The sequence below is a fragment of the Mobula hypostoma genome, chromosome 4, assembly GCF_963921235.1.
Source record: "Mobula hypostoma chromosome 4, sMobHyp1.1, whole genome shotgun sequence".
NCBI classification, from domain to species: domain Eukaryota; kingdom Metazoa; phylum Chordata; class Chondrichthyes; order Myliobatiformes; family Myliobatidae; genus Mobula; species Mobula hypostoma.
Genome location: NC_086100.1, coordinates 43,447,787 through 43,519,875, shown reverse-complemented (window position 1 = coordinate 43,519,875; position 72,089 = coordinate 43,447,787). Strand labels below are relative to the sequence as shown.

Sequence of the window (72,089 nt, the reverse complement as noted above, 5' to 3'; positions counted from 1 at the left end):
TTTGATCCAGAATGCTGGCAGAGATGTTATGTCAAACATACTTTTCAGCCCTCCGTCATTTGCAAGCTCGAGGAGTTGATGTTTTTCCCGCGCTGAGCTGGATGATTCACCGGGGACATTCACAAATGGGTCATGGACCCATTCCTTTGCACATCTTGGGTCACTGATGACCTAGTGTGCGTTAAAATTCAACAGTGCGTGACAGGGAATGAGGAAAGGTGCAGATGATTCATATCATTTCATATCGCCAAATCATATTGTTTCCTCACGGCCCAGTGGTTGGGGACCACTCTTAGCACGAAGAGAGACCAATCAGGATGCTCGCTCTCCCTCTCCCTCTCAAAAAAATCTATTTCCGGGGTATTGTATATAATTTCTGGGCGTCAGGGAGCCACTATCAATATGCGGGAGACTCCTGGAACTTCCGGGAGAGGTGGGATGTCTGGTATTACATCAATAGGTGATCACCGTTTGTCGTATTGCTAGTGATGACCACTGATTTACTTAAAAACAAATTTGCTTCAGGAATGTCTTTCCCAGAAGGAAATGTGCATCATTACCCATTCTGGCCCATATGTGGCTTGCTACTCTCAGCAATGTGGTTGACTCTTAAATATCATTCTTGGCATAGCCAAGCCAACTATTCAGTAAGAAGATGACTGCAATATTAAAACAGAAGTAAAAAAAGACAGATGGGCCTCTATGCATTACCCTAATCACGAAATTTAGACATGGCAAAGTCACTTCCAGTCCAGTCGACTTGTGTAAGTCATTCTCGTAAACATCTGATAAGCGTTGAGTAAGTTTGCTCTAAAGAAACTACTTACAGATAGTGGCAGAAGTGAACCTGGGTCACTGGCACTGCTATAGCATTACCCTAACTACTATGTTATTCTGCCACTTCTAACTACTTTGCTACCATGCTGTCCTTATACTGAAAGATCTTGATGAGTCTTTAGAATGCAAATACTAAGGATCTCAAGAAGCTTAACTCCTTCCAAGACAAAGAAGCCCATCAACTATGCTATCAGGCTTCCAAATTTAGACAGAAGGTGTTTGAGAATGCCATCCTCAGGTTCCCCTCCAAGTTCTACACTCTCCCAATTTTGAAATCTTTGCCCATTTCTCATTTCTGTACCTGTCTGCTGGAAGTTGCTCCGTAACAAGTGCGGGAATTTCGTCACCAGAACATCACAGCAATGTTTGAGGACTCCGTTGGTCAGGGTCAGCCATGGATGTAACGTTCCAGCTGTCCAAATACGCAAACCAGGGCAGTACGCTATGGAGGGCAAGCTGTGGCCCCTGTAGCGAGCTCCCCCTCTCCATGCATCTGATGAACCCAAAGAAACAACAGAGACCAATATGTCTGGCACCACCAGCGTCACAGGAGTTTCCAGTCAGCATTGAACTTAGGGACTCCAGCTCCAGATTTTTCTGTTGGGATTTACTTCAGAATCTTTCCCTATAAGGGGGGAAGACCACAAGGCAGCAGAGTTTGAGATCAGAGATTTCTTTCTCCTAGATAAGCTGTCTACCATGGCTGATGAGTCCCATCTGCCCAGAGTGACTGGTTTCAAGGTGCCAGTAACCCGCCTTTTCCCTTTCTCCTGTCAGTAGAAATGGTCCCACCAGGCTTAGTAGCGAAGTCTCATGTGAAGGCCAGGGGCTGGACTTGGTTGTCAGAGGCTACCTGAGGCACCCACTTTGAGGATAAATGGGATAGGCTCCTACTATTTATCACAGCAATGTTCACCACTGGTTTCTTGTACCAGTTTGGGATGAGCTGGTCTTGCCCTTGACATTCAGATCACCGACCTTGGCCCTCCCTCCAAACAAATAAATTTTTAAAAAACAGTTGGAAGAGGCACAGAAAGCATCAAGGGCATACAATATATTCTGGAAAAGGGTATTTCACCAGGAATAGCTTGGTTTCATCTGACCCAGCTAGCTCATTGCTGAAGGATGTAGACACCAGAAAGGGATCTGCAGTAAGTGGGTACGCACTTGAGAAGGTTGGATAAACTTGTCTTCACTATTCTATCTACTGGAGATCCATCGATCCATGAAGGAATTGCACAGGCCTTATGGAGTTAAGTCCTAGTTTCACGTCTGAGGTACAGTACGTGACACAAATCCAGAGCAGATCTGTCAGCACAAAACTGGAGATCAAAGAACGAGATGGTGATGCAGCAGTTGCTGCTGCTGCCCCACAAGTGCAGGAACATGGGTTCAAACCTCACAATGTGCTGACAATGTGGAATTTTTAAATTCTCCTTGTGATGGTATGAGTTTCCACTGGTTTCTCTCATCTTCTCACAAGTTAATTGGACAATATAAATTACAACTTAGTGTAGATAAGTGGTAAAAGATCCAAAAAAGAGTTGATGGCCATGTAAGAAAGAAAAAAATGGAGGGATACAGGGAACAAGGAGAGGACAGCTTGAGCTAAAGGGATTGTGCTATTATATAACCATATAACAATTACAGCACGGAAACAGGCCATCTCAGCCCTTCTAGTCGGTGCCGAAATCTTACTCTCACCTAGTCCCACCGACCTGCACTCAGCCCATAACCCTCCATTCCTTTCCTATCCATATATCTATCCAATTTAACTTCAAACGACAACATCGAACCTGCCTCAACCACTTCTGCTGGAAGCTCAGTCCACACAGCTACCACTCTCTGAGTCAAGAAGTTCCCCCTCATGTTACCCCTAAACTTTTGCCCTTTAACTCTCAACTCATGTCCTCTTGTTTGAATCTCCCCCATTCTCAATGGAAAAAGCCTATCCAGGTCAACTCTATCAATCCCCCTCATAATTTTAAATACTTCTATCAAGTTCCCCCCTCAACCTTCTACGCTTCAAAGAATAAATACCTAACTTGTTCAACTTTTCTCTGTAACTTAGGAGATGAAACCCAGGCAACATTTTAGTAAATCTCCTCTGTACTCTCTCAATTCTATTGACATCTTTCCTATAATTCGGTGACCAGAACTGTACACAATACTCCAAATTTGGCCTTACCAATGCCTTGTACAATTTTAACATTACATCCCAACTTCTATGTTCAATGCTCTGATTTATAAAGGCCAGCATACCAAAAGCTTTCTTCACCACCCTATCCACATGAGATTCCACCTTCAGGGAACTATGCACCATTATTCCTAGAACCCTCTGTTCTACTGCATTCTTCAATGCCCTACCATTTACCATGTATGTCCTATTTTGATTAATCCTATCAAAATGTAGCACCTCACATTTGTCAGCATTAAACTCCATCTGCCATCTTTCATCCTACTCTTCTAACGGGCCTAAATCTCTCTGCAAGCTTTGAAAACCTACTTCATTATCCACAACTCCACCTATCTTAGTATCATCTGCATACTTGCTAATCCAATTTACCACCCCATCATCCAGATCATTAATATATATGACAAACAACATTGGACCCAGTACAGATCCCTGAGGCACACCGCTACACACCATCCTCCAATCTGACACACAGTTATCCACCACTACTCGCTGGCGTCTCCCATCCTGCCACTGCTGAATCCATTTTACTACTTCGATATTAATGCCTGACAATTGAATCTTCCTAACTAACCTTCCGTGTGGAACCTTGTCAAAGGCCTTCTGAAGTCCATATAGACAACATCCACTGCTTTACCCTCGTCAACTTTCCTAGTAACCTCTTCAAAAAATTCAATAAGATTTCTCAAACATGACCATCCACGCACGAATCCATGTTGACTGTTCCTAATCAGACCCTGTCTATCCGGCTAATTATATGTGCCATCTCTAAGAATACTTTCCATCAATTTACCCACCACTGACGTTAAACTCACAGGCCGATAATTGCTAGGTTTACTCCTAGAACCCTTTTTAAGCAATGGAACCACATGAGCAATACGCCAGTCCTCTGGCACCATCCCTGTTTCTAATGACATTTGAAATATTTCTGTCAGAGCCCCTGCTATTTCCACATTAACTTCCCTGAAGGTCCTAGGGAATATCTTGTCCGGACCCAGAGACTTATCCACTTCTATATTCCTTAAAAGCCCCAGTACTTCCTCTTCTTTAATCATCATACTTTCCATAACTACCCTACTTGTTTCCTTTACCTTACACAATTCAATATCCTTCTCCTTAGTGAATACCGAAGAAAAGAAATTGTTCAAAATCTCCCCTATCTCTTTTGGCTCCGCACATAGCCGTCCACTCTGATTCTCCAAGGGACCAATTTTAACCCTCAATATCCTTTTGCTATTAATATAACTGTAGAAACCCTTTGGATTCATTTTCACCTTTCTTGCCAAAGCAGCCTCGTATCTTCTTGCAACACACATCAAAGTTGCTGGTGAACACAGCAGCCCAGGCAGCATCTTTAGGAAGAGGTACAGTCGACCATTCAGGCCGAGACCCTTCGTCAGGGCTAACTGAAGGAAGAGCTAGTAAGAGATTTGAAAGTGGCAGGGGGAGAGGGATATCCAAACTGACAGGAGAAGACAGGAGGGGGAGGGATGGAGCCAAGAGCTGGACAGGTGATTGGCAAAAGGGATATGAGAGGATCATGGGACAGGAGGCCCAGGGAGAAAGAAAAGGGGGAGGGGGGGAAAAACCCAGAGGATGGGCAAGGGGTATAGTCAGAGGGACAGAGGGAGAAAAAGGAGAGAGAGAGAAAGAATGTGTGTGTATATAAATAAATAACGGATGGGGTACGAGGGGGAGGTGGGGCATTAGCGGAAGTTTGAGAAGTCATCCCATCCATTATTTATTTTTATACACACATTCTTTCTCTCACTTTCCTTTTTCTCCCTCTGTCCCTCTCACTATACCCCTTACCCATCCTCAGGGTTTTGCCCCCCTCCCCCTTTTCCTTCTCCCTGGGCCTCCTGTCCCATGATCCTCTCGTATTCCTTTTGCCAATCACCTGTCCAGCTCTTGGCTCCATCCCTCCCCCTCCTGTCATCTCCTATCATTTCGGATCTTCCCCTCCCCCTTCCACTTTCAAATCTCTTACTAGCTCTTCCTTCAGTTAGTCCTGACGAAGGGTTTCAGCCCGAAACGTCGACTGTACCTCTTCCTAGAGATGCTGCCTGGCCTGCTGTGTTCACCAGCAATTTTGATGTGTGTTGCTTGAATTTCCAGCATCTGCAGAATTCCTTGTGTTTGCGCTCATATCTTCTTTTAGCTTTTCTAATTTCTTTCTTAAGATTCTTTTTACATTCTTTATGTTCCTCGAGCACCTCATTAACTCCAAGCTGCCTATATTTATTGTAGATCCCTCTCTTTTTCTGAACCAAGTTTCCAATATCCCTTGAAAACCATGGCTCTCTCAAACTTTTAACCTTTCCTTTCAACCTAACAGGAACATAAAGATCCTGTACCCTCAAAATTCCACCTTTAAATGACCTCCATTTCTCTTTTACATCCTTCCCATAAAACAAATTGTCCCAATCCACTCCTTCTAAATCCTTTCGCATCTCCTCAAAGTTAGCCTTTCTCCAATCAAAAATCTCAATCCTGGGTCCAGTCCTATCCTTCTCCATAATTATATTGAAACTAATGGCACTGTGATCACTGGACCCGAAGTGCTCCCCAACACAAACCTCCGTCACCTGACCTATCTCATTCCCTAACAGAAGATCCAACACTGCCCCTTCTCTAGTTGGTACCTCTATGTATTGCTCCAAAAAACTATCTTGCACACATTTTACAAACTCCAAACCATCTAGCCCTTTTACAGAATGGGCTTCCCAGTCTATGTGTGGAAAATTAAAATCTCCCACAATCACAACCTTGTGCTTACTACAAATATCTATCTCCTTACAAATTTGCTCCTCCAGTTCTCGGTCCCCATTTGGTGGTCTATAATACACATAATAGGGACATAATAGACTCAAAGGGCTGAAAGGCTCATTCATTTATCTACCTAGTTGCATCTGTAAAGAGGCTATATGTCTATTTTATGGAATTTTTAATTGATAACCATATATGTTAACAAATATTTCTTTATGAAATAATAAGGTGTTGTACTCCATAACCTTTGGTAGATCTGAGGTTAAAAGAAAATTACATATTATATATGCTTATTAGATTTCTTGGCAAAATTCGGAGCTAGTAGTTGGCCACACACTTTCTGATCACCAACTATTGTAGAACAATGATTTTCAATCCATTCTTTATGAATTGGCTAATACCTAACAGAGGGGAAACATTTGCTATGTATGTTTCATTTCTTTTGGGTTTAGAATGGATAATTTATAATTCATGAAAGCATCCTAGCAAACTGTCCTTCCTAAATGATGTAGAAGTACATCAATTAACCCGCAAAGAAATCAAATTTGCAACAAAAGTTATGGAACAAATTGAACCTGCTTAGTTTCTGAACATGAGAGTAATTTGTAACAGGGCCAAAATCATGCTTCCAGGATTCTCTTTCACATTTGCTGCACTCCACATTGAATTATATTCACATTATTTGTGCAGATAATTGGGTGAAACTGTTGTGGGAAATCACACCTACCAAATCACAGCTCCCTCAAACAATTCGGATTTTACCCAGCCACTCATGTTTTTTCTCTGCCCTGTGGAATGTACAAAAAAAAACACATTTCCCTCCATTGAGGCTCCAAAGTGCTTTAAATCAAGTGTGTTACATGCTTCGTTTGTCACAAGTCACATGCCAAAAGCTAGGTTGTTTTTTTCAAGGGCAATAAATCCTCTGATTACCTCCATAAGAGAATACATAGAGTCCATTCTCAGTGTGATTCAGACTACACTATAGCAGTCCAAAACCTGAAAGTACATCACAATTCAGCATCAATACTTGGCACCCTTTTGTTTACCATCCATTTGTTGTGCGCATAGCACTGAGATAAACATTTAGAAATTGAGTTCACCCTTTCTGTTTGGGCTACATTGGCACAGTTTGCAGAACGAACAAAAAGGAAGGAAATTAGTGAAAAGTTAAAAATTATCCTGTACCAAATTTTTTCCACACATTTCCAAATGCTGGCAGCTGGCAGAGAACATTCTCATTGGCAGCCATGGGAGAGCAGCAGAAAAGGCCTCCATGAAAGTAAAGAAAGGAGGGATCTATGGTGGGAAATGGGAGTCACCGTGCTTCCCTATGTGTCCGGGCACACCTCCTTCCCCTGCAATCACTAGTGGAAACTGATGATCATTGCAAAATAGCCTAGTATGCAAATTGCATCTAATGTACAAAAACAGCAATTTCTAGCCAGAGGTCTTTCCTTAACAGTGAAGAGATACCATAGTTATTGAGATGATGGCAGAAACATGTTTCATTAATTGTTTAGGAATACATTTCTCTATTGGCACATCATCAAAAATCATCAGATCTTCCCTATGCAAAGATTCAAGCATGAAAGTAGAATAAAATGCATTGGGATGTGGAATAAACAGAAAAATGGGGCAATACTGAATGCACCACTTTATATTCTGTAAGATGTTAACTGATGGAATAATACTCTTTTACCCTTGCATTTCAGTATATTTCAGCTGAGAATATATTATGTTTAATTTTAAAATTCAAAGAAATTGTCCAAAAATAACAGCCATGTGTACAAGTAGCTTAATTAATTCTTTTCTGTTGACAGATAATAGCAGGGACTGAATGAATGCAGATTCTAACTTGGATTTCATTAGTTGTGGTTTTGGGGGTAAGATTTTATCACCAGTACAGAACTTGATTCTGCTTAATTTGCGAACATGAGATTAATTTGTAACAGGGCCAAAGTCAGTTTCCAGTATTCTTTTTCACATTTGCCTTACTCTACATTGAATTATGATCACAGTGCCATATTACTTGTGCAGCTTATTGAGTGAAATTGTTGTGGGAAATCTGTCTCCCCAAACACAGCTTCCCCAAACAATTTTGATCTTATTATGCCACTCGTGTTTTTCTCTGCCCTGTGGAAAACACAAAGAAAACAGATTTCTCTCCATTGAGTGCTCCAAAGTGCATAGAGAAAAAAAAAGGAAAAATGAAGGCAAAGGCGGTGATGTCATTCCTATAAATCACAACTTCCATTTGAATGCAGTGTAGCTAAGGGCCTTGAAAAAGCGTATTAAGGTAGAATGAGGGAGCAGGAAACTAATCAAACAATCTAAATGATCTTTTCTAATTAAATTCAAGTCTTCACTCTTGACATCCAAGTAATTCTGAGCATTGAATTCCAAACAATTACTTATTAGTATTTTAAAATATTCCTGTTTCTTCAATGTTATTACAGCTTGCTATAAACAAATTAACTGCTCTGAATCCCTCCTTCATGGCAGTGAACATAACTCAAAAGTAATTCTTAATTTATTTTGAAGTACTATGTGACATCTCAGTCATGAAAGGCTCTGTATAAATGCAAATTATTTCTTCCATTTTAGAAGCTAATAATAACCATATAATTAATGTGAATATAAAAGTTAAAAATTAGATATTGCAAGAGTGCACTTCTAAAAAAAGGGCAAGTTCATCAATCATTGTTTCAGAAATCCCACGACAGTATCTCAAAGCTGTTTACTGCAGTTCAAAGTGACGTGAGGAGAATTTGAAATATGTACATATTATTTTATTAGTTCATTCCATGAAGGCTACATTAAGATGCTATATTCCATTATAATTGTGTCAAATTTATTATAACTATGTCTAGATTCATTAAGAAATCAAATATAAGGTTAGCATAAAATGAAAGGCTGCAACAATTTCTAATTAAATTTACTCATGCTATTTTTAAAGGGTTACTGCAGACTATTTTACCTCATCAGGCTTTGGCTTAAACCATCATATTGAGTAAACAAGTAAACAGTCATTGTTTAGGGTCTTGGGCTTCTGTCCTCAGGGAAAAATCAGTAATTGAATATTTGTTGTTATTGCCAACAGGTGGCACTATTTCATTACATCCCAAGAGCCCAGGAAATAACATCAAATGCCTATGAACTTTAGATTCCTCTCTTGTTAATTGTAAACTGAAGGATCAATCATTCAGCTACAAAATAGATTTTTTCTTATTGATCATAAATCTGGTAGCTCTGAATTGATGTACACTGCACTGTTTTTAATTAGGTTAAGATGCAGTATCCAATAACGGTGAAAATATCAGGCATGCCAGAGATGGAAATGGCATGTTTTCAGAGCAGCAGTGCCATGCCTCATGGACACTTTCTCAGTTCATGAATGGTATCTCATGTGCAGATGGTCATTGGTGAGGTAAAGCATGTGGGCCACAATATTTTTGAGGGCATTGGTAAGCCCTGTTTAGGGCAAATTCTGAAATTCATTGATGTCAGCATATCCAATTTAGAGGTTAAATTAACACTGGTTAATTAATACTTGTTTCTATTGACTACTGCACAAAAGTAAATTGCTGATAGCACAAACTGCCTACATCCAAAGTAATGGAAATGAGTTCATCTCATATCTATATTTTGGCACCCTTCTGGAGAATATTGCATTCAGCTCCCAAATTACTTTGTGTGAAATTTTACAAAAAGATGGCAGCTAGGAGGCAGGAGAATGGGGTTGTAAGGGAAAATGAATCACCCATGATTAAACGACAGAGCAGACTTGGGCCAAATGGCCTAATTCTGCTAATATGTCTTATGCTCTTCATGTGGCTAATTCTGTAAATCAGCAAGGGGATCAGAACTCACGAAATTTCTACAACCATTAAATCTGCTGTACGCCAAATTGTTGCTCTCTTTATTATCATGATATCAGACTTTGTCTCCAACCAGTTAAAATTGCTTTAAGCAGCTTGTAATCACATTGCATCCCCTAAAAGAGCTAAAGGCAATGAAAATTGTCTTAGATCTCTTGATAGTAGGTAGACATGGTATAGCTTCAGGAAGTATAGGATGCCACACTGGGTGGTACAGTGAATGAGATTGTGAAGAGAGATGACCTGTACTCATTTGGACTCAAGACAGGTAAAGGGCCCATAGCAAAAACTGCAAAGATCTCACATGCTTAGTATCTTCAAATGCCACGTCTCACAAAAAGTGTCTGTAATATTACATTGATTTGCCTTCTATCAGTGACCAACAAAACATCTCTATCATTCAACTTTTGGGGTTAAGCTTCATAAACACACACATTAACCAGTGCTCCAAGATTTGCGTTTGTATTCCACAACTTCCCAACTATTCCACTATGGCAATCATATCACCCAAACACACCTCTCTCTATCAGGATTAGGTGGGCGCAACTAGTGCTAGAACCTGGGCTCACCAGTGCCAGTGTCTACACTAGCACCAACATCGGTGCTAAGACCAGAGCCTACACCAAAACCAGCCTCATCTCCTGTGTGAGTAACAGCAACAATGCAACCACTGCTGCCAAGAGTATTATCAGCATCAGCACAAGACCAGAGCAAGCAACTGAGGCAGAGCCAATACCAGTAACACCACAGGTCCCACACCAGTGCCAGCAACAAGTACCAACGCCCGCACCATCACCAAAGCCAGCACGAGTACCAGCACCATCAACGGCATCAGCCAGCACAGACACCAATGCCTGCAGCAAGATGCATGCAAGCAACAGCTGTACTCCCAGCACCAGTACCAGTGCCAACAAGCTGGCAAGCAATAGGTGTGGGTGCAACACTTCACTGCAGACAAAGTTCATGGCCAGCAGCAAGTCAAAACTTGTTGGAGAGGATGAGTTTCCATTCTTAATCCTCATCCCAGTTCATGTTCAGCCCGAGCTCAATTGTCCAATTGTTAATATCTGATTGACAATTGGCTTATAGTATGAACATACAGCTTTTTGTGTGCTTTCTGCACCATCAACCAACCCATTCATTCGGGTGATCGTGATAAAAGGGTGGAAAGACAGTGAAGAGAAGGCCCTGATCCTACTCCATTTCCATGTTCATCAGCTCAGGTATGTTTCTACAGGAGATGTAATTGGTACCTGGGGAGTAATTGGGCATGAATGTGCTGCAGCCAGGGCAGGGCAAAAGGGTACCAGAAATACCAAACCGCAGATAGCGAGCTTTGCTGTAGACAACTCAGATGAAGACTTAGGAAGCTCAGCCTACGAAGGCTGACATGGAATGCTTAGTGCATTCAGCTATCTTCCCAGGAGTCTTCCACACAAGCAGGAGTGAGGCAGGAATACGGAAGAGACCAATGCTTCAGGTTTGTACAGATCTTGGAACGCAGCCAGACCTAGCCACGACGGACTATCTAATGAGACTTGTCTCAGCTGCTGCTGCACCATAAGCAGAGGCTATACATGTTAGGCTGCTGCAGTGGAAGCCCAGAATTTATACACTGAAGCTGAATTTGCACTTGCTAGGCAGGCTCAGAATAATTCTTCCATGGATGTGAATGCCAGTATTGAAAAGGACTTATGTGATCCCTGCTGTCCAGCTCCAGGGTTGTTAATGATTGTCGTAGCACCACTTTGGTTGTTGCTATGATTTTGTGAAGAACAAATCTATTATCTACTCTCACTACCACTATGATCATTCTACTGGTGCTCTTGCAGCTGTCTATCATCCAACCTATCAGCTCAGGTCACTGTTGCTGAGATGAGGACGTACAGACTGAGGTCATGCCTTCTAGGTCAAGTGATATTCAAGGTTGCATCCTGTGGCCATCTGAAATTCCTTCAATACTGGCCAACGTCATTCCAACATTCAAGGTGTGTCCACTTGAGAAACACTTCAGAGTTCAGACAAAAGTGCACAACAAGCAGGCACTGCATGGATACTGGCCATTGACCAGCCTGAGGCATGTGTAGGTCATGGACCAATTCGACACCTAGAAAGTGTAAGTCCACCTTTGAATTCATTTGTGATGTCCACAATGCAAAGTCACCCTGCTTCATTAGCAAGGCTGCAAACTTGGCCAAGCTGCCTGCTCACTCTGACTTGTTGCTTTCTTCCAAGAGGCAAGAGATGGTAAAGAATCAATGTGCCTCACGTCCTCAGAGGTGAGTTTTGGATTACTACTGCTGGAACTTGGCTTCTCTTGATGTCGAGAGTATTTCTCTCCTTCTTGCTCCTCCCTCTCTGTGTAGGTTGCTCTGCTCTACATACGTTCTGAACATACTCTCAGAGTACACATTGTAGGGTGGCTTCCATACCTTTGGCAGTCATTGTAGAAGTCTTGAATGCAAACTCCATGAGCACTAAAAGGCTCCTTCTTCTACTTTCAAATCCTGAAGAATTTTGGAAGCACATCACTTGAGTTAACATTCAATGAGTCACCAGTACTGGTTACACCTTCAAATGGCACAGGTCAGTGGTCTGTCCTATTGCAGAACATTTGCTCAGACATGCATATTAAACACATGACACATTTGAAGAAATTGACATTAAATCAGCACTGCATGTTGATTGATGTCATCACTTATCTACCGCCAAATGATAGCATGACATGCACTTGTGCCCTTCCCAAAATTGAGGCAGTGCAAGACCAGCAAGCAAAGGACATCAAAATGGATGCAAAGCAACACCTATACTGCCTAATTATGGCACCAGTCAGCCAGTATTGTATCATTCTTGTCCTTCTCCTTTTCTAGAGGTCAAATGTACATTGAAGGTTACATGAAAATAGGTTACAGACTTAACAGTGGAGCCAGCTTCTGTTACAATGTTCTCTTTATTTGTATGCATTAACTCTCAGAACCTATTGATTCATTTGTAATCTCACTGCAGCAGAATTGCAACATAAATAATTCTACCACAATTTTTATTCAATAAAAAATTGATTTGGTGCTTAGAATTTTTGAGTATTGTCACACAGCAGTTCTTCTATTATTTTCAACAACAATAAAATGGGCAAAACAAATCTTACTTGTGAAAGAAATGAGTAATACACCACACTTTCAATTATACAACCTATTGCGTAGTGTCTTGGAAACAGAACATCACACTCCTTGCATTATTTTTTCCAACTATTCAATCCAACAAATTCAAGATTTACTGGTTAGATTACAGTACAGCAAAGTTTTGTCAGGTTTGAGTCCTCAATTGAGTTACTGCTCTCCTTTGATGAAGTTAATAACTTAAAATGAGATTCCATGGAACTTTGAATTACTGACTCCAGAACAGAAAGTAACAACTTCCAATGATATAGCTCCTCTACAAATAAAAGCCTTCTGAGGTGCTTAACAGCATGTTCAGCTACTGATGGAAGTGGTTGAACCTGACAGTGAGTAATTGAGAAAGATCCAGCTCTGCCTCACAATTGGATATCAGGCTAACGAAAAACTAGGTTTAAGTATCAGAATCAGATTTAATATCACTGTCTTCTATGAGTGAAATGTGTTGTTTTACACAGCAGTGTAATTGCAAAGACATACAAATCTAGAAATTACAAAACTGTAGTGCAAAAAAAAGGAATAACGAGATAATCCAATCACAAACAAGAGAAAATCTGCAGATGCTGTAAATCCAAGCAATGCACATAAAATGCTGGAGGACATCGACAGGCCAGGTATCATCCAGGAAAAAAAATACAGTCGATATTTTGGGCTGAGACCCTTCCTGCTGAAGGGTCTTGGCCCGAAATATCAACTGTGCTCTTCTCCATAGATGCTGCCTGGCCTGCTAAATAATGAGCTAATAAGTCCATGATTTCATGGACTGTTATGAAACCTAGTGGCTGGGAGAAGAAGCTGTAAAAGCAGTATTTGTTGTTTAATATTTAATGTCGTTTCCAGTACACAAGTTTAAAGGAGAACAAAGTAATTGTTACTCCAGATCCAATGCACCACAAAAACACAAAAGACAATTACTTTTTAAAAACATAATAAATATAAATACATAAGCTAGCTTATATGCAGTACATAGATTGGTGGTATGTCCATAAAGTGATGCTAGGCTGTACATACAGGAAATAATAAAGTAGTGGTGGAGTTAGTGGGTGGAGGTGTTGATCAGCCTTACTGCTTGGGGAAGGTAACTGTTTTTGACTCTGGTGGTCCTGGCATAAGTAGCCTCCTCTCGGATGGGAGTGGGACAGTCAGTCCATAAGCAGCACAGCAGCAGAGGTAGAAGAAAATCGGGAGGGAATTAAATTTTTGAGTTTTAGCAGCCCCAGGAACAGCCGTCACCGAAACAATAAAGTGAGCCCCAGGCTGCCGGGGGGCTTTCTGACGGCAGGCGGCGGTGCAGCTTCTCCAAGCTGTACGGTACCGGCAATTCCCAGTGGAAAGTGTATCAAGGAACCAAGCTAAGGTGGCCTTAAAAGTGGACACTTCGCCCGGTTGAAGAGTTTCATTGTTCCAAGGAATATTCTCTTACCCACCAGCTTCTTGGTATTAATACCTGAACATACCCTCGGCCGCTTTACCTCTCTCATCAGCATGAGCTCAGGAATCTTGCGTAATGCGTTCATGAATAAATTATTTTCTTTTCTCTCTCTCTCTGTTTTGGTGACAAAACATTCACAAGCAAAAACATTAGTTGATTCGTAATTGGTCTCAATCGGCGTGCAGCGAGCGCTGGGCATTCGTGATCGAGTGTCACCTCAGTGTTGGCGAAGAGCCCAGGCATTCGAACGGTTAACTGCTCTATCTCTTCGGGAACTTCCTCAATCTGGTCCTCGGTTGCTCCTCCCCACTCCGATGACTGGATGGTTTGTCCCAGTTGATATTTACAGCTCTCTACCTCGGACCATTGGAACTTACACGAGTCAGTGTAAGGAACATGATCAGCCGAGAGCCTGTCCAGTACAGGCATGGAAACGGCCGCGGCGCTCACCTCCCCGCAGCTTTAGCACTGTAATCAAATTGAGAATATTGATCAATATATTTATGCATCAGCGATGCTACCTTGGAAGAAAAATAAATTTGATTTAATCGAGAAGCAGCAGGGAAAGCAGCTCGGCTACTCGGTGAGTTTGAACTGTAACACTATCACCTCGCTCGCCCGCGCCTGCCCGGACGTGGTGGCGGACAGTGCCCTCAACCGGGTCTGCAGCATGTTCAAATCCAAAAGGAGGAAGATCAAGATCACGGGCGAGGATCCCACCTACACGGTGCTGTACCTCGGCAACGCCGCCACCATTCAATCCAAAGGCGAAGGCTGCGCCGATGTGGCGGTGACCAAGATCTGGAGCAAGAGCGAGCAAGGCAAGAACGGCACCAGGATGAAGCTGACCATTAGCTCCCAGGGAATCCGCATGGTTCACGTAGACGGCAAGGCAAGGAGACCGGGTCACCTGTACCTCCTGCACAGGATCACCTACTGCGTGGCAGATCCCCAATCTCCGAAAATCTTCGCCTGGATCTACAGGCACGAACTGAAGCACAAGGCTGTGATGCTCAGGTGTCACGCCGTGCTGGTCTCCAAGCCCGAGAAAGCAAAGGCAATGGCCCTCCTCCTCTACCAGACCTCCAGCAACGCCCTGGCCGAGTTCAAGAGGCTGAAGAGGAGGGACGACGCCAGGCACCAGCAACAGAAGCTGGTCGGGGAGCAGAGCATTCCCTTGGTCCCGCTGAGGAAGCTGATGAACGGCCAGTGCAGCTACAAGCCTCCGGTGGAGAGGAGCAGAAGCGCCCCGAAGCTGGGCTCTATCACCGAGGACCTGGTGGGGGAGGAGGAGGAACAGAGAGCCCTGCTGGAGATCAGCCTGGAGTACGAGGACATCCTGGGCAGAACAGAGCCCTCGGCCAGCGACGAGCACCAGAGCTTTACCGAGCTTATCAGTGACCTGGGCGAATTGACGATAGGCAACGATGTCCAGTTACTGAGGGCTGATCTACGAGTTACTAGACTGCTGTCCGGCGAAAGCACCAGCAGCGAGTCGTCGCTGGGCAGCGGCACCAGCGACCAGGACGCGGTGGCAGCAGCAGACGACAGTGAGGAAGGAGATCTACAAGAGATGGGATAATTGTATCCGTCCTCGGAACCGGCAGCGATCACATCCCGCGTGTTGCCTCTCACCTTCCCTGTACCTCATCTTTACTGTAACTTTAAGATGGAAAAAAGAGGAAGAACTTCGTGCAATTCGGGAAAATGCATGCACAAAATGCTTTTCAAAAGGACATTGTCTGGCTTACAATTTTGCGCCAACTTTATTCGTACCCTAAATGAGTAAGTAGAAGATTTAACACTTAGAAATGGAAGTTGCGATGTGTGAGCCGGTCTGGTCTCTCTTACAATGAACTTCCTATGGAAGTAGCGACAATGATGGCTGACGCTGGGACACGATTTGTGTCAGTAATATGACCGGCAACATGCTGCCCTTCTGAAAGTCCCCTCCCCCTATTCACTGCGGAGGCGGCAAGGTGGCCGCGGTGACCGGTTGCTCCCCATCGTGTGCCGCTATCCTGTGACCAAGGGCAAGGAAGCGCAGCTTTGACCTGGACTAATGTTGGTATCTCAGTGGTTAGACTGGCAGGTGCAGTTACAGCTGGGTGAACGTCTTTGTGAAGTCAGGCCGGGATGTGGTTTACAAGACAAAACCATCAGGCTATGGCAATTAAATAAACACTCGGTCAGATGCAGTAGCCGCACTGGAAAATTTAAGGCGACGTTGAAGGTTAGTGGCGTACATCTGAATACACTCGGTTGGTCTCCAAACGCAACCTCAGTTGACCGGTTTTGTAGGGTGGTGCTCTTGAGTGCTTGAGAACATGAAGACAATATTGACTCAGGCTATGTTCAGGTGTCCCCCAGGTACAATGCTTTAATCTATTTCACACCTTTACATGGGGCACTGAGAGGCCTGGTCTATAAAATGAGATAGAATTATTTGCTGCTTGCCTTGCCTTAGAGGAGCGGGAGTCTGACGGGCTCCATAAGGGGGAGAGGGAGGGAGTCTGCAACATACTTCTTTAACCTCCACCTCCATTCCACTCTTACATCTGCTGGAGAAGATCTGTCTTCAGAGTGACCATGGGAATGTTCAGTTGTATCAAGTCTATCACTGGATTTGTGGTAATTTGGCCTGACAGCCAATTAAAGGCAAATCTGGAGCTGATCCCTTGGGGCTTAGCTCACAGTCACTTTACAGATTCCACACCTATAGTCAGCTGCTAATCATCCGTGCCCCCTCCCACACACACAGACCCTCACACACAGACCCTCACACACATACCAAACACAGGCAGGTGCAGATGCACATATAGCAAAGAATATATTTGGTGCATTAGGGACAGTGTTATTCAATCAGTTCCCACCTTGTATTTTTAATTTGAAATATCCTCATTTATTGAATAAAAGCTAATGAAAGATAAAATTATATTCATCAGTTTTAGTGTTGCATTCTCTCCAAATTCATTTTTCCACAGGTTTAATTTTCATATGCTTCATGTCAGTTTCCTCTTTTTAAAATACAGGTGATTATTTTCTCCCTACTATCTTGTGTTCTCATTTCTTACCACATTTCGCTTTGTGCACCAGTGAGAGAAAGGCAGTCACACTTTGCCTTGTGGCTTCAAAGTCTCCAGCTTTTGTCAGATTACACAGAGAGTCACAGAGCCCTACAGTGCAGGAGATGGCCCTTGGGGTCATCTAGTCTGTCCCGAACTATTATACTGAGTCCGAACCAGGTTCAATATCACTCGCATATGGAGTGAAATTTGTTATTTTGGTGTAAATTAAGTTGTGCATAAAGAGAGAGAGAGAAAAAAATACTGACTCAGTGTTCATGGGTTCATTGTCCATTCAGAAATCTGATGGCGGAGGGGAAGAGGCCATTCCTGAAACACTGAGTGTGTGTCTTCAGGCTCCTGTACCTCCTCCTTGATGGTAGCAATGAGAAGAGAGCATGGCCGAGGTGATGGATGCCTCATTTCGAAGTTGTCCTAAATGCTGAGGAGTCCAGTGCCCATGGAGAGGCTGGCTGAGTTCACAACTTGCTGCAGCTTGTTCCGATCCTGTGCAGTGGCCCATCCATGCCAGATGGTGATGCAACTGGTCAGAATGCTCTCCATTATTCACCTGTAGAAATTTGCAAGTGTCATTGGTGACATAGCAATTCTCCTCAAATTCCCAATGAAATATAGTCACTATTGTGCCTTCTTTGTAATCGCATCATTATGTTGGACACAGGATAGGTCCTCAAGAGATGTTGACACCCAGGAACTTGAAACTGCTCACCCTTTCCATTCCTGATTTCTCAATGAGGACTGGTGTGTGTTCCCTTGACTTCCCTTTCCTGAAGCTCACAAATACTTTCTTGGTCTTACCGACTGAGTGTATGCTTGTTGCTGCTACACCACTCAACCAGCTGATCTATCTCACTCCTGTATGCCTCCTCATCACCATCTGAAACTCTGCCGACAAAAGTTGTACCTTCAGCAAATTTATAGATGGCATTTGAGCTATGCTTAGCAACACGGTCGTGGGTGTAGAGAGAGAGTAGAGTATTGGGCTAAGTGTGCACCTTTGAGGTGTGCCAGTGTTGATTGTCAGCAAGGAGGAGATGTTATTTCTGATCTGTACCGACTGTGTTCTCCCAGTGAGGAAGTCAAGGATCCAGTTGCAGAGAGAGGTATAGAGGCTCAGTTTTTGGAGTGTGTTGATTAGAACTGAGGGTGTAATTGTGTTGAATTCTGAGATGTAATCAATAAGCAGCAGCCTGATGTAGACATTACAATTATTCAGGTGATGCAAGGCCAAGTGGAGAGCCAATGAGGTTGCATCCACTGTTGACCTATTGTGGTGATGAGCAAATTGCAGCAGGTTCAGGTCCCTGCTTAGGAAGCAGTTGATTCTAGCTATGACCAGCCTCTCAAAGCACTTCATCATAGTAGAAGTGAGTGTCTCTGTCAGTACTCATTGGGACAGCTCACCCTGCTCTTCTTGGGCACCTGTCTTGCCATTTTGAAGCAGACAGGATCCACCAACTGCAGCAGTAAGAACTGCGGCATTTTATTCCAATATGTAATTAGATCACAGAAAGGATACAGTTTTGATTTTAAATTAAAATTCTCAAGCATGTTTTAAGGCTGTACACATTAAAGATGTTTTCCTGATCCCATATCCTGTACTTTGATTTGAGAAATGGAGAAATAATGGATAGGTAAGCCAAGTTAATGCCTTTTGAAAGAGTGTTCCTTCTGGAACATACAATATATATGAACCATCATAAATTTAAACCCATGAGATATACTATATATAATATTTAAATCTAAATATTAAATACTACAACAGAAAGACACTGCACTTTTAGATTGTGTTTTGCCTTTCAAATTAATAGTACCATGAAATTATTTCCATGGTTGAAGATATTCTGACTAAAACCCATAAGCTTGCTACAGTGCTTGATAAACCTTGCTATATTTGTGGACAGATGAAGCTTACGAGTTTGGAAGCTACTGGAAAGAGATAGCATGTCCTTTGCCATAATAGTGTTTGCTTTTGATGACAGTTGTTATTCAATTATCTGTCCAGTGTGCATATTTCTCAAAAGTTAATTTCCAGTAACATCAAATGAAGAAAAATGGGGAGAGACGCAAAATGGTTTGCTATTTTGCTTTCTTTCCCTTTTGCTGTTAAGCAATTTCACAACTATTTCTATTTCTTTATCAGAGTGTGATGAGATAAAGGAAAACTACTTCTCGTACATGGAAATTATTGCCTGATTTAACTGAACTGATATTCAGCGATGAATGGATTCCTTTCAATTGTGTTCTCTCCTTATGGAATGGATGCTGTTTCTTTCATTCAGTGACATGCCATGGTTATTTGTCTTAAATTAAGTATTTGTTTACAATCTCTTTATTGATTCACAGAATTTACTCTTGCCTGTTACACTCCGTGGTTTGTAAATTGCACTGTTGTGAATTCTTAACCAGTGTTTTATTGTCTGTAAATAGTTTTGTGACTGGATATAATATATTTCTTTGCTGTGCAAAAGAAAAGTGCAGCAAGCATTGAATGTCCTCACTTCTGTACATAAAATGTGTAAATCTGTACAAGCAAGATGGATGTTATTTTTAAAATATTTGATGAAGAAGTGTCTATCGTTTTTTGTTGGCACAAAATGAAACAATAAAGTCAATGCAAAATGTCTTGTGCTGTAGTTTTAACCTAATGTCTTGCTGTGCATGACTAAATCTAAATAATAACAGCAAATTGCAAATTGGGAAAAAGGCTTTCAGATTAAGGTTGATTAGCTTGTGAGCATGCCTTTATCATGTATTTAATTTACTCCAATCCATGTTAAAGGCTTAAAGGCATCTTTGATCACGACAGTTGATGTACATTTAAACCTGCTGAGAATAATAGATAAATGCACACGAAAGTGATTTGCTTTTTTTGTGATGACAGGTTTTGACACTATCAATAGCAAATCCCACTGTGAAAATAAAATAACTCTGAAAAACATATATCTAGAATATGATGTGCACAAGAAAATTACATAATTCGGGAAACATCATTTATACTTATCGAAGTGAACAACAGCATTGAATGAATCAACAGCATGCAGACTGGATTTGTTTCATAACACTCTAAATGGCACTCATGTGTTTATTAATTGGCTTTCAACAAGATTTGAATAATTTTGCATAATATAGTTGAAGAAAATGAAAAATAAATTTAAATTCATAATCACACACTTTCTAAAATGCAGGCAAATTATACTGCTCAGATAAACATGGTAAAATATCATTCATTAGCTTCAGCATATAGTACAACGGTCAGAATATACTAAAACTAGATCATCAGCCAAATAGCTTCTAGATGGGCATAAGATAACTTAAATGTGATCCAAATAATACTGGTGAACAGATAGGATTAAACATCCTCCTAACATGAGGTGGCGGGGCTATTGGGAACACAGCAATTTGGGTATAAGAAAATGTGTCATTCGAATCTTTTCAGAGATTTTGCCTGGTTTTGGCTTTATCCTTTTTGCATACAGTAAATCTTTTTGATTCCACATAGTTTGGTGGTAGTATGTTGTCATTCTTGTGATCCTCAGAATCCTGTGCCTTAACTGTCAAAATAGAGAGGATTAAAGATATTGACACAGAAATAGAAGCGTAGGAGAGAGGTTTGGAGCTCTTCATTCAGCTACTAATTAGCTTTTACTCATCAACAAACCTTCATGCAGGTACTGTTGAGCATAAGAAATTGATTCTACATTATCTTTTCATAACACACCTATAGTATATTTTCATTATGTAAGTAACATTGAGTTGGAAATGTATATTTGTATTCAGGTTTGAAGAAATTTGTGTCTGAATCCAAAGCAATGAAAAGGGTTGTTTTAATTAGGGTGCTGGTCCTGCTGTTTTCTGTCTTTTTTGACCTTTCATTGACAAAACATCACCCTCCCTAAGAACAAGGGGAAATGAAATGTTGAGCTCAATCTGATTAATTCCTATCCAAATAAAACTCTATCTATTCTACAGTGTCATGGCCCTGAATTGCAAAATATATTTTTTAAACAGGAAATTTTCAGCTAATTGTTGGCATTAAAATTATGACTTTTCTTGACACCTTAGTTTTGTTGAATAGATAAAATTACTGCGAACTCCTCGTTGTCTCTGCTGGGAGGAAGATGAATTCATTGGCCAGAAAAAATTGCCTTGAGCTGAAATCCCCTGCATTAGCTTCCTGAAAGCCCCATGCCTCTTAAACACAGGCAACTGCATGAGAGAATTAAATTTGGCCATAATTGTGGCAGGGTTCTGCACATTCTAAAAATGTATGTTCATCCTTTAATAATGAACAAATGAAAAATAGGAAACTATAGTCTTTTCACAATTCACTTCCTAAAATGGTTCAATGTTTCCAATCAATTTGAAAATAATTTTACCTTAAATTTTAAAATTCTTTCAACACTAATCATTTGGTAGATGTTAGATTCCTTTACTTTAAGTAAACTAAAGCAATGCAGATTTGTCTTGTTTAACCTTCCCCTGAAGCTTTGATTTGTTTTATAGTCAATGACCATGAAGTAATTCGACCTTGAAAAAAATCTGATTCGCTTACAGATGTTTCCCGTACAGTCCACATAAATTCCAGTTAAGTGCAGCTATTTGTTTTAAATATTGCATCACTAACCCGAAGCGACATTGTATTCTTCTGTTTTCCTCTCCACATCATTAATCAATGATCTCAATTCCTCTAAAAAGCTGTAGAACTTTAAAATCAAAAAGTGCCCCTGCTAGCTTTCTAATTATTCCGAAACACAGTGTACATGATTATTTTTAAACAGTATTTCAGCTTTGAAAGTTAGCAGTAAACTAAAAAATACTGAGCTATAAGAGAATGTTTTCTAATTATAATGACATTGCCACATGGGCTGAATGGAGGAACTCATTCAGCCCAACATATTTAGAGAGCTAAAGTAACTTATAATAGTAACCTCCATGGATCTGATCATTCTAAATATTCTTCTTTGGCTCCCATGCACCGTTTAGATTGATTATTTCTTCCTGCTAGAGGTGTCGTTAGATTGTAGATGTTATTGTAAAATCGGAAGAAATCACAACAAAAGAGAATTCAGTATACAAATCATCTGTATTTGCAACTTTTAGGTTTGAGTAGTGATTAATTATGTATTCTACAAAGTTACAATGACAGCAGCAAAAAGTAGAGCAAAAGTTTTTGGAAGAGTGGCATCATCACTGATTCTTTCTCAGGTCTGTGCTGTAGTCTGGAACTGAGATATGACAGAATGTATCATTTTTTTTTTGTTTTCCCCTTTTAGAATACTAGCAAACAACATTCCAAGTACTGTACTTGTATGTCTATAAAATGTATTCTCCATTTGATTAATCCGATCAAACAAAACTGATGTCCCACTATACGATACCCATTATTATAATAGTTATCGGAATTAGTTTAAGGCAATTTTAATAGCAGAAAACTAATTTTATACAGAATCCATTTTATTGATTGATTGTTGCTCTCCATGGACCCATCTTACTGAGATGTCTTCCTTATATGTGCATTATCAAGCTGCCCATTTCCCTATGTCCCAAGTAAATATTTTATAATTAACCCAGTGTCAGAAAAGGGTGAGTGTATTTTTTGTCATTATAAATTCAAGAGTAAACCCCAGTGTAAACAAATACATCCATTCTGACACTGAAACAATATTGAACATTTACATCCCACATATAAGTCTTCTATGCTTACTTTGGCTGCCAAAACATGGAGGAACCATTACGAACCACTGCAGCCTCCAATAATCCTGTGATTTCACTCTCTCAGGCCAAAAGTGAGCGGCCTTCAGGGGGCTGAACCCACAAAAAGTATCTGGCCCAGATGGGGTACCTGGCCAAGTACTAAAAACCTGGCTGGAGTGTTCACTGAGATCTGTAACCTCTCACTTCTACAGTCTGAGGTATCCACCTGCTTCAAGCAGACTTCACTTGCGCTGGTACCTAAGAAGAACATGGTAACCTGCCTCTATGTCTATCATCCAGTAGCAGTCACATCTACAGTGAAGCATTTTGAGAGGCTGGTGATCAAATATCATCTCCTGCCTGAGAAGCGACTTGGATCCGTTCCAGTTTGCTTACCGGAGCAACAGGTCTACAGTAGATGCCATCACATTGGCTCTTCATTCAACCCTAGAATATCTGGACAGTGAAGATGCATACATCAGGATGCTCTTCATTGACTACAACTCGGCATTCAATACCATCATCCCCTCAAAACTAATCATTCAGCTTCAAGACCTTGGTCTCAATAACTCATTATGCAATTGGATCCTCGATTTCCTCACTTGCAGACCCCAGTTAGTTTGGATTGGCAACATCTCCTCCACAATCTCCATCAGCACAGGCACATCACAAGATTGTGGGTTTAGCCCCTGCTCTACTCGCTTTACAGTTATGCTGTGTGACAAAGCACAGCTCCAATGCCAAAATTGTTTGCTAATGACTCCACTATCATAGGCCAAATCAGAGGTGGTGACAAATCAGCATGTAGGAAGGAGATTGAAAACCTGGTTCAGCAACCTCTTACCCAATTTGGCAAGACCAAGGAGCTGAAAATGGGCTTCAGGAGGAGGAAACCAGAGGTCTATGAGCCAGCCCTTATCAAAGGATCAGAGGTTGAAAGTGTCAATTTTAAATTCCTTGGTGTTATCATTTCGGAGGACCTGTTCTGGGCCCAGCATGCAAGTGCAATTACAAAGAAGCATAGCAACACCTCTACTTCTTTCAGAGTTGGCAAAGACTCAGCCAGACATCCGAACCTTTGACGAATTTCTATAGACAGTATATTGACTGCCTGCATCACACCCTGGTATAAAAACACCATTTCCTTGAAGGGGAAATCCTACAGAAAGTACTGGATGCAGTCCAGTTGCTCACGGATAAAGTCTTCCCCACCATTGAGCCCATCTACATGAAGCATTGTCACAGGAAAGCACCGTCCATCATCAGGGACCCCCACCACCCAGGTCACGCTGTCTTCTCACTGCTGCCATCAGGAAGAAGGTACTGGATCCTCAGGACTTACACTACCAGGTTCACGAACAGTTATTAACCATCAACCATTAGGATATTGAACTAAAAGGAAAATTTCACTCAACTTCCCTTCTCCCATCATTGAAATGTTTTCACAACCTATGGGCTCACTTTCAAGGACTCTTCATCTCATGTTCTTGATATTTATTGTTTATTTATTTATTATTATTTTTCTTTGTATTTACTGTGAATGCCTGCAAGAAAATGATTCTCGGGTCTGAATATGGTAACATATATGGAGTTCGATAATAAGTTTACTTTGAACTTTAAGTAGGATGCAATTTGTGACTTGGACATTTTATAGTTCACTAATCAGATTAATGTATCCTTTATCATTCTGAAGGGAAGTTAAAAAGACATGTATTATCATGCTATTTATTAACAATTTGGAGCTGTTAAGTCTGTTGGATAATTATATTTTTATCAGCTGATGTCAGTGTTAAATTACAAATTTAATTTGGAGCTGTTAAGTCTGTTGGATAATCATATTTCCTTAGCTGATGTCTATATTAAACTACAAATTGAAAAACTGCAAATTATTTTGCTTAGATCAGCAAACTGATGTGTCACCATGGATATTCTAATTGAGTAGTGGGGAGAAAGCTATGACACACAGTGGAAAAGTGCTGATTTTGATTGATGTGATTCTTTCAATTTATCTCAGCAGATTTTTCTCATGACCACTTCACCAAATAGTTAATAAAAATCTTCTTTTATGGTCCAGTCTTCTTAAAGGATCAGTAACAAATAGTTATGCAATAACTCAAACACATATAAAATGAGCTCTATGCATTTTCGATGGATATATGTTTTTATACAATTGTTATTTTCTTTGTCTGACAGAATCTTTGATTGGCAGATATCTGCAGATCAATTGTGCAAACCAGCTCAGTGTAGATCCAGTCTTGACACGAGCTATAAAAATATTGTTGTCAATAATTTAGAGCTGAAATTTGGAAATGACATCTTATCGAATGAAACAGGTTGAGCCAGTGATATACTGCAATCATTAATTTCTACAGTTTAGTGGAAGGGCTTACCTTGGCATTAGTTTGTTGGAAATCTTCTTGCAATCTGCTATCATCAATGAGACACAATGTTTTTGAAGGAGACACCTGATACCTGATGTGCATTTTAACATGTTACAACAAATGTCATAAACACCACACTAGTAAAGCTTTTAAAGACTTTTGGTGCTAATTCGATATCTGGTACAATCTACCGTGAAAGCCAAGTCAAAAATCTAAAAATCAGATATGAAGTCAAATCAAGTCAAGTCAAGTCACTTTTTATTGTCATTTTGACCATAGCTGCTGGTACAGTACAAAGTAAAAACGAGACAACGTTTTCCAGGACCATGGTGCTACATGAAACAATACAAACACTACACTGAGCTACGTAAAACAACACAAAAACTACACTAGACTACAGACCTACCCAGGACAGCATAAAATGCACAAAACAGTGCAGGCATTATAATAAATAATAAACAAGACAATAGGCACAGTAGAGGGCAGTAGGTTGGTGTCAGTCCAGGCTCTGGGTATTGAGGAGCTTGGGGAAGAAAGTGTTACATAGTCTGGTCGTGAGAGCCCGAATGCTTTGGTGCCTTTTGCCAGATGGCAGGAGGGAGAAGAGTTTGTATGAGGGGTGTGTGGAGTCCTTTATAATGCTGTTTGCTTTACGGATGCAGCGTGTGGTGTAAATGTCTGTAATGGTGGGAAGAGAGACCCCGATGATCTTCTCAGCTGACCTCACTATCCGCTGCAGGGTCTTGCGATCCGAGATGGTGCAATTTCCCAACTAGGCAGTGATGCAGCTGCTCAGGATGCTCTCAATACAACCTCTGTAGAATGTGGTGAGGATGTGAGGTGGGAGATGGACTTTTCTCAGCCTTCACAGAAAGTAGAGACGCTGCTGGGCTTTCTTTGCTATGGAGCTGGTGTGAAGGGACCAGGTGAGATTCTCCGCCGGGTGAACACCAAGAAATTTGGTGCTCTTAACAATCTCTATGGAGGATTCATCGATGTTCAGCAGAGAGTGGTCGCTCCGTGTCCTCCTGAAGTCAACAACCATCTCTTTTGTTTTGTTCACATTCAGAGACAGGTTGTTGGCTCTGCACCAGTCCGTTAGCCGCTGCACCTCCTCTCTGTATGCTGACTCATCGTTCTTGCTGATGAGACCCACCACGGTCGTGTCATCGGCGAACTTGATGATGTGGTTCGATCTGTGTGTTGCAGCACAGTCGTGGGTCAGCAGAGTGAACAGCAGTGGACTGAGCACACAGCCCTGGGGAGCCCCCCCGTGCTCAGTGTGATGGTGTTGGAGATGCTGCTCCCGATCCGGACTGACTGAGATCTCCCAGTCAGGAAGTCTAGGATCCAGTTGCAGAGGGAGGTGTTCAGGCCCAGTACGCTCAGCTTTCCAATCGGTGTCTGAGGGATAATTGTGTTGAATGCTGAACTGAAGTCTATGAACGGCAAGTCTACTGAAGGATAAACATTGGTATTTTCCTTGTGCCTCATTTTCATCAATGATCTTCCACTCGTTCAACCTTTCTGATGGTGTTATTGTTCTACAGTGCATTTCCACAGATACCCTGTGAGACACATGCATAACATCTGAGAAAGATCTCGTAAATTTATTTGGAAAAAAATGGTGCCCCAGTGAATATTTATCCCCTCAACCAGCATTCCTAAACCAGTGTCTGGTCAGCTATCCAACAGATATTTGTGAGAAATTATTCTGTGCAGGCTGGTTGCCAATTTTATCCACTATTTACTCAGCAACCATTAAGAGCACCCATGAGACACGGAAGTGTGTTTTACTAGATGCAAAGCTTCTCCTATGTTCTTTTAATGTTCCCTCTCATAAGAAATGGCCAAGAGAACAGATCCAACATTAATTCCTGTGGGATCCCAGTGTGACCAGCCTCACATTTACCATTATTTGGAGTTGTAAACACAGTAATTTTAGCCACAGAGTAATAATTATACTGGTGCAGTAATAGTTTTGTCTGCATCAAATAGATTTTGAGAATCCAGACAATTATTTAAAAATTTGGCTGTCCCTACACAAAAAAAAATTAGATTACGATTGAATTTGGTTACAATTCTCTCTAGGTGCTGAATCAATTACTTGACCTTTCATGAATTATCAATAGTAGGGAACACCCAATTCTGCCCTGAAGAATCATTTACTTGCCTGTAATGTCTTTGATTATTTCAAAGGATTTAAAATAAAAATATTTAACATCTACTGCCGTACATTTTTCATGATTCTCCTGTTTATGTCTGTTCAGTTAATATGATAACAGACCTCATTCTGCTTGTTTGAATCAGTTAACTTGAGCGTTATTTGCATTCCAAAATATGTCTACTTCAACAATCTTTCAATAACTTTGGTTTTGGCTCAATGTGGAATAATTTTTAACTTTACTGTGTGTGTAGATATCCATGAATTCTTTATGCATCAGACAATTTTTGGAATGTAAAATTTTACATTACATCTGATTTGCAGGATTTTCCAGTCAAACCAACCCAAATCCTTTGGGATTTTCTTCTGGTCTGGCACCAATGATACATTTTCAGCAAAACTACCCAGTTGCTCAAATTAAGTGTAATAATGTTCTGATCACTGGTGTCCAAGTATCCCTGCAAATATAGATGTCCATTGTTGGTTATTGCTAAGAATCAGGGCAACATACAAATTTTATAATCCATTTGGCAAGAAAGGTTAAAATAAGAAACATTCTCTAACTGGTGAAATATTTAAGAGCTCCTAGTGCACAATTCAGTAAAGCCTAATTTGCAGGTAGTTCAAGTAATTAGAAAAGCTAACAAAATGTTATTGTTACAGTAATTGAATACAAAAATAAGGAAGTTATGCTTCTGAAATATTGATACAATGCTACTTGTATCCTTGATACAATGCTACTTTTAACACTTCCAATTATGTAGCTAATGTAAGTGATCAGAGCTAAATATGTAAACAAAGAAAACATTTTTCTAAACATCATTTTCTTGTTTTCCAAACACTAAAGATTACTGACTGATGCACTGCCCTACAGAGTGATCTCCATTCATCTTTAGCATGAGTTTGAATTCATTGAAGATGGAAACTCTCTCTGATGCTCTTATGGTGTACCTTTCACTTCATACCCCCTCCCCATCTGTCACCTTCTAGCTTGTACTCTTTCCACTCCACCCCCACTTCCTTTCCAGTCCTGATGAAGGTTCTCAGCCTGAATATTGACTGTTTATTCTTTTCCATAGATGCTGCCTGACCTGCTGTGTTCTTCAAGCATTTGTGTGTTGTCCTTTTAGAGAAAGGTTGATAACATGTTCATACTTTACATTTTCTATTTCTGCTACCTTGCACGTTCTATAGTCTTTATATTCTGCTATAGTTAAATGGATAAAACATTCTGGAGAGGAAAGCGAAACTTTAAATACATTGGATAACAAATATTTTTGAAAGAGCTCCTTCCTCAGAATTATTTTTTTGTTTATGATAGACCACCTGAAGCTGAAGATTAGTTGTATCATGTAGGAATTTGGAGAAATAAGAAATTAACTTTTGTTGAATATAATGCATTTAATTGCATAATGGTGCTGATGCTTTGCAATAGTTCAACTAAGCTAAAAATGTTTAGTTGATGATTTTCATTGTACTCAGTGTCTGAGGCTTAATCGCTTAATTCTCCAACAATAATCAGCCATCCTTGATGGATTCCAGTTGCCCCGATACTGTTTCTCCATGACCGCAATGTCCTGGTGAAACCTTTCACCATGTTCGTCACTGACAGTGCCAAGATTGGCAGGGAAGAAGTCTAAGTGGGAATACAACACAAGTTAAAAAGTAAACAGTATATCACTACTGGTGCTTCATACATATTGAGACCTGGGTAGTGGCAGGGAGTTCAGTAGTCTTACGGCCTGGGTGAAGAAGCTGTTAACTAACCATCCTTCTCCTAATGCCATGGTACATTCTTCTGGGGGGGAGGGTTCTGTTAACTTTTTAACTTGTGTTATAAATGCCTCTTATTATTTGTTAAATTATTAATCATACTTTAGGTGTTGTCTGTAACTTATACGTACTGTGCTCTGCACCTTGGTCCTTAGGAATGTTGTTTCATTTGGCAGTATACATGTATATAGTTGAATGACAGTAAACTTGAACTTTAGCTTGAAGTACAGCTTGAATATCTTATATATGTCTGCTGACCACACCACTGTTGTTAGTCGAATTAGAGGTGGTGATGAATCAGCATATAGCAGGGAGATTGAAAATCTGGCTGACTGGTGCCACAATGACCTCTCAGTCAACATCAGCAAAACCACAGAGCTGATTATTGACGTTAGGATGAGGAAAATAATGGTCTATGAGCCAATCTTCATCAGGGATCAGAGATGGAGAGGGCCGGTAACTTTAAATTCTTCAGTGTTATCTGTGCTGGGACCAGCATGTGCTATTAAAAGAAGACGTGGCAGGGCCTCTGCTCTCTTGGAAGTTTGTAAAGGTTCGGCGGGTCATCTAAAACTTTGACAAACATCTATAGATGCACAGTGGAGAGTATCTTGACTGGTTGCATCACAGCCTGGAATGGAAATGCCAATGCTCTTGAATGGCAAAGCTTTCAAAACATAGTGGATATAGCCCAGTCCATCACAGGTAAAGCCCCCCCACCCCCCAGCCCCATTCAGCGCATCAATATGGATGCTGTCGCAGGAAAGTAGCATGCATCATCACCGTCCAGCCATGTCCTCTATTCACTGCTACAGATCAGGAAGGAGATTTGGGAGCCTTAGATCCCAACATATCCAGGTGGAGCAACAATTATTATCCCTGGAAACAACAGGCTCCTGAACCAGAGTGGATAACTTCACTTACCCCATCACGGAGCCGATTCCATAATTTATGGACTCAATTTCAAGGACTCTACAACTCCCATTCTCAATGTTATTTATTTCTTATTTATCCATTATTATTATTTCGGTCTTTTTGCATCATCTGTTATATTTTGCATGTTGATTGTTCATCTATTTTTATCCACCATTAGGAAATGTTTAACCTAAGGATCAAAGGAAGAATGAATGAGAAATGCCATTCTATATGAAATTGCTAGATTTAGTCAGTTCTACAACACCATGGAAAATTCATCCTTCTAATTTTTAGTGTCCTTGGTGTTTTATTTAATTATGTAACAGTGCCTTTAATTCAATGAACAAATATGTAATTATTATATTGAATCAGATCTCGGTTTTGCTTTTTCCTGTGTTTTTAGAGTCCCTCTTCATAGCTAAGAACTCCTCAGTGGAGAATTCCTCTCAGCTTTCGTCAATCATTAAATTAAAAAACTAATGAAAAGCTTCAGAGAAGCCCACACCATGGGGAAAAAAAATTAATTCATCTGAAGGGAATTTCTTCTGTAAGCAAATCTATTAGCACCATGCGTACATTCCTTTAACAAGTTATTCATGGAGTAAGAGGTGCAGGCAGGTTAAAAGGAATGAAAAAGATGGAAGGCAAAGTCGGGAAAGAGTGAAGAGGCAATATTAAGAATTGTCGTGTTTTCCCTCAGCCTGGAAGTTAGGCTGATTAAACCTCTTTCGCCTCCTTTATTACATCTATTTTCTTCTTTGGATTTGTATACCTGTTTTTTCCCTCCTCCCTTAAAACTATTGAAAATTTATATTGTCTCTGTGAAATCAACACCCATCATCCTTTGAAATCCTACCCTTCTAATCCCAGCCTGACACTACAAATTACAGTTGATTTTGACTTCTAAGAAATTGCAAACCAATCTCCATGCTTCCTCATGTCTGTTATAAGGAATAACACACAGCTAGCTAGGAATCCCCCTTAACTAATCTTTGGGCCAGGCCCAAGAGTGAATAATAAATCCATGTTTGATTGATTTAAGCACTGAGCCAGATTAAAAATATTAAGGTGTTCGAAGGCAGAAGACAAGCCAGTGTTCAGCTCACTATTCCGGAGGCTTTGCATGCTGAATTGATTTTGCAGCTGCAGTCATTGGCACTCGCCTCAGCTCTGAACCTGTCTCCATGACTCTGGCTTGCAGCCATTAGGCTCCTGGACTGGCTGCAGTGGTGACCGGGCTTCATGGCTGTGGACTTACTTTCAGAGACTGTATGGTTCATGTTCTATGGATTGTCTGTTTTTGTTTTCCTTTTTTTATTGTTTGCACATTGTATGTATGACTGTCTTTGTGGTGCTTGCTTTTTCATGAATTCTGTTGTGTTTCTTTGCTTTGTGGCTGCCTGCAAGAAGACGAACCTCAAGGTTTTTGTATGGTATATATACTTTGATAACGCTGTAAGTCTACTTTGAACTTTGGCTCCATTCCGATTAATCCAGCCATTGTCCTTCTACACAACCACCTTATCAATCCACGTGAGAAATCTTCAAAAACATAAATGGCATTAATTGCAGTAGCTTGCTTTCATTCAGAAAAATCATACATTGATTAGGATACATATATTTTAATTTTTTCCTTCCAGGTCTATTAATAGACCATACCAATTTCATTTGGGAAAATCTGTCATTTTATGCCTACACTCAGGCATGGAAAGCTCAACTTAGATTGCACGAAGTGGAAAAATGAAGAGAAAGAGCTGCAGAAATATTGCAGAACTGTTAGTGTTCAAGGCTGCAGCAATATTCAATAAATTGGCCCATCTTCAAAGTTATCAACATCCTTCAGGGTCAGAAAATTTCAACTCATTTGAAGCTTTGATGAAACAATGCAAAGAGACTGTTATAATTCATTCTGTCTTTACGTAAAGTTTAGTTTCTTTAAACCCAGAAGGCAGCTAAGCTAAACTTAGCATCTCTAAATTTTTGATCATTTACATATTTTGAATTAGTTTGGTTAACTAAAACATTATCTGTTTTACAAGTGCTTTGTATTTCTAAGTATTTCAATCTTTTCATCTTTTAAAGCTTAATAATTATTTTTAAAGGTAGAACTAATTTTATTGCCTTTGAATATTCTTCCTTGACATTTGTAAACCTTCTAGCACTTTTAACAGTTTTGACAGCCAGTAAATCTGGCCAGGAGGAATGGTTAGCAGTAGTGGGGAGGTATGCAGAGTGCTTGGGGTGGTAGTGTGTGGCTGAACTGGCTGCCAAAGTATTTTTGAGGTAGCAGCTTTAGACTTACAAAAATAAATTTCTGCAGTTTTTCACCAGTAAGAGGCTGGATTTTAGGAACTTGAAAAAGGCAGATGGGGGTAGTAAATCTCACTGAGGCTTACTAGAGAGAAACACACAGCATAATTGATGGAGAAAAGCAGGAAATCCTGTGTTTTGAAATTTTGGAATAAATTGTCAAGTTTCAATAAATATTCTGATAAACTTTCCTATTGTGTCTTCTTCACACTATCACAGCAGTCACGTTCAGCTCACAATTGCTTTGCTGTCATTCTCATGGTCTAATTTTTACTGGCAGTGGTAACCTCACCCTCCAGGTGTTTAATATGCATGAGCTTCTATTCTTGGCTGCAGCTTTCCAAAGTGAGTGTGATAAATTGGAGCTCGGCTATCGTAAAGGAGTAATGCAAACTGCCCTCATACTGAAATGCTCATCTATAGTTCAACTGGAGCACCTCAGCAAAAATTTACAGTGGCCATAATATGAATTACCTAGCTAGACACCATTTTAGTCAGGTGAACTGTTCAAAAAAGATAAACTTGTTAACTGCTTTGAATCTACCACTTTCCTGCTCTGTCCTGATATTAAACCACACTTTTGAAAGGAAGTGGAATCCTTTTGTAAATTGGAGAATACGGTTTGATGATATCATCAGGACCTCATCTGTAATTTCAGCCTGAAGCATGAGAAGGATAGAGGAGGAGTAATGTCTGTTTCCCTACCAGCAACCTTGCCTGGAACCAACTAGGTGCTGGACTAGAAGTGGACAAGATGATATGTAAAATATTTATTTTCAGTTCATTGTGTGCTGATAATATTGTGTTCTTAAGGGGCTCATAAGAAAGCATAAATATTCTTAGCACAGACTGCACACCTACCTCCCATCCATTAGTACTCCATAATTTCAATCCCTACCAACAGCATTCCATCTATTCCTTCCAATATTTGACAATGTTTATCACCTCCTAATCCCTGTTGTCAAGCTGCTCAATTGTGGATCCCTGACAATATTTTTCTTACTTTCCTGATTTCTCCCTACTGTCTTCCTGTTTTCTAATTCATGTTACATCTCTTTTCTCTACCATGTCTACCTGTGATGCAGTGCTCAATGAACTATACACTTGTACTCCTAAATCGCTCTGTTCCATTAACTCCCTAGTACCTTAACATTCCTATGCTTAACAAAATGCATCAACCCAGATTTATCTATATTGAAATCAATTTGCCACTACTCGGTCTACTCCTTAAATGATCACCTGTGATGACCTTCACAATCAACAACGCCTAATTTTGCATCATCCGCATGCTTACTGATCAAGCCTTGTGCATTAGCAACCAAATCATTTATATAAATAATGAATAAATAAGAGAAGATCTACAGATGCTGAAAATCCAAGCAACACACACAAAATGCTGGAGGAATTCAGCAGGTCCGGCAGTATCTATGGAAAGGAGTAAACAGTCGATGTCTCGGGTCAGGACCCTTCATCATGAATAACAAAGGCCCTGACACTGACCCCTAGTTACCAGCTTCCATACCAAGAAACAAATTTCAACCATTACCCCCTGCTTCCCAACTCAGCCAATTTTGAATCCACCTAACTAGCTTCCACTAGATACTATGGAACCTAACCTTCCAGACCGGCTTGCAATGCAGGACCTTGTCAAAGTCCCTGTTAAGGTCCAAATAGACAATATCCACAGCCCTAATCTAGATGATTTGTCAAGTACAATTTCTCATGCACAAAGTCATACTGACTCCTCCTAATCAGAATCTCTCTATCGAAATGCCAGTAGATCTTGTTCCTCAAAATATCCTCCAGTAACTTCCCCACTGCTGACGTCAGGCTAACGTCATCATTGAAATGTTCCTGCCACCAATGGACTCACTTTCAAGGACTCTTCATCTCATGTGCTCAATATTTATCGCTTATTTATATATATATTATTGATTTTTCTTTTTGCATTGGCACAGTTTTTTTGTCTTCTCCACTTGAGTTGAATGCCCTAGTTGGGGGGGGGGGGGTGTCTTTCATTGATACTGATATAGTTATTATTCCATAGGTTTTTGAGTATGCCCACAGGAAAATGAATCTCAGGGTGGTATATTTAATGTATATTAAATTTACTTTGAATGGCGAACTTTCATTATGTTTGCTGAGCCATAGAATACAAGAGCAGGAAGATTCTGTAGGAATGTATAATGCCTTGAGTATAGCCACCATGTTACAGGAGGGATTTAATAATAGTGGTGAAGATGAAAATGATGCCAGGGGTTAGAGAAATTAGGTTATGAAGAGTGACTAGGTAGGACGGGATCTTCATTGGAAGATAGGAGGTTGAAAGATGATTTGATTGAATAGAAAAAATTATGAATATGTAAGAAAGAGTGAACAGGAAGGACTTAATTCTCCTTAGTAGAATAGGGCCATGAACTCAGACTTGTTGTTTGAAGACATTGAGGAAGAATGAACAAAGATGTTTGGTTGTCGTGGTGCTCTGAAACCCTTAGCTGGGGGTGGGAGAAATAGAGTCAAAGAGTTATGCAGCATAGAGACTGCCCATCATATTCCTGCTGGCCTTTTACCCATCTACACTAATCCCATTTTTTCTCCCCATCTTAGGGTCCTTCTTGGCCTTATCCAAATGTTTGTGAAACAATCATTGTATCTGCCACCACTATCTCCTCTGGCAGCAAGTTCCAAGCATCAACCACTCTCTGTGAAAGAACCCTTCCCTTGAAATCCCCTTTAAAGTCCTTCCACTCACCTTAAACCTACTGGGTTTTCGATACCCAAAACAATCAGAACCTGAGGAACAGCCCTTTCAATTACTGAGAAAGGGGCAACTACCTCTCACAATCAACATTTACGTGGAAAACCGGTTCCTTCAGGCTGTAGAAATAGGAAGTCCATGAGCCCACTTAAAAACGTACTTTCTCTGTGTGAAAAATGTATCATCTCTCTCATCAGATTAAAAAAAAATAGAAGTGTATTGAGGAGCCATAACCTAGCAGGCAATAAATGTACCAACAGAACCAGCCTACGACAGATGCCAGAGCACCTGTCATGCAAATGGCCCTAACACATTCAGAAAACAAGGACACTTACCTATATCAAAATGCTGTTTCTGGATTTCAGTTCAGCATTCAGACCTTGGTGAACAAACTCCTACTCCTCGGTCTAAGTACATCATTGTGCAATTGGGTGTCGGACTTCCTGACCAACGGACCTCAAATGGCTTTGTGGAAAAGTCTGCGGATGATACAAAGATAGATGGAGGGGTAGGTGGTGCTGAGGAAGCAATGCGATTGCAGCAGGACTTAGACAAATTGGAAGAATGGGCAAAAAAGTGGCAGATGGAATACTGTGTTGGGAAATGTATGAAAATGCATGTTGGTCAAAGGAACAATAGTGCAGACTATTATCTAAATGGGGAGAAGATTCAAACATCAGAGGTGCAGAGGGACTTAGGAGTCACACTGCAAGATTCCCAGAAGGTTAATTTACAGGCTGAGTCTGTGGTAAAGAAGGCAAATGTTATGCTGGTATTTATTTCAAGGGGAATAGAATATAAAAGCAAGGAGATAATGCTTAGTATTTATAAGACACTAGTCAGGCCACACTCAGAGTCTCGTCAACAGTTTTGGGCCCTATATCTCAGAAAAGGTGTATTGTCTTCGGAGAGAGTCTAGAGGAGGTTCACGAGGATGATTCCAGGAATGAAGGGGTTAACATATGAGGAGCATTTGGCAGCTTTGGGCCTGTACTCACTGGAATTTAGAATGTGGGAAGGGGGGGAGGAAATCTCATTGAAACCTACCGTGTGTTGAAAGGAGTAGTTAGAGTGGACGTGGAGAGGATGTTTCCTATGGTGGGGGTGTCCAGAACTACAGAGAACAGCCTCAAAATTGAGGGGCAACCCTTTAGAACAGAGGTAAGGAGGCATTTTTTTAGACAGAGAAAGAGTAGTAAATCTGTGGAATGCTCTGCCATAGACTGCGGTGGAGGACAAGTCCATGTGTATATTTAAGGCAGAAGTTGATAATTGGTCAGGGCATCAGATGATTATGGCGAGAAGGCAGGTGTATGGGGTTGACACCCACCTGCTCCTCCCTCCCCATCATCCTCAACAATGGGCTGTGTACTGAGCCTATTGCTATACACTCTGCTCATACACGCTGCACGGCCAAACATCCAAGTAATTACATTGTCAAGTTCCCCTATGACACAACAGTGGGGAGCTCATCACCAACAATGATGAGACAGCCCCAGAGAGGAGGTGGGAGAGCTCAGGGTCTGGTGCCAGGAAAATAACCTCTTCCTCAATATCAAGAAGACAATACAGATAGTTATCAACTTCAGGAGAACTTGCACCACTCACACCTCCATTTACACCGGCAGCACAGGAGTGGAAACTGTGAACAGCTTCAATCTCCGGCGAGTAAACATAACACACAACCCCAGAACACATTGTACACAGTCACAATTGCCTTTACCTCGTGAGGAGGCTGCAGAGAACTGGACGATGCACATCCATGCTCACGTCACTCTACAGATGCGCAGTTGAGGGCATACTAACACGCCACGTCATTACTTGGTACAGAAACTGCACTGCGGCAGACAGAAAGATCTACAACGAGTAGTCAAAACTACCCAATGCACCACCTGCACCAGTCTATCCACCATCAAGGATATATACACAGAAAGGTGCCAGTAAAGGGCCAGAAACATCTTGAAGGATCACACCCAACTTGCTCATAGACTCAAAACAGCTACTTTCCCTGATCACCAGCTCCACCCACTCACCCACTCCTTCATGCCTCTGACCACCAGTTTATCAGTTCCTGTCAGTCACCTTATGTACACACACTTCTGTGCCAAGCATCACTTTATTTACATACAATCAATCTATGGATATAACCTATCTTATGTATTTACTGCATATTTATTGTGTACTTTTTATTATTATTGTGCACTTTATCTTACTGCGTTTTATTTTTGTGCTTCATCGGATCCGGAGTAGCTATTTTGTTCTCCTTTACACTTGTGTACTGGAAAGGACATTAAATTCTCTACAATCTTGAAATAACACAGCTCAAGGGTAGAATGTCCTTTCTGGATATTGTCCTGTTATCATTTGGTCATACAAGAAAAAGCACTTGGAATATAAATCAATACTTATTCCTGTGCAACCCATTTTCAGTACTGCAACACTGCCTATGTTTCAAGTTTATCTTGAAAGTGTAACGTGAAAATAATGTCCACTCGTTAAAGTAGTCCATCTGTGGAACAAGAGTAGTCTTGGCGAGCAAGCAAACATTCCTTGCAAAACTGTATACAGTATCATTGAATTCAATGCAGTAAGTTGCAGAGAGTTCCGTTCAAACTAAATACAGCATGGAGATGGCATCGTTTGAAATGTTATGACTTCTGTTGTAAAAAATTCCTACATGCCATAACATTACATTCATCCTTGTTGGTTGCTTCTTGTTGTATGATCAACAATTATATCAAACATCTTGGAATTTATTAGCATGACAAATTCTGCAGATTCATTTTACTTCTGAACATGCAAGTATGTTTAGATGTTTGTCAATTCAATTGTTTTGCTCAGTGTAGCAAATTAATTCTGCACATTAAATATCTGCAGAAAATTCCCAGGAGGCAAGTTTACAGCATTGCCACAATCACAACCAATTTGCTATCAACTGATATTTTATTACGAAACTGTTCTGTCATTGTAACATAACCAATAAATAATTTAAGGACATGCTTAAATTCAGTTTTTTTTTAAATTAATCAGCACTGAAATTTCTACACTTGTTTGGACAAAATGATAGAATACTTGTCTCTTCACATTTAAAAAACAGAGTAATTTTAATATTACTGCCGAAGACTACTTCATTTCTGTCTCTATATATTCCATATGCAGAAACCATATGAATAACCTTTAGTTGATTTGTAAGTGTGGACTTGCATCTCAAAGTATGAGATAATTACATTTTATCATACTGCTTAAATTAGCTGCCTTAAACAGAAGTATTTATAGTCAGTGTCATTAATCTCCTAAATGATTGGATTGTAGTAAATTACCAGAACTCCCATTTGCCATTTCAGTCACTGATTTTTCCAAGAACTAATGAGAAAATGACTTAATAGTATCTGTGGCATAATAGAGATGACGAAAGAAGTTAATAATTGAAGGTCTTTGCTGAAGGAAAAGGAATTTGATGGGGTTTTCTTCTGGTGGGTTTTCTGACAGAAATGCATTGGAACTGTAGTCCCAACAGTACAATTAACTCTGATGCTATCAGATTTTCTCAGGTTAGCTTAAGTTCAATGAAAACTGAAGTTTCCAGGTTTTATTTGTTGGTAGCTTTGAGAACAGGAAAAGGAAAATCCAGCACTTCTACCACAGTAGTTGCTACGATTAAAGCGCCAGAATTTTTTTCTGCAGCAGTGAATTAGATGAAAAGTGTGCTTGGATGTGCTACTGCGTAGACTGTTTGTTTTCTGATTTGGACTTAAGGTTTCTTTAAGCCAAATCATTGACCTCAGGACGAAATGGAAGGAGGCCAACAAAACAATTCATACAAGTCTAATTGATAGGCATGGCTATGTTATTCAGTACCTGTTCACAGCAACACCACAAATCAGATTGAGAGAATTTCATTTTGTTGCATTGCGATATTCAAGGACTCAATTTAATATCAGAGAATGTATACAGTATGCAACCAGAAATTCTTACTCTTCGCCGACATCCACGAAACAGAGAGAAAAAAAAACAAGAATGATTGACAGAAATGTCAGAACTCCAGAATTAAGCACCTTCTCAAACCTAAACACAAGATATCACAGATGCTGGAATCTGGAGCAACAAATGATCTGCTGGAGAAACTCACCAGGCTGAGCAGATTTTGTGAGAGGGAAAGGAATTAAAAGGAATTGTGTGCTTTGCTTTAGTGTTCTACAGCAAGGCTCAGTGACCATTTTTTTCTGGATTGAGGTGACAGATTTAGACAGTGCAACATCCATTACAGAAAATTGCCACAGGGTGTAGGAGACTTCCACTGTCAAAACTACTAAAAGAGTATTCACTTCCTATGTTATGCATATATTTTCATTCATTTCCCTATCTTTCTTTCAGTAACATTGTCAGGGAAGTTTATATCTGCCAAGAGCAATCCCAAAAATGACCAAATCATCATTTTTACTCAGAACTAGACTCAGTTATCCCTGCAAGCAGAATAAGCGCTACATCTGCCCATTCAACTCCTCCCTCACTTCCATTCAGGGCCCCAAACAGTCCATGCAGGTGACAGAACACTTCACCTGCAAATACATTGCTGTTGTCTACTGTATCCAGTGCTCACGATGCAGCCTCCTCTACATATATAGGTGAGACCCGGAGAAGATGGGCGAATGCTTTGTCAAGCACCTACACTCCATCCGTGACAAGCAGGCATTCCTGGCGGCCAAACATTTTAATTCCAGTCCCCCTTTCCATGCCGACATGTCAGTTCATGGCCTCCTCTGTTGCCGCGATGAGGCCACTCTCAGGGAAGCAGAACAACACCTCATATTCACACTGGGTAGCCTTCAACAGGATGGCATGAACATCAACTTCTCTAACTTCAGGTAATTTCTCCACCTCCCCCTTCCTTCTTCTTCCATTCCCCATTCTGCCCCACCTTACCTCTTCACCTCACCTGTTTAAAACCCGTTCCCTGGTTCCCTCCCTTTCTCCCATGGTCCACTCTCCTCTGCTATCAAATTCCTTCTTCTTCAGCCCTTTACCATTTCTATATATTACCTCTCAGCATCACAGCTCATACCCCCTCTCACACCTACTTGACTTCACTTATCACCTTCCAGCTTGGTCTCCTTCCACACCACCCCCCCAACTTCTTATTCTGGCTTCTTTCCCTTTCCTTTCCAGTCCTGATGAAGGATCTTCTCCTAAAACATCGAATGTTTATTCCTTTCCATAGACGCTGAGCTCCACCAGCATTTTGTATGTGTTACTCAAATATCTAATGAGGATGTCATGAACAAAGCAAATGCAAAAAGAGAAATAATGTATGAGATCATGAAAAGGCAACGTAACTTCATTGGACATGTGATTAGGAAAGAGGAGTTAGAATGCATGGTAATTATGGGAAAGATTGAAGGGAAGAAAGCAAGAGGAAGACAAAGACAAATGATGATGGAGACAGCAGCCAGAGAACTGGAAATGAATACCAATGAATTGACCCACTTGACCCAAAACAGGAGTGTGTGGGCCATGGCAGTCAAAGCCCAAACTGGCATGGCACCTGATGATGATGATGATGATGATACTCTCATAGATGCTTTCATTTAAAGCAGGAGTTCTCAACCTGTAGTCCATGGACCTCTCATTAACAGTAGGGGCCCATTGCATAAAAAACATTGGGATCCTCTGATTTAAAGGGAAAAAGCACCATCACTTATCATCATGACATACTTTGCCTAATTTATAGCATCTGCCTATGATGAAAAAGGATCCAGTGCTTTCCCAGTGTGTATGATGAATAAAGTCTTCTTGGGCTTCCAGTTGGACACAGGTATTGATTATAACCAACATTTCAATGACGAACTCTGCCATCTTCTTCAAGGATGATGCCTGGGCATATCTAATCCGATGGTATTTATAACCCCCGTAGTCCGTCCCTCCTGACTGGTTAGTCCTCATCCAATCAGTTTTCTACTGTCTCACCTTGTTTACAATCGAATTCCAGTTCTTGCTTAGAGTGAGACCTTCATTGTTGTTAAAATTCTTTTCCTCTAGTTTTATTTCAATGGCTTCCTTTTCCAGGCAATCCCAAAAGCCACTGGCACGGCACAGCAACTGGTGGTAGCAAAACACTGCATTTGCAATGGCCATAGGATTGACTCTGATGGCACAAAACTACTGTGCCATGCCAATAGCTCTCAGGACCTCCAGGTAAAAGAAGCCATTGAAATAAAACTAGAGGAAAAGAATTTTAACAATTCGAAGGTCTCGCTCTAAGTAAGAACTGGAATTTGATTGCAAACAAGGTGGGAGGGCAGAAACCTGATAGGATGAAGACTAACCAATCAGGAGGGATGGACTACAGGGATATAAATACCTCTGGACTAGATATGACCCGGCATCACCCCTGATGAAGATGGCAGAGTTTATCATCGAAACCTTGGTTATGATTGATACTTGTACCCAGCTGGAAGCCTGAGAAGTTTATGTACCTATGATGTTCAGTTCTCCAAAATTTATTCATGCTGAACACAGAAATGTGTGTACAACCAGCAGCGCAGAAGAAAAGAAACCTTGCAAGATAATTGAATGCACAGAAATGGGAGGCATTGGATCAATCAGGAAGAATTACTGTTGACTGAGGAGAATAGAGAGCACTGGCTTACGTAACATGCAGACACCTGGGACTCAACATCCAAGGTTGACCCCAGCCAATGGACAGCCGCAAGGGGAACAGATGAGTTGGCAAGAAAAGGTTGGTAAAGGCTAACCGTCTATAGCTATAGAATCATCTACCTGTTCTGTTTGCCCTAGGTCTAAGGAATTCATTCAAACAAACCACAATCATTAAAATTTCTAGATATCTCTATTAGTAATCAGTGCACCATCAGTTCAGGGACTTGAATGTTCCATTCCTGAGTATCCAGGACCCTTGTTCCTCAATTAAAAGTCAGAGACACTATGTTGAATGAGTTAGCCTGATGATAGATGTTCTTGCTTGAAAGGTTTAAATTAATGGACTGGTGTTCATTCTGAGCTATGGACTGCTGACTGCAAGGGAAAGAATTTGATTATTGGATGTTAATGAAGTGCTTGAACTGCTCTCCGAACTCAACTATTTTAATACAGTCATAACACTAACATTAACTTGACAATGTGGAAGATTGCCAAGGTATGCTTGTTCATAAATAAATGTGGTGAACCTAGGCTGGCTAATTACTGCCCCATCAGCTTCCTCCTAATCATCAGCAAAGTGTTGAAAGCTTTTATTAAAGATGCTACACCTGGTCACCAGTAAACTAAATAAGTGACAGCTGCGTGTTATTGAATATGCTGGAAGAATGCAAAGCAGGAAGAGTATGTCACCAATTTTCAAACACCACTATTGAGGTGACAACAATGCCATTCAGGAATTTCAAATTTCAGCAATGCCTTTCCATAAGCTTGAACAGCTAACTTGCTCAACATCATGAAACTCCACCCCACTACTCACAAGTAGTCTATTTAATTTATCATCAACTCTGTTCAGCTTCTGTCCAAATTACTCCACTCTACACTTCATTACATCTTTAGACTGAACATAGATTGAGTCATAGAGGATTACAGCACAGATACAGGCCCTTCAGGCTATCCAGTCCATGCCAAACTCTTATCCTGCCTAGCTCCGTCAACATGCACCTGGACCATGGCCGTCTATATCCCCTTAAAAGTTGCAGGTTCCCTTAACTCAAACCTGTGCCCATCACATCGACTCACAGCACCCTCTCAGCGAAGGAGTTCCCCCTTAGGTCCCCTTAAATATTTCACCTTTCATCCGTAACCTATCACCACTAGTTCTAGTCTCATCCAAGCTCAGTGGAAAAAGCCTGCTTGCATTAATCCTGTGTATACTCCTCACAATTCTATACACCTCTATCAAATCTCCCCTCAATCTCCAACCACTACAGAGAATATGAGGGGTGATTGATAAGTTCATAGCCTAAGGTAGAAGGAGGCAATTTTAGAAAACCTAGCACATTTGTTATTCAACATAGTCCCCTCCTACATGTATGCACTTAGTCCAACGGTCGTGGAGCATATAGATCTTGGACCTCCAGAAAGTGTCCACAGATGGGTGATTGATAAGTTTGTGGCCTAAGGTAGAAGGAGATGAGTTATACAGCTCTTGTTACATGCACACGCAGGCCAACTCTTTCAGTGATTATACAGAAAGTTTGAAGTTAATAACTCATCTCCTTCTACCTCAGGCCACGAACTTATCAATCACCCCTGCTGTGGACACTTTCTGGAAGTCCGATATCCGTATGCTCCATGACCGCTGGACTAGGTGTGTAAATGCAGGAGGGGACTAGGTTGAAAAATAAATGTGCTAGGTTTACTAAAATTGACTCCTTCTACCTGAGGCCACGAACTTATCAATCACTCGTCGTAAAGTCCTAACCTATTCAACCTTTCCTGAAAACATGGACAAAAGAGCTGAAGTACAAGGTGAGCATTGCTGCCTTTGGCATCAAGACAAATGTAGTATTAAAACAGCCCAAGTTAAAATGAGTCAATGGCAACCAGGAGAAAAATCCTCTCCTCGTTAGATTCATAATTATAGGTACAGTATGTGTTTGTGGGTGCTGGATCAACTCAGCACCAGGTTATATTGGAAGTGATTCCTTAGAAAAGATACCCTGGCTGAGCTAGCCTCGATGTATACATAGTCAGTTACCTTCCTTGTTCATGATATTCAGCTCCATTCACAGCTCCACAGTTAATAAAGGAGCCCATGTCAACATACAACAAAATCTATGCAGTATTCAGCCTTGGGTTCTTGTGCTCCACGGAATTGCCAAGCAATGGCCATCAGAAATACAATTACCATTCATCATGTCACTGTCAAAAAAAGCTTAAGTTCATCAGCCACACAAATGTTATAATTAGAAGAGCAGGTCACAGGCCGGCAGGAACCTACCTACTGACTCCCCTAACCTTGCTGCCTCATTCTAGGCTCTAGCCGAGAATCATCATCAGAATCCTTTCCACTTGCCAACATAAGTGCTGCTCCAACAGCATCCATGTGTGTAGCTCGACATCATCCCTTAGCAAGCTGGTCATTTCATTGGAACTCCAATGTACTTTCACTTCATTTCCATTAGAGAGTTGCAGTATCAGAGAGCAGCATCTGGAGTTTTCACTTAGCAGCCCACAACGGATTTGTTGAAAGCATTGTTCAAATCCAGCACATTTAGTGTCTAGAAAAATGCAGCGGCTCATTGGAAACATTACCACCTAAAGGTTTCGCTCGCTCCACATCACACGATTCCTCAGCCTGGAATCTTATCAACAATACTTCGTGTTCATTGAGGCAAAACCGTGGAATTTATGACTAGCACAGTGGCAGTACCATCACCAGCAGAACTGCAGTGGTTTATAAATGTGATTCACCGCCAATATCTGAAGGGCAATTAGTAACGGCAATATCATGCATAACAAAAATGTCTAACACTCTATCGGCATTCTTTGAAATGTGTTGCACGCCATTACTTCCCACAAAGCAAAATCTAACATCATGAACGGCAGTGATCCTTCACTCCTGGATAAGATCACTGCCTTTTACGCACACTTTGAAAGTGAGAATGAACTACAGATATGAGGATCCCTGCAGCACCCAGTGACCCCGTGATCACTGTCTCGGATGCCGATGTCAGATTGTCTTTCAAGCGGGTGAACCCTCTCAAGGCAACAGGCTCCAATGGGGTACCTGGAAGGAATCTGACAGCCTGTGCCAACCAACTGGCAGGTGTGTTCAAAGATATTTTCATTCTTTCATTGCTACAGTTGGAAGTTCTCAGCTGCTTCAAAAGGGCAACAAATCATACCAGTACCCAAGAAGCCCAGGGCGAACTGCATTAACAACTATCATCCAGTGGTATTCACATCGACAGTCATGAAGTGCTTTGAGAGGTTGGTTATGGCTAGAATCAACTCCTGCCTCAGCAAGGACCTGGACCCACTGCAATTTGTCTATTTCCACAATAGGTCTTCAGCAGATATGATCTCATTGGCTCTTCAAGTGGCCTTAGATCACCTGTACAATTCTAATACGTATGTTAGCCTGCTGTATATAGACTACAGCTCAGTGTTTAACACAATCATTCTTACAGTTTTGATCAAAAAGCTCCAAAACCTGGACCTCTATACCTCCATCTGCAACTGAATCTTTGACTTCCTCACCAGAAGACTACAGTCTCTGTGGATCAGAAATAACATCTCCACCTTGCTGACAATCAACACTAGTGCACCTCAAAGGTGTGTGCTTATCCCATTGTTCTACTCTCTCTACAACCATAGCTGTGTGGCTAGACACAGCTCAAATGCCATCTATAAATTTGCTGACAACACAACTATTGTTGGCAGAATTGCAGATGGTGTTGAGAAGGTGCACAGGAATGACAGATACCAGCTAGTTGAGTGGTGTCACAGTAACAACCTTGCACTCAACATCAGTAAGGCCAAAGAATTGACTGTGGACTTCAGAAAGGGTAAAACAAGGGAACACGCACCAGTCCTCATCGAGGGATCTGAAGTTGAAGTTGAGTAATTTCAAGCTCCTGGGTGTCAACACCTCTGAGAGTCTATCCTGTGCCCAACATATTGATGTAGTTACAAAGAAAGCATGACGGTAGCTATATTTCATTAGGAATTTGAGGAGATTTGGTATGTCACCAAAAACACTCACAACATTTCTACAGGTGTACTGTGGAGAGCATTCTAACTGACTGTGTCACTGTCTGGTCTGGGGGGAGGAGAAGCACTGTACAGGATTGAAATAAACTGCAGAGAGTTGTAAATTCAGTCAAATCCATCATGGGTACTAGCCTCCCCAGAATCCAGGACATCTTCAAGGAGCAATGCCTCAAAAAGACAGCATCCATTAAGAACCCCCATCACCCAGGGCATGCCCTCTTCATGTTGCTACCATCAGAGAGGAGATACAGGAGCCTAAAGGCACACACTCAATGATTCGGAAAGAGCTTTCTCCCCCTTGCCATCAGATTTCTGATTGGACATTGAACCCATTAACACTATCTCACTACTTTCTTTTCTGTACTGCTGCCGAACAGCAACACATTTCACAACATATGCCAGTGATATTAAACCTGATTCTGATTCTGACCACTGCAGCACACCCAGCAATAATTGCTGTGTGCAGAAGAAATCTAAAGTTCTATCTGGCACACCATTTCTCCCATTAAGGATCTTTAATGCTAGGTCAGAAAACCTAGTTTCCAATTTTCGCCAATTCTTATTTCACTTTTGCGCTGATTTAACTTGAAAAGGCTTGCAGTCACTACCAGATTTATATATGCAGTGCAAACTAGCTTTAAGTAATTCAGGACAATTATTGATGGCTAATGATTAATGTTGGATACACACAGTAATCACGATAATGATCAAGCAGTATAAAATTGTATAAGAGGGGATGACAATCATGCACTTTGGTGAACAATCTAATTTGGACACGGTGCATTTAGAAATTGGGCTTCATTGTCTGGGAAAGTCCAAGGTTGGATCCCTATGGAATATGCGCTGAGTTAACTGAACTTTTCACTCACTATAATTCATGCTGGTGTTTTGTGATCCAGATGTTCTTCAAATGTCCAGAATGAGACAATAAACTTGTTGCTTTTGGCTGTTTTATTACATGTTGCAAGGACAATGAAGAGCCAAGAGAATGAAGAAACTGTGGTCATCGTCTATAAAAATTAGCTCCATCTAAAAAAGTAACAACATTCCAGTAATAAAAATTACCTTATAAAACAGCCAGTTTCAAGTGGTGTGCCACCTGCTAGTGAAAAACTAAGAAATTAAGAAAAATACAGAAGCAACTGTACCACAATTACTTTTCAGTGTCTTTTCCGATTACATAGACATACTGTAGGTTATTATATACTGGGATAAAAATAAAAGCAAGCATAGGAAAGTGAAATCACAAGAAAAATACAACCAAAACAATTCTGCACCCTAATTCAAAAAATCCATAGTTAAGAAAGACCAAAAGAGAGCATTTGCCTTTGTACTGCATAAGATTTGTACTATACAAATTAATTTGAATCTCTTGTGCATCCATGAAGTTTACATTTTTGTAAAGAGATAATGCAATTACTCCATTTGCTAATGAAGAAATGTAGAACAATTATCTTTTCTGGAATCAAATACCATTCAAACACTTCAATTAGATTTAATAATATGTTAAAATAAATATTGTTGATTTTCTGTGATTTATTTACCAGGAAGATCTGACAAGATGCTACTTGCAGCCTCCTGAATCCTTATGATATGTTTCATGCAGAATTGATGAACAGCAAGGTCAGCTAGTTTAACAGGATACATATATGTAAATTGATTAAACGGGAAGGATTTTGTCCTGGTATATTATTCATCTGTCAATTTCCTTCAAATTTTAAAGAATGGCAATCTACAGTCAGGAAAGCAATATATCTTTTTTATGCATTGAAAATCATTTTTCAGTGGAATGGGAGCAGCATTTTTCTTTAGGCACTATTGTGTAATACAAGTTTTAATAATATTATCCATTGCTTTTTGTGTAGGTGTTTTTTTAATAGAAACATCTGTGGGTGGATTGCAGTTGATAGCTGAGCCTGCAGAAGTATGTCTGCTTTAATATGTGCTTCAATGAAAGTTTAAAGGGTAAAAGAGCTTTGTGGGTAAAATTGACGGAAAGGAGTAAAGTATAAAAACAAGTGGAAGCCATTGACTCCCCACAGGCATGTTTACTCATTCATGTGCATAATGGCTGAATTGTAACTCAACTTCTTGTATATTTATCACCCCATAATTCCCTGTTGAACAAAAACCTATTTTATTTTTAGAATTGCCACATTGACCCAGCAATAATTTCCATTCTATCACTATCTGCATGCAGGTAGTCTTCTAATTTAATTATTGAAAGACCTGCTTCTAACTTTTACACTCTATTTTCCTAGTCTGAACATCACAAGCAATGGAGATCGTATTTGCCTACCCTATCCCTGCTAATATTTTGTAACACTTAACCCTGTCAAAAGTGCGGAGCACGGGTGGACACAAATGCAGGACACAAACACGTTTTGTAGTGTTAACAAAAATAGAGTTTACTAATAGTTACTAGGAAAGCAGGGAAGCAAGGGTTATACAGAGGGACATCAAGGAGTGAATGAAGTGGAAGCAGGAATATGCATGGCTGGAGCTGGCTTCGGACCCTGGACTGGGACTCAGGGCCTGGGCTTGGCCTGGGACTCGGGACCCGGACTTGGACTTGGATAGGGACTTGGGAGTCGGGACCTGGACTTGGACTTGGAACACGGGACATCGGAGCCTGGACTTGGAACTTGGAACATCGGAATACAGAGCTGGGACTCTTCCTTGGACACAGGACACAGAGCCGGGACTCTTCCTTGGATACAGGACACAGAGTTGGGACTCTTCTTGGACAGAGAACACAGAACTAGGACTCTTCTTGGACGCAGGACGCAGAGCCAGGACTCTTCTTGGGTGCAGGGCACAGAACACAGAACACAAAGAGACAGTTCCCCACTCAAGGTAGCGGCAAATGGCTGGACCTATCCAGTGGAGACAAGGACATGAAGAGACAGTTCCCAACTCAGGGGAGCAGCAGATGGCTGAACCTACCCAGCAAAGACGTGGACAAGAAGAGACAAAACCACACAACGATAGACAGTTCTTTTATCTTGTCACTAAGTGGCTCCAAGTAGCGGTGAGCTCGCGACTCAGCCCTAGAACTACAGACAGCAGCTCTAAACTCACTCTGGCGGGTTAACTTGACAGACCCACTTCAGCAAGATAGCATAGCAGGCTCGCTCAGGCACGGTAACTTGACAGGCTGGCTCCAGCGAGCCAGCGAGGAGAGGCGACTTACTGGCACTGGCTTTGGAGAGGAAACTAGACTTGCTCCGGCAATGTGACTTGGCTTACTCCAGCAAGGTGACTTGCTCGCACTTGCTTCGGTGACAGTCTAGTGCCGAGCAGCTGTAAGCCCGACACTATATAATGCTGGTTCATCTGAGAATCAAGTGCCTTTAATTACAGAGGTCAAGAAACATGGGGAAACAATGAATTAAAGGAAAACAAGGAGTCAACGATCCTGATCGTGAAACAAAGGAAATTTAAAGGGAACCAGGGAATAACCGATCAAGACCGTGACAAACCCTGAGTCTTATAAATTGTGACAATGTGATCTTAATTTGTAATTCAACCTCTGGAACTGTTAAATCTACACCACATCCCCTAGGATTAATATGTCCACCTGAAGGTGCTGTGTTCAGTATTCTTTATGGTATCCCATGTGCTCAAATAGCTGTTACATACTACTTTGGGGTGTATGGGGTGTCAGGGAGGGGTAGCACCTCTGGTGGGGGAACATGCCACGTCCTTTTCAAGGCGGTTAGTCCACCTTTAGTCCTCGCCTGGCACTCAGCTCTCACCTGTGGCTCCCCGTAGCTGTTTGCATGCGACAGCGGCCACATCCCAGGCAATGGCTTCGACAAGCCGGCTAAACCAGGTGAGGGTAGCCAACGGGTTTCAAGCCCTTGGTGAGATAGGGAGTTGTCTATCCCAGCATTTGAAGACAGACTCCGGTGGATTGAGTGGACGAGACCAATGGAAGGTCCAACGGTCAAGAAGGCGGTCTCTGCAAGCATCGTGGAACGTGTAGAGCACGACAGGACACAGAAGACATCCTGGTCATCCACTGTGCCTAGTCCCATCTCCAGCTGTCTAGACTCTGTCTTGTCACTGGATCCAGATGGGAATTGGGAAGAGAGAGTGAGGCTGACGCTGCGCAACTCTCCCTCACTGAAATCCGAATCACGCGCTAGTCTCGACACCATCATAATGGTGTCAAGGTCCTCATCGACATCAACGATGGACGAACATACACATACTTCTAAATGTCTGTCTTCCTGACCTGTAAATATGTAGAGCAACTAACATCTAATTATATTTTATTGCCATTCATGGTATTTTAACGCTCTATGTAGATGGAATCCACGTCCCATGTTTTTCAGAATCTCCATTATTTGCAACTTATCTTCATTTAATAAATATTCTGTTTTGAATCAAGAGGATGATCTAATTTTGGTCTACATTGAAATTCCTTTATCACAGTTTTACCTATTTGATGCATTATTTAATATTTATCTAAATTCTTTTGAAATTCAAAATGTCTTTACTGTATTGAAACATGCCTATCCTTATGTCAATGACAAATTTCTATACATATCAGTCTACTTCATTACCTAATGTACCTTATTAACAGACAAATTTTTGCGACCCTAATGCAGATCATAATTGCTCAGAAGTCACTCACAACAAATTTGAGGGCTTGCTTATTATCTCAACACTGTCATCTGCTGCTCAGCCAAATAGTCTTGGCAAGTCTGATAATTGGATGAGACTTGGAGAACAGCTTAGTTAGCTGTCAAGGTTCTTTTCAATTATTTCTATGACAGGGACTTCTTCAGTCCCTCGATTCACCCCCTGCCTCTTGCAAAACATCTTACATTATGCAACACACTACTGCACTGCCACCCAGGGACTTGTCATTTGGGATTAAGGTGATTGCAATTTAAAAAAGATGTTCAGAGAATTTTCAGCTATTACCCGAAGTTTATCATTTGGTTACCCATGGTGTTTTTCGAATTTCTTCTGTTACATCATCGTAATTCAGTTTGATTATGAAGTTGACAGCATCGTAATCGGTTCATCAGTTTCCTCACTGGGACTGATGCACAGAAACACCATGATACTCCCATTCTTTTTGGGTTGATACAGGCACAGAATTTTATGGAGGGCACCTACAGTTCCTTGGATTGCACTGATCAGCGATACAAACAAGAGAAAATCTGCAGATGCTGGCAATCTAAGTAACACACACAACATGCTGGGGGAACTCGGCGGACCAGGCAGCATCTAGAAAAAGAATACAGCTGACGTTTTGGGCTGAGACCCTTCGGCAGGACCTGCTGAAGGGTTTTGGCCAGAAACGTCGACTGTACCCTTTTCCTAGATGCTGCCTGGCCGGCTGAGTTCCTTCAGCATGTTGTGTGTGTTGCACTGATCAGTATCAGTGTTTTAAGGATATACAAGGTAGAACAGAAGGAAAATAAAGGTAAAGAATCAAAGAAATAATAACAGGCCACACAGCATTTATGCACCAGAAGATAAGGGAAGTGTGGGATATATATGTCAAAGCAAAGATAGCTAACTTTAGATGACTACAACATTCATTCAAATACAGGTCGACCTTCACTAATCCAACTACCTGTAATCCGGTTCCTTCGATAATCTGGCACTGATTATGCTTAATGTGATCCTTCTGTAATTCAGCATTTTCACTAATCCAGCACTCCTCAGGTCCCAATGGTGCCGGATTAGTGAAGATCGACCTGTACCAAGAAGCTTTAAAATACATCTAAGAAACTGTGAAAGTTCTGTTTAACCAGCATATTTTCAAGGTATTATTAAATTAATCATGTTGCCGTATACCACTGAGGCATATTTTCCCTCTCAACTTCCCCCCCTCCCATATGCTTAATTTCTTTCTCCCCTAACCACTAAAAAATGGTCACTTTGATTAATGGAACAAGTCTCCCATTTGTGTCATAGAGTCAAATTGGACATAAGCAGTTCTACAGATCACCAAGTCTATGCTGACCAACAAGCATCCATCCAACATGCTCTTGATGTTTATAGGCCTCCCAGATTCCATCTACCCTTTGGATGAAAATGTTTCTTTGCAGATGCTCTCTAAATTTCTTACCCCTTAGTCTAAGCCATGACCTTGAATCTTAGATACCTCAGATACTGGGAGTAGATTCTTTCATTTATTCTGTCCATGCCCTTCATAATTTATTCATTTTTAGGGCCCACCCTCAACCCCTCCTGCTTCAAGGAAAAGAACTCTAGCCTAGGCACTGTCCCTTCCTAACTACAAAGCTCCACCCGAGAAACTATTGGTGTAACTCAACTGTAGCTTCTCCAATGCAATGCAATCAAAATCATACAGGGCTGTTCACGGTGACATACATTTACTTTGATAATAACATTTAATTGAACTTTGAAACTTAGGTCTAAGATATGCAGACAATAAATATTCTGAAAATGATTAATAATCATTGTACATGCATGTCATTGGTCAAACGCACCAGCTTAAAAGCTAAGGGCCAGGGTCCATAGCTTTTATTTTAATATACACTTTCATCTTAGCGTGAATGAGCAAGTGAAAAAACATCGAAACAAAGCCACTAATTGTGTTCAATTTTTAATGAACATTTTCAAGAAATACCAACTGCAGAGCAGATACCAACAAAGAAAAAACATCTGAAGATTTCTCACCAGTTCTAGTGGCAATGCTGAGTCTTCAGTATTTTTATTCATTTTTTGGGTTAAACTACTTCATTGCTACTTTTTGCTTTATAAAAATATTCAAAGCAGAAATTCACAATTTTGAATTTAAGTTTCATTAGAAGTAGCAAAGTTATAGTTCACTAACAAACATCATTTAAAGCTGATTCATTATCACAAACATATCAGAAATTACAAAAACCTTTTGATGACCTGACAAGCACAATGATTTCGCAGAGCATTTCTCTAATTGTCAATGTTAGGAATATCAGTACTGGAGTCTGAATGACCCCAGTTTTCAGTAAGCCAGTGCCGATTCAAGCTTCAAAACCTCCAACAAATGCCTCAGATTTATCCTCAGAGCTAGGACATGCCAGCAATAAATATTCTGAAAAAGCCTGTAAGCCATATATTCATAAAAGTATCATGTGCCTGAATTTACTGATAAAAGTGTTGTTGTCACTGACCTCTACTCAGCGAAGTGCTGACTTTATCTAAACTGTTCTGGCAGTTGGTTCTTCACAGTTTGAGACTGTTCAATTAACAGTATGGTGTATTAACCCTGTAGGATTATGTTAGATTAATCCACTTCACAATCCACAGTTTAAAGAGAGTTGTCTCATCCAGGCAGCAGGAATCCAATAGCAATCAGCTGCAACCTGCACATGTTTATGTTCTTACAACTCATTCCAACGTCTCAACGTTTACTAAAAGAGCCCTCAACCCCATATGTGGTAACTGATCTGTGAGTCTAATGAGAAAAGGTAAGAGGAACCAGACCTCATGTCAAAGAAGCTTGAAAAGCAAATGAATCTCTGAACACAGTGGAGGCCATGCCTAGTAAATAGTGGTAACAGCTGAACAAATAGCAGCGTTTTAATCAGGCGTCTTAGAAAGTTGCAAAGTCAAATTCATTGAAACATTTGTACAGAACAGGGAAGCTTGCAACTTGATGTATGTAGCACGGAGAGATTCAGAATTTCACAGAGAAGATAAGACCATAAGAACATGGGATATAGGAGCAGAATTAGGCCATTTGGCCCAACAGTTCTGCTCCGCCATTTCATTATGGCTGATCCAATTTTCCTCTTAGCCCCATTCTCCTGCCTTCTTCCGTATCCCTTTATGCCCTGACTAATCAAGTATGTATCAACCTCTGCCTTAAATATACCCAATGACTTGCCCTCACAGCCACATGTGGCAACGAATTCCACAGATTCATCACTCTCTGGCTCAATAAATACCTCCTCATCTCGATTCTAAATGAATATCCCTCTATTCTGAGGCTGTGTCCCCAGGTCTTAGACTTCCGCAACATAGGAAACATCTTCTCCACGTCCGCTCAACAGAGGCCATTCAACATCCAATAGGTTTCAATGAGATCCCCCTCTCATTCTTCTGAATTCCACTAAGTACAGGCCCAGGGGCATCAAAAACTTTTCATATGATAAGCCTCTCAAGCCCGGAATAATTTCTGTGAACCTCCTTTGAGCCCTCTCCAATGTCAGCACATCCTCTCTGAGGTGAGGGGCCCAAAACTGCTGACAATACTCCGTGAGGCCTCACCAGTGCCTTTTAAAGCCTCAACATTACATCTTTGTTTTTATATTTGAATCCACTTGAGGTGAATGCTAACATTGCATTTGCCTTCCTCACCGCCACTCAACCTGTAAATTACTCTTTAGGGAATCCCATACGAGGACAAGTCATTTGCACCTCAGATTTTTGAATTTTTTCACCATTTAGAAAATAAGTCTACAGCTTTATTTCTTCTACCAAAGTGCATGACCATACACTTACCAACACTGTCTTCCACCTGCCACTTCTTTGCTCATTCTCCTAATCTATCTAGGTCTTTCTGCAACTTCCCTGCTTTCTCAACACTACCTGCTCCCCAACCTATCATCATATTATCCTCAAACTTGGCCTCAAAGCCATCAATTCCGTCATCCAAGTCATTAGTATATAATGTAAAATGAAGCGGTCCTAACAGAGACCCCTGAGGAACACCACTAGTCACCGGCAGCCAACCACAAAAGGCTCCCTTTATTCCCACTCTTTGCCTCCTGCCAATCAGTCAATGCTCTATCCATACTAGTATCTTTTTTGGAATACCATGGGCTTTTAACTTATTAAGCAGCTTCATGTGTGGCACCTTGTCAAAGGCCTTCTGAAAATCCAAGTACACAACATCCACCAATTCTCCTTTGTCTATTCGGCTTGTTATTTCTCAAAAAATTCCAACAGATATGTCAGGCAAGATTTGGCCTTAAAAAACCACACTGACTTCGACCTGTTCTATCATGTATCTCCAAGTACCCCAAAACCACATCCCTAACAATCAACTCCAACATCTTCCCAACCATTGAGGTCAGGCTAACTTACCTATAATTTCCTTTCTTCTGCCTCACTCCCTTCTTGGAGTAACATTTACAATTTTCCAGTCCTCCAGAACCATGCTAGAATCCATTGATTCGAGAAAGATCATTACTGATTTCCCCCACAATCTCTTCAGCTACCTCTTTCAGAATCCTGGAGTGTATACCATCTGCTCCACGTGAGTTAACTACCTTCAGACCTTTCAGTTTCCCAAGCACATAACTTTACTCACCTATGCCCCCTGGCACTCTCGAACTTCTGACATACTGCTAGCGCCTTCCACAGTGGATAGTGATGCAAAATACTTACTCTGTTCATCTGGCCTTTCCTTGTCTCCCATTACGTACCTTTCCAGTGCTTTTTCCAGCGATCCAATATCTACTCTCATCTCTGTTTTACTCTTTATATATCTGAAGAAACTTTTCGTGTCCTGTTTAATATAATTGGCTAGCTTACTTTTGTATTCCATCTATTTCTTGTTTATGCAAACACGAGGAAAACTGCAGATGCTGGAAATTCAAGCAACACACACAAAATGCTGGTGGAACGCAGCAGGGAAGGCAGCATCCATAGGAAGAAGCACAGTTGACATTTCAGGCCGAGACCCTTCATCAAGACTAAACTGAAAGAAGAGATAGTAAGAGATTTGAAAGTGGGAGGGGGAGGGGGAGATCCGAAATGATAGGAAAAGACAGGAGGGGGAGGGATGGAGCTAAGAGCTGGAAAATTGATTGGCAAAAGGGATACAAGGCTGGAGAAGGGAGAGGATCATGGGACGGGAGGCCTAGGAAGAAAGAAAGGGGGAGGGGAGCGCCAGAGGAAGATGGAGAGCAAACAAGGAGTTATTGTGAGATGGATAGAGAGAGAGAAAAAAGGAAAAAATAAAAAACAATCAATCAATAAATAAATAAGGGATGGGTAAGAATGGGAGGAGGGGCATTAATGGAAGTCAGAGAAGTCAATCCTAACCTTACTATAAAACCCACTGCTAAGTGAGCACTGTTGTTGTCTGGCGTACTGACCTCTACCTTGCCGAGGCACAGCGACAACTCGCTGATACCTCCTCTTATTTACCCTTCAATCATGACCCCACTAAGGAGCACCAGGCCATTGTCTCCCACATCATCACCAACCTTATCAGCTCTGGGGATCTCCCATCCATTGCCACTGACCTCATAGTTCCCACGCCCCGCACTTCCCGTTTCTGCCTCCTACCCAAGATCCACAAATCAGCCTGTCTAGGTAGACCCACTGTCTCAGCTTGCTCCTGCCCCACCCAGCTCATTTCTGCGTACCTCGACACTGTTCTATCCCCCCTTGTTCAATCCCTTCCCACCTATGTTCGTGACACTTCTCACGCTCTGGATTTTTTCAATGATTTTAAGTTCCCTGGCCCCCACCGCCTTATTTTCACCATGGATGTCCAGTCCCTATATACCACCATCCCCCACCAAGAAGGTCTCAAAGCTCTCCACTTCTTTTTGGATTCCAGACCTAACCAATTCCCCCCTACCACCACTCTCCACCGTCTAGCGGAATTAGTCCTTACTCTTAATAATTTCTCCTTTGGCTCCTCCCACTTCCTCCAAACTAAAGGTGTAGCCAAGAGCACCCATATGGGTCCCAGCTATGCCTGCCTTTTGGTTGGCTTTGTGGAACAGTCCATGTTCCAAGCCTATACTGGTATCCGTCCCCCACTTATCCTTTACTACATCGACGACTGCATTGGTGCAGCTTCCTGCATGCATGCCGAGCTCGTTGACTTCATTAACTTTGCCTCCAACTTTCACCCTGCCCTCAAATTTACCTGGTCCATTTCTGACACCTCCCTCCCCTTTTTTGATCTTTCTGTCTCTATCTCTGGAGAAAGCTTATCTACTGATGTCTACTATAAGCCTACTGACTCTCACAGCTACCTGGACTATTCCTCTTCCTGCCCTGTCTCTTGCAAAAATGCCATCCCCTTCTTGCAATTCCTCTGTCTCCGCCGCATCTGCTCTCAGGATGAGGCCTTTCATTCCAGGACGAAGGGGATGTCTTCCTTTTTTAAAGGAAGGAGCTTCCCTTCCTCCACCATCAACTCTGCTCTCAAACGCATCTCCCCCATTTCACGCACATCTGCTCTCACTCCATCCTCCCGCCACCCCACTAGGAATAGGGTTCCCCTTGTCCTCACCTACCACCCCACCAACCCCCGGGTCCAACAAATAATTCTCCATAACTTCCGCCACCTCCCACGGGATCCCACCACCAAGCACATCTTTCCCTCTACCCCACCTTTTCTGCTTTCTGCTCCCTACGCGACTCCCTTGTCCATTCTTTCCCCCCCACTGATCTCCCTCCCGGCACTTATCCTTGTAAGTGGAACAAGTGCTACACATGCCCTTACACTTCCTCCCTCACCACCATTCAGGGCCCCAGACAGTCCTTCCAGGTGAGGCGACACTTCACCTGTGAGTTGGCTGGTGTGATATACTGCGTCCGGTGCTCCCGGTGCGGCCATCTATATATTGGCGAGACCCAACACAGACTGGGAGACCGTTCCACTGAACACCTATGCTCTGTCCACCAGAGAAAGCAGGATCTCCCAGTAGCCACACATTTTAATTTCACGTCCCATTCCCATTCTGATATGTCTATCCATGACCTCCTCTACTGTCAAGATGAAGCCACACTCAGATTGGATGAACAATACCTTATATTCCGTCTGGGAATATAATTTTATAATATAATACAAAATGTCCAACCTGATGGCATGAACGTTGACTTCTCTAATTTCCGTTAATGCCCCTCCTCCCATTCTTACCTCATCCCTTATTTATTTATTTATTTGTTTGATTGTTTGTTTGCTATTTTTTATTTTTTCCTTTTTTCTTTCTCTCTCTTTTTTCTCTCTCTGTCCCTCTCACAAATACTCCTTGCCTGCTCTCCATCTTCTGACCCCTAAGAGTTCCTTTACCTTAAGCTTTCTAATCAAATCCAGTTAATGCACAACACACAATGCAGAAAAGCTGATCCCCTCATGGGCTCTACCACGAGCTTCTCCAAAAAGCAATCTTGCAGGCATTCTACAAACTCCCCCTCTCCCTCTTAGGATCCACCACAAACGTGATTTTCCCAATCTAGCATATTGAAATCCCCCATGACTGTCATAACATTTCCATTTTAACATGCATTTTCTTGGCATGGCCAAGTGGTTAAGGCATCAGTCTAGTGATCTGAAGGTCGCTAGTTCGAGCCTCAGCTGAGGCAGCATGTTGTGTCCTTGAGCAAGGCACTTAACCACACATTGCTCTGCGATGATACTGGTGCCAAGCTGTATCGGCCCTGGTGCCCTTCCCTTGGACAACGTTGGTGGCATGGAGAGGGGAGACTTACAGCGTGGGCAACTGCTGGTCTTCCATACAACCTTGCCCAGGCCTGCGCCCTGGAAACCTTCCAAGGCACAAATCCATGGTCTCACAAGACTAACTGATGCCTATTTATTTAATTTCTATCTTCCACCGTAATTTGTAGTATACATCTTTGCTACTGTTTGGAGGTCTGTACATAGCTCCCACCTGGGTCTTTCTACCCTTGCAGTTTCTTTGCTTTTCCCACAACTTTTCTACACCTCTGATCCTACATCTCCTCTTTCTAATGATTTGATTTAATTTTTTAACAGCAGAACCACCTCACCCCCTCTGCCTACCTGCCTGACTTTTTCAATACAATGTGTATCCTTGGATGTTAAGCTCCCAGCTATAATCTTCCTTCAATCACAATTCAGTGATGCCCACAATGTCATACTTGCCAATCTCTAACTGTGCTACAAGTTCATCTACCTTATTCCATATACTGAGTGCATTCAAATATAACACCTTTGAGTACTGTATTCATTGCCCTTTTTGATTTTGTATGCCTTTTACATTGCAATTCATCCCGTTGACAGTAATTTTGCCTTATCATCAGTCTCTCCTTGTTAGCAGTCTCACTACAAAGTGTCCAACTACCTCATCCTCAGCACTATCACTCCAGTTCCCTTCCCCCAAATTAATTTAAATCCTCCCGAACAGCTCCAGGTAAAATGGAAAGAGATCTATTACCTTGGTAGATTTATATAGAAATACTTATAAGAAACCAAAAATTCCTCCAATAGATTTTTGATGTAAGGAATAAAACTGTAAGGAAAAGGTGTGAAAGAAATCACATTAACGTGGACTGAAACAATTTTGCAGACATTTTTGGAAGCCTACTGGTCAGTGTTAGCATTTTATATTTTCGACAGAGGAGAAAAAAATTATCTACTAACACTGTTTCACAAAAATGTCACTATTAGTACAAAGTTCAATACTAATCATGAAGTTAATTGTCAACCAATTTGATACTGAAAATGGAGAAGAAAGAGATTCTGCAAATGCTGGAAATCTTGAGCAACAGACACAAAATGCTGGAGGAATTCAGCAGCTCAGGAGGGAAATAAACAGTCAATATTTTGGGCTGAGACCCTTCATCGGACATGGAAAGGTAAAGAGGCTGAAGCAAAATTAATATGTTGGGGGGGGAGGAACACAAGCTGGCAGGTGATTAGTGAGTCAGGATGAGGGGAAAGGTAGATGGCTGGGTGAGTGTGGGTGAAAATGAATGATGTGAGAAGCTGGAAGAGGCAAAGGGCTGAAGAAGGATGTCTCTGATAGGAGAGGACAATAGACCAACGGATTAAAGAGAAGGATGTGTTAATCAGAGGAAGGTGATGGACAGCCATGAGAGTGGGGGAGGGAAAGAGAAGAAAGGAGGGAGGCACCAGAATGAGGGAAAACAAAGGTGGTGGGGTGAGATTGGAAGCAGAGGGGTATGGTTACTGGCAGTCAGACACCATCAGGTTGGAGAATACCTGATCAGAATACAAGGTATTGTTCCTCCAAACTGCATCTGGCCTCATTATGATACTCGTCACATTGACATTTCAGGTTGAGACCCTTCATCAAGGCTGGAATGAAAGAAGGGCAGAAGCCAGAATAGAAAGGTAGGGAGAGCTGTATGGATAGCGTCCCTTTTGTCTTCATCATCTACCCCTCGAGCCCAGGTATCCAACATCTGCACTTCCACCATCTTCCAGACTCATCTTCCCCATACCCCCCTCCCATCTCTGCTTTCAGCAGGCGTTGCTCTCTCCAAGACTCCTTTGTCCATTCTTCCCTTCCCACCCATCATACGTCCGCAACCATGCTAAGCGCTACATCTGAACTTACACCACTCCCCTCATAATTCAGGGCTCCGGAGCAGCTCTTCCAGGCGAGGCATCACCTCATCTACAAATCTGTCACTGTAACTTATTGCATTTTGTGCTGCCAGTGTGGCCTCCTCTACATAGCAAACCTGCCCACAAGGATATAACCCATCCCTTCTGAACAGGTCATACCTTCCCCAGAAGAGATCCCAATTACATTCTCTGAGGAGCTGCAGCTCAGTGCACCTGATGCAGAAGTGGTTATCCGGGAGATAAAGGTCTCTCAGAATTCCCACATCACACTTAAAGAACACAACACAGCCCCTGGAGCCATTCTCACTGCACTAACTGTGCCTTAATGGATGAGGAATAAAGAAGAAAGAAGAAGAACCATACCAGATACTTACCTCGTCTAAGTCTGAACTCACCTAAGCCTGATGAGCCAAAGCCTTCCCACTCTAACATTGGCCCACTCACACAATGACTGCTCCACTTGCTCCTGCATTATTTTTATTCACCATTCCTAATGAATCTCATTTATAGATTGGGCAGTTTAAACTCAGAAAACTTCTGCTAAGTGCTGCTTTTTTAATGTTCAATCTCAAACCTGTGCGAGGTCCCACACTCTCATACACTGACTGGGCGCAATTCAGACCTCTGTGAAGTCACCTCTTCTCATCGTGCACCCATTCACTGACTGGGGATAATTCAAGGTTGGAGGAGCAACACTTCATATACTGTCTGGGTAGCCTCCAACCTGATTCCTTTAATGTCCAGTAGACACTCCCTTGTGTTTTCTTCCCCTTTCTTTAGTTTTCCCTCATTTTGATTGCTCTCTTACCCCTTGTCTTCTCCTCCCCTGCTTTCATGACATGCCCATCACCCTCCTCCTTCCTCAGCCCTTTATGTCTTCCACTAGCTTCTCACATCATTCCCTTTCATCACCCTTCTCTCACCCACGTACCTTTCCCTCATCTGGACTCCCATACCACATGTCAGATTGTGCACCTTCCACCTTCTTATCCTGGCTTTTGCCTCCCTCCTTTCCAATCTCAGCCTAAAACTGTTCATCTTCCTTCACAGATGCTGCTGAACTGCTGAGTTCCTCCAGCATTTTGCATGTGTTGGTCTGGAAAATGCCAATTGCTGTTTATTCACAAAAGAATCAGGTTTTACTAAAGATGAAGACTCTGAAAAACGCATTTCCAAGGGCTAATCACGCTAAACCTGCCGTCATACTCAGACTATGGCTCCCTGCTGACGCTGCACAGCAGTCACAACTTCAAGCATTTTGCTGAAACCACACCTGATTTACTGCAGGAATTTCTCCAGATTAATATGCATTTTTGTGCGTAACATGGACATGCAAGGTTAGCCTTGCAGATGCCTCAATCATCTACAAGTTCCATGTTGCTTTTAATAGACAAAGACTCATCATCCAACCAGTCTGGCTTTCCAAAGAGACAGGCTCTTAGCTACATTTCTCAGAGAAACATCTATGCAGGCTGCACTTTCACAAGGTATTCCTCACTCACATCAGCAGCCTCAGAGATCATCAAAGGTGGATATGAGCCTGCACTGCTGTTATAGTTATAGTCTAGGTTAGTATCACTCTTGCCTTCTTATCATATTTACTGATGCAGACCACATATAGCAGTTGAATGATTTCAGCTGCGCCAGGGCGGTCAATGATACTTCGTTCAACTCCGGACCATCAGTCCACAGATGCACACCAGCTGGCCACAGGTTATTAGCTATTTGTTGCTTGTTTCACTCATAGTCTACACATATTCTCATCAAGATCGCCCTTGTTCTTTCTTGCCAGTGAACTCCAACTCTCAGCCCTGGAGTTTCTTCATGGCTCCTGGGGAATAGCCGAAAGACATTCCTCCTCTAGATCAACACAAGGAACTCAGCAGGTCAGGCAGCAACTCTGGAAGTGAATAAACAGTCAACGTTTTGGACCAAGACCCTTCTTCAGGACTCAAAAGGAAGGGAGAAAATGCCAGAATAAAAAGGTGGGAGGGGAGTTCCCCAATTTATGACCAACATAGAGGAGGCCACATCAGGAGCAGTGGACACAAAAGACGACCCCAGAAATTCGCAGGTGAATTGTTGTCTCATCTGGAAGCAGTGTTTGCAGCCCTGAGTGGAGGTGAGGGAGAAGGTGAATGGGCAGATGCAGCACTTTGGCCCCTTGCAGGGATAAATGCCAGAGGGAGATTAGTGAGGAGAGATGAGTGGACAAGGGAATCACAGAGACCCCTACAACAGGTGGAGAGAGGGGTGGAGGTAAAGATATGCTTGGTGGTGGATCCTGTTGGAGATGGCAAAAGTTGCCCAGAATGATGGTGTGATGCACCAGCTTTTCAATGCTCCTCTCAGCACAGACGAAATATGCCAGTCCCTGCAATTAAACAGTCCCGATGAAGGGAGCATGTTTATTTGTACTCTGCTCTGAAATTCAACCCACAGGATTTTCTTGAACAATATTAAGTTCAACTGAAAGTCCAATTGAAAATAAACTGAAACCAGCTGTACTCCTGCTAGAGCAGCTGAGGCATCTTACACTGCATCCTCCAGATCGGCAAAGTGTAGAAAACCTCACTCAACTAGTGAGGATCTTGTGCTTTATCCAGTAATCAAGAAAGCATTGGATGGTCTTAGCCTCTTTCTGCTTTTGGACAATGCACTTAGCCCCATACTTGCAGAAAACAACAGGGCTTAGCTAGTCAAATCAGTAAGAACGAGTCTTACTTTTGTGCTTCAGATCAACAAGATATTGACGTAACCAATACAGCAAAGCAAAGCAATCATATGCACAAACACAAGAGATTCTGCAGATGCTGGAAATCCAGAGTAACCCACACAAAATGCTGGAGTAACTCAGCAGGTCAGGCAGCATCTATGGAAAGGAAGAACGAGTCAATGTTTTGGACTGAGACACTTCATCAGGACTGAATCAATCATATACTGATAGCTACTATTGGGGTAAAAATCAATGAATGGACATAAAGTTGATTGAAAACAGAAACTTTGCTCCAGGGAGTGTAAGTTTCCAGAGTTGTTTTCACAGAGTGGCACTTGCTGCAAACTCAATATCAATGTCAAAATGTTTTGTTACATTAAAAGTAGTTAAAGTAATAAATCTCAACCATTAAACTCAAGGCTTCTTACAATGGTATGTGAAGGGTCGTGAAACCATGTAAGAAACTTTTATTTAAGTAAGAGCTGAGGTGGCTGTCAAGTGTCTGTATCCTGAAAGTAAATTCTGACAAGAGTCTGCAGACAGAAGGAAGACGCCATGATGAGTGTAACTGTCTCAGCTTGGGGCACTCCGGAGTTCAGGGTTCAACTCCAGCACCGTTCTGTAAGGAGTCTCTGTACGTCCTCCCCATGGAATGCATGGGTTTTCCCCAGGTGCTCTGGTTTCCTCCCACAGTCCAAAGGTGTAGTGGGTAGATTAATGGGTCATCGTAATTGTCCCGTGATTAGGTTCGGGTTAATCAGAAGTTGCTCAAAGAGCCAGAAAGGCCTGCTCCATGCTGTATCACTAAATAAAATAAAATAAAATATTGTACAGCTTTGAATGTCTGTGACTCACTGCATCAACTAATGGCTTCACATTTTACTTGGGTATTTTTTGATTAATGTCTTTGGTGGACTCAATGAACTTGATCTTTTTGTTTTGCAAGGAATGAGCAACAGCAATTTCCATGCTGAAGTAATGTCACAGGCCCTTCCCAAAGATTTCCTTTTGGAGTAGCAGTCTGTAAGGCAATGCAATTATGGTTCCAACATCATCAGCCGGAATGAAGCATTTCAGAATGTCAGACCTAAACATTAATGTGACAAACTAGAATTTGTCAAACACTTCCTTGAAGGAAATGCAATTCAAAAAATGGCTTTGAAACCTTAATTTACACTATTATGTATTAAAAAACAATACTTTCATGATCATGAGGCAGATTGTGATTGATTTTGTTGTTGATGCAATTTTAAACAAAAAATGTTGGGTATTTTTTGGAACATGGCAAGAAAAGAGCATAATGATTAGAATATGAGGGGTTTGACTACAAAATTAAGGGAGACATTTTCCATTGGTAGGAGAGCAAGATGTCTAAATAATACTGTGTACATAATACAATACAAATCTAACATATACTTTGCATATATATGTGAAGGGGAGTGAAGCTCACACAGTATTCCACATAGAGCTAAAATGATGTCATTGAATAAAATTCTTGCAAGAGTCTGTGAACACAAATTTAAATGAAGAAATGTCATGGAAGATAACTACAATTAATTGCTACAATCCGAAAAGAAATGTATAAACATTTTAAGACAAGGATTGCAAGACTGTGTATAAAGAACAGCCACATAGAACTAACAATGTGACACTCTGTAAAGACTAGCACAATTACAGGAGGTTGGAAAATCTTCTGTGTTGTATTAATTCATGATTTTATGCTCCTAATGTCCAAGGTTGCATTCTGAAACTAATAATTAGTACTTCAGTGAAAGTTGACTGAGCTCCCACAAAGTTACACATCCCACACTCTGCTCCTCCTCTCGAGCATTCAAAGGTCAAAGCCTCCCCTGCCTTCCACACTGTAGCGTTATTAAGTGTTCCCATGACACAAAATCCAGGTTTCTCAACCTCTACTCTCATGAATACAATCAAGCCATGATCTCATATCTTCTTATTCACAAAATCAGATGTCTAAAGACAAACTGTGGTTCGTTTCTTTTTTTACAGCAATGGGGCAATGTTGTTTGCTATTTTTTCATAGCAATTTAATGACAGATTTATTCGAATTAAAAGAACAAAGCTGAAATTTCACAGAATGCAAAAATGTGCTTGACTTCCATCTCTAGTGTCTGCAGGATTACCGGGAAAGTGCCACCATGCGTCCAATTCCAGCATTCAGTTAACCACAACTGCATGAGGTCCAGCTACCGTGACAAGCAAGCACAGAAAAGCGGGCTCTTTAACCTTCTTCTGTAACACTGTAGGTAGGGTAAAGTAGCCTATGTTATTGCTCAAAGAAAAGACCATTCTCTCAGGAGAATTTCCTGGCAACTTTGCTTCTTCTCCATACATTGCTGGTCAATATCTCATATTAAAAATGTGGAAGTGGTGGGTTGGTGGGGTTGGTGGGGTTGGTGGGTTGGGGGGTTGGGGAGGAGCGGCACGGTGTTATAGCAGTTAGCGTAACACTATTACATTGCCAGTCACCCGGGTCCAGTTAGCGTGATACTATTACAGTGCTGGTCGCCCGGGTTCAGTTAGCGTAATACTATTACAGCGTTAGTCACCCAGGTTCAGTTAGCGTAATACTATTACAGCGTCGGACACCCGGACTCAGTTAGCGTAATACTATTACAGTATCAGTCACCCAGGTCCAGTTAAAGTAATACTATTACGGTGTCGGTCACCGGGGTCCAGTTCCACCACTATCTGTAAGGAGTTTGCACATTCTCCCTGTGACCAATTGGATTACCTCCTGATGATCCAGTCTCCTCCCACCTTCCAAAGTCAGATGGCTTAGTACATTATCTGGTTTAATTGGGCAGCATTGAATCCTTCAGCCATTCAGCCAGAACGATCATGCTATATCTCTAAATAAAATAAAAACTAAAACTAAAATAAGACTCATCCATATATACAAATCCCTTCATGAATCTCCCTTTTCCATCTCATCTCAACAACTCTGTAAGCCCTGCTTTGATCAGCCTGCTCCTCTGACCTTAATTCTTACTCAAATGTCAGTATAAACTCAATGCTATTTTGGCCTCCTGGAATTCTTTACTTAAACCTACTCGCCTCCCTCTCCTCCTTTAAAATGCTCCCAAAGTCAGCTTCCTGGATGAGATATTGTTGACCCTTAGATTTGTGAACTAACTTTGGCCACAGAAATAATTATTAATTCAGCTACTTGTGACTTTACTGTATCAACTGTAAGTATGGATGTAATTCCCAAATTTTACAGTTCCTTTTGGACCAATACTCACCCAAAGTACTTTCCTCACTTACACCAAAATAGCAGATCTCCCATTGGCCAAATGACTTATCCTTCTTCTCCCTGCCTCAGCTAGCTGCTCCACAGATTTTTAATTTCTTTGAGGGAGATAGAGTGAGTGTGTTGGTGAAGTATCGATGCAGATGAGGTTCAATGCCTGTGCAAGGTTGGATCGCTCCAAGCAGGGAGCCGATTTGGTGAGATCGAGAACAGCTTCGGGCTGGGCGGCCCAAGCATATCAGGGCGCCGGGCTCCAGGTCCTAGAACGTGGCACTATCTGGTGCTTGGTCAGTTTAAAGGTCAGCCCAGACAGACTGGAAGCCCAAGTGTCAGGAACAGAGACGAGAGTTGGGCTGATCTCGCTCACTCTCCCGCGAAAGTTCATTCCTTTCTCCGTGGCACTGAGGCTGTGAACTGATCCAACTGCTGTGTATTTTTGCCCCGCTGGTGTGATCAACCGGGTTCTGAGGCTTGGGCCTACTCCAGCTTCTCTGGAAGCGGGTCTGGGACAGTCTGGTTTGGAATGCTGTCGGCTTGCTTCTGTTGTTTGCATGATGTGGGTTGTGCCCCTCTGTTTTTCTGTTTTTGTCTTCTTTTTTTTGTGTTTCTTGATTTGTGGCTGCCTGTAACTGACAGATTTCAAGGTGTATCATTTATACATGCTTTGATAATAAATAATAAATGTGCTTTGAACAATATTGATCTCTCCTCTGAATACCTTCTCATATTCACAAGAGATTCTGCAGATGATGGAAATCTTGAGCAACGTACAAAGTGCTGGAGGAACACATCAGGTCAGGCAACATTTGTGGAACATCAGTCCTGATGAAGGGTCTCTGTCCAAAATGTTTATTTCACTCCATAGATGCTGCCAGACCTGCTGAGTTCCTCCAGCACTGTATGTGTATTGCTCCTAGTACCTTCTTATGGTTTGGTACACAGTAAGGATATTAAGGCACTTCTTCCAATGTGAGGCAGTAATTTCTCACAACATAGTCTCCTCTACACTGGAGAAACCAAGCACAGATTGGATGATCCCTTTGCAGAAAACCACCATTTGAACTATTTCTCATATTTTCTTATGGCGTTGAAAGAGTCCATAAGCCGTAGCCAATTACCCTACCTAGTTAGCATGTCTTTAAGATATGGAAGGAAACTGAAACACATCATGGAAAGCACATGGTCACAGAGAATACCAGGGTTTATATTTAAACTTGGTCTTCTGGTGTTTTTAAGTTTTGAACTCAGAGCTGTAAAGAGATAGAATACAGAAACAAGCCTTTGGACACACTGAGACCATTCGTCCAGGGGTTTCCATCCTGGGCTCCATAGACCTCTTGCTTAATGGTATTGGTCCATAGCATAAAAAAGGTTGGAAACACCTGATATAGACCAACAAGCACCTAATTACACTAATCCTACATAACTCCCATCGTTCATTCTCCCCACATTTCCAACAATATTCCACAGATTCGACCACTCACCTACACCTCAGGGCAACATACGCTGAGCAATTAGCCTGCCACCTCCTCATTTAAAAAGAAATATATTTGTATTAGACGTTAAAAGAAGGTTCATTAAGACAATTCCTGAGGTGAAGGAATTGACTTACAGGGAAAAGTTGAAAAGTTGGAGCCTATGCACAGTTGAGTTTAAAAAGAGGACATCTGATCTTATTTAAAACAGGCAAGATTCTAAATGAGCTTGATGAAGGACAAACACAAAAAATACTTTCCCTTTGCTAGGAAATTCAGAAGTAGGGGATATAGTTTCAAGATAAGGGATTATTAAGTTAAGAAAGTATGAGATGGAATTTCCTTTCTCAGAAGACCGCAATCCCGGATTGTGGAGGCAGAAATGTTGAATACATTTCAAAGTTGAAATTGATTATTGAGCATTTGAGTTATTGGTATAATCTGAAAACTGAGGCCAGTGTCAGATCAGCCTTGAACTCACTGAACACTGGAGCAGATCCAAAGGACCTACTTGTGTTTTTATTTCTTACCTTGCAACAGCAATATTAACCCTGGCCTGAATGAAGCAGATGCAACTCCTTTCCCACCCTGTGTTAGGCAACACAAAGTGGTTCTTGAAGGCGATTAAGTCCCACCAGCTAAGTTTTTATTGTATTGGTGTGGGGAGGGGATTGCTGTAAGAGCCAAGATCATCTTTCCTTACGCTTATGAAGTTTTCTCTTGGTATAATACATTTAGTTTATTTTGCGAATCCTACAAAAACTGTGTTGTACAAGATTTATCTAATTTTCTGATTTCTTTTATCTATCTCTTAATCTTTGCAGTATGTGATTTTCTAATAGTAAATGAAAGACAATACTGGAAATATGGAATAAAAAATAGAAATTGCTGGAACACACAGCAGGTCAGTCAGTATCTATGGAGAGTGAAAAACAAAGTTAGTGTTTCAGGTTGAAGAGTATTTATTACCTAAAACATTACCTCTGTTTCTCTTCCTCACAGATACGATCCGACTCAAATGTTTGCGGTGGTGCACAATTAATAATTTTTCTTAATTAAATGAAAAATACATTTTAAACAATGGTGTGAAAAGAATTTTCAGCAATTGCAATCTATAATTAGTAGTGTATAAACTGTAAACTTTTAAGTTGTGCTTGCATCAGTAACATGATATTAATGGATTTGGACTGTGAAAATGGAGGAGCACAAATACTGCTGGTAGTAATGTTAGAACATAGGAGCACCTTGACTATTATGAGGTCAGCATCTTCAGTCTCTCTCACCATTTTACTACTCAAACTGTGAAGTCTCTTCAAAGCAGACTGACTTTTAAGAAGCTTTCCTCCCTCTTCATTTACTAGCCCCAGTTTCACCCCCCTCCATCTCATCTCCCCTTTCTGCTATCAGTCAGGATACAGGGTCTTAACTTGAAAAGTTGACAATTTCTTCCCCTCCACCGCCCCCCCCCCCCATCCCCACAGATGCTGCTTGGCCCATTGAATTCCTCCACACTTTATTTTTTTGCTACAGATTCCAGCATCTTCTTTCAGTCTCTTGTTTCTTCATTTTAGCAACATTTTAGTCCTCTTTATAGTCATAGTCATAGTCATACTTTATTGATCCTGGGGGAAATTGGTTTTCATTACAGTTGCACCATAAATAATTAAATAGTAATAAAACCATAAATAGTTAAATAGTAATATGTAAATTATGCCAGTAAATTATGAAATAAGTCCAGAAACAGCCTATTGGCTCAGGGTGTCTGACCCTCCAAGAGAGGAGTTGTAAAGTTTGATGGCCACAGGCAGGAATGACTTCTTATGACGCTCTGTGTTGCATCTCGGTGGAATGAGTCTCTGGCTGAATGTACTCCTGTGCCCACCCAGTACATTATGTAGTGGATGGGAGATATTGACCAAGATGGCATGCAACTTGGACAGCATCCTCTTTTCAGACACGGCTGTGAGACAGTCTAGTTCCATCCCCACAACATCACTGGCCTTACGAATGAGTTTGTTGATTCTGTTGGTGTCTGCTACCCTCAGCCTGCTGCCCCAGCACACAACAGTGGTAAGATGTGAAAGCACACGATGCGCCTACAAGCTAGGACTGGATTTGCAACTACAAATTTCCAGAGCTACTCAGATTGTAACATTTATGTCTGATAGGAAGAAACGGACGGTGCAAATTTCAGTCACCGAGCTGCCAAACTAAATGATCTATGCACTAGTTCAAGCCATAAGCTAGAAATCTTTTACATCTGGCATTTCAAAGGAACACACTTTTTGTGACCATACTCTGAAATTTAATGGTTTTGTGTAGGAGAAGTATGATGGATCCATAAAAGTACCTGTGCTAACTTAGTAGGTCACTAGCCTCCATTTGTAACATTGTATGTTGGCATGTTTTAATCAATGTAAGTCCTCTCACAGATAACACAAGTAGCCCTTGATTGAACACCAATGACAGTCAAAATTATTAAAGGTATGTCTCCTCAGATGAAAATACTAAAAGACTTGGTAACCAGGCCTGGTTAAAGACACAATTCAATGCTAACTGCTTATATTCACTGGGTGTTGTTCCAATTACCTACCTATTGAGAAACAAATGGGACCGTCTTGAGAAATACATACACAGTATAAGTGGTTTCTTTGTTATACAAGTTATATCATAGCTTTTGGGATAGGATGACATGGGTTAAAAGGGATGATGGTGGAACAGCATTTGCTGAAGATTCTGGGGGCTATTCGGAAGGTGCAGGATACATACATCCCAACAATGGTGAAGAATTCTAAAGTGAGAATGATGCAACTGTGGCTGACAAGTAAAGCCAAAGACAGCATAAAAGGAAAAGAGAGACCATATAATATAGACAAATTGGTGGGAAGTTAGAAGATTGGGAAGCTTGTAAAACCAAACAAAGGCAATTAAAACAGCACAAGGAGAGAAAAGATGAATTATGAACGTAATCTAGCCAATAATATCAAAATGGACACCAAAATTTGTTTTCAAACATATAAAGAGTAAAAGTGAGGCCAGAGTCTTTATCACAATGCTGGAAAATTATGTTGGAGAGGTAGTATTGGGAGACAAAGAAATGGTGGACTTAACTTAAAAAGTATTTTGCATCCACTTTACTGTGGAAGACACAAGCAGTATGCAGAAATTCAAGGATGTTAGGGTCTGAAGTGATTGGAGTTGCTATTACTAAGCAGAAGGTGCTTTGGAAACTGAAAGGTCTGAAGGTAGATAAGTTACCTGGACGAAATGGACTGGTTCTGAAAGTGCAGCTGAAGAAATTGTGGAGGCATTAGTAATGATTGTTCAAGAATCACTAGTGTGGGAAGTGTATGGTCATGCACTTTGGTAGAAGAAATAAAGACAGAGACTACTTTCTAAATGGGGAGAAAATTACGTAGAAACATAGAAACGTAGAAAACCTACAGCACAATACAGGCCCTTCGGCCCACAAAGTTGTGCCAAACATGTCCTTACCTTAGAAATTACTAGGCTTACCTATAGCCCTCTATTTTTCTAAGCTCCATGTACCTATCTAAAAATCTCTTAAAAGACCCTATCGTATCCGCCTCCACCACCGTTGCCAGCAGCCATTCCACACACTCACCACTCTCTGATTAAAAAACTTACCCCTGACATCTCCTCTGTACCTACTCCCCAGCACCTTAAACCTGTGTCCTCTTGTGGCAACCATTTCAGCCCTGGGAAAAAGCCTCTGACTATCCACACGAAATAATTAACAAAATACTAGGTACAAAGGGACTCGGGAGGTTTACTTGCAGGTGGTAAGGAAGGTGAATGCAATGTTCACATTCATTTAGTGAGGACTGGAATATAGAACAAGGGAGTAATGCTGAGGCATTATAAGGCATTGGTCAAACCATAGAGTATTGTGAACAGTTTTGGGCCACTCGTCATTGCGGATACATAGGGTCTTTTAAAAGCCTCTTAGATAGGTACATGGAGCACAGAAAAATAGAGGGCTATGCGCTTGGGAAATTCTAGGCAGTTTCTAGAATAGGTTACATGGTCGACACAACATCGTGGGCCTAGGGGCCTGTAATGTGCTGTAGATTTCTATGTTCCAAAGCAAGATGTGTTGGCATTGAAAAGGTCCGAACAAGGTTTGCGAGAATTATTCCAGGAATGAAAGGGTTAATGTATGAGGAGCGTTTGATGTCTCTGAGCCTGTACACACTGGAGCTTAGAAGAATGTCGGGG

General features: G+C 41.3%; 1 protein-coding gene across 3 annotated transcripts; it reads left to right on the top strand.

The window, feature by feature from the left end:
* Window positions 1-12,635: 12,635 nt before the first annotated feature.
* On the top strand, window positions 12,636-65,248 carry fam43a (family with sequence similarity 43 member A). Of its 3 annotated transcripts, none has more exons than XM_063045721.1 (2): window positions 12,636-16,519; window positions 65,231-65,248. In XM_063045721.1, exon 1 carries the CDS (start codon window positions 14,801-14,803, stop codon window positions 15,866-15,868), a length of 1,068 nt encoding a protein of 355 aa, XP_062901791.1. In that variant the 5' UTR covers window positions 12,636-14,800; the 3' UTR covers window positions 15,869-16,519; window positions 65,231-65,248. The 3 variants fall into 3 exon arrangements, with proteins under 3 accessions (XP_062901791.1, XP_062901792.1, XP_062901790.1); XM_063045722.1 differs by lacking the exon at window positions 65,231-65,248 and adding an exon at window positions 19,516-20,542 and having other exon boundaries at window positions 12,636-16,071; XM_063045720.1 differs by lacking the exon at window positions 65,231-65,248 and adding an exon at window positions 19,516-20,541.
* Window positions 65,249-72,089: the final 6,841 nt, after the last annotated feature.

Bases quoted from the DNA above. Each gene is read 5' to 3' on its own strand.
- fam43a (XM_063045721.1), top strand. From the start codon at position 14,801: ATGCTACCTTGGAAGAAAAATAAATTTGATTTAATCGAGAAGCAGCAG.